Source organism: Marmota flaviventris, chromosome 7 (assembly GCF_047511675.1).
Source record: "Marmota flaviventris isolate mMarFla1 chromosome 7, mMarFla1.hap1, whole genome shotgun sequence".
In the NCBI taxonomy this organism is placed as follows: Eukaryota; Metazoa; Chordata; class Mammalia; order Rodentia; family Sciuridae; genus Marmota; species Marmota flaviventris.
Window position 1 is genome coordinate 59,187,569 of NC_092504.1, and position 72,089 is coordinate 59,259,657.

Here is a 72,089-nt window from a genome sequence, read left to right on the forward strand (position 1 = left end):
ATTAAAATTATCAAGTACTCTTTCTCAGCAGGGAGGTACAGGATATATTTTTATTCACCTGCTTCTGAGTCTTTTGATGGGGCAAATGGCTAAGAGAGAAAAGAATGAATACCTATAATTATTTCAGATTGTGTCAAATCAATAAAGAAGATGACATATAAAACAATCTAAAAGAACTAATGAATTTTTAGAGAAATTGGGAAACAGAAGGGGGAGAGAAATGAAGGAACACATGTCAGCTTTAACTTTGTCAGGAAAGGTAAAGTCAAATACTGATGCATCAGTCTAGATAATTGTAGAGTGATGATCCATTTGCACTTTGCAGGATCTAGGGAGGGATATAAATAGCACAATTACAAAACAGGGAAAAAATCTGAACTAAAACTTGTGTAACTCAACAGTGTAAATATTTTCCTAAGTATGGCTCCAGTATCATCTTCTTCACTCTCTCTCTGTATGCATGTATATTTATATCTATGTATCTGTGTATATATATTCACACATATATATCTATAATATACCTTTTTCTTTTCCAATGTTATTTTTTAAATTTTTAATTTGTTTTAATTATTTATATATGACAGTAGAATGTATTTATGCACTTTGATATATCATACATATATGGGACATAATTTCTCATTTTTCTGAATGTTGCAGAATCATATTGGTCATTTAGTCACATATATACATACAGTAATGATGTCTGTTTCATTCTATTATCTTTCCTATCTTCACATCCCCTCCCCTTCCCTCCCATCACTTCTCTCTACCTAATCTAAGGTAACGCTATTCTTCCGTAGTCCCCCCTGCCTTATTGTGAATTAGCATCCACATATTAGAGAAAACATTTAGGCTTTGGTTTTGTGGGATTGGCTTATTTTGCTTAGCATGGTATTCTCCAACTCCAACCATTTACTGGCAAATGCCATAATTTTACTCTTCTTTAAATCTGAGTAATATTCCATTGAGTATATATACCACAGTTTCTTTATCCATTCATCTATTGAGGGACACCTCAGTTGGTTCCATAGTCTAGCTGTTGTGAATTAAGCTGCTATAAACATTGATGTGGCTGTGTCACTATAGTATGCTGATTTTAAGTTCTTTGGGTATGAACCAAGGACTGGGATATCTGGGTCAAATGGTGGTAACATTCCAAATTTTCTGAGGAATCCATACTGATTTCCTTAGTGGTTGTACCAATTTGCAGTCCCACCAACAATGTATGAGTGTACCGTTTTTCTCCACACCCCTGCCAACATTGAAATTGCCAACATCTATTGTTGCCTATATTCTTGATGATTGCCATTCTAACAGAAGTGAGATGAAATCTTAGAGTAGTTTTGATTTGCATTTCTCTAATTGCTAGAGATGTTAAACACTTTTTTATATATTTGCTGATCAATTGTATTTCTTCTTTTGTGAAGTGTCTGTTCAGTTCCTTAGCCCATTTATTGATTGGATTATTATTATTATATTATTATTATTTTGGTGTTAAATTTTTGAGTTCTTTATATAGCCTAGAGATTAATGCTTTATCAGAGGTGCATGTGGTGAAGATTTTCTCCAAATCTGTAGGCTCTCTCCTCACTTTATTAATTGTTTCTTTGCTGAGAAAAAGCTTTTTAATATGAATCCATCCCATTTATTAATTCTTGATCTTATTTCTTGCGCTTTAGGAGTCTTGTTAAGGAAGTCAGATCCTAGGCTGATGTGATGAAGATTTGGGCCCATTTTTTCTTCTATTAGGCACAGGTATCTCTGTTCTAGTGCCTAAGTCTTTGATCCACTTTGAATTGTCTTTTGTGCAGGGTAAGAGATAGAGGTTTAATTTCATTTTGCTACATATGGATTTTTAGTTTTGCCAACTAAAGCCCTTTGAATACCATAAGATAGCCTATTCAACAACCATTTGTTGAATAGGCTATCTTTTCTCCAGTGAATATTTTTGGCACCTTTGTATAGTATGACATAACCATATCTATGTGAGTTTGTCTCTGTGTCATCTATTCTGTACCATTGGTCTACAAGTCTATTTTGGTGGCAATACCATGCCATTTTTTATTACTATAGTTCTGTAGTATAGTTTAAGGTCTGGTATTGTGATGTCTCCTGCTTCACTTTTTTTTTGCTAAGAATTGCTTTAGCTATTCTGGTTCTCTTATTTTTCCAAATAAATTTCATGATTGCTTTTTCTATTACCATGAAGAATGTCTTTGGGATTTTAATAGGAATCACATTAAATCTACATAATACTTTTGGTAGTATCACCATTTTGACAATATTAATTATGTTTATCCATAAGCATGGGAGATCTTTCCATTTTCTTCAATTTCTTTCATTAGTGTTCTTTAGTTATTGTAGAGGTCTTTCACCTCTTTTGTTAGATTGATTTTTTTTGAGGCTATTGTGGATGGAATAGTTTTCCTAATTTCTCTTTCAGTGGATTCATTGCTGATGTATAGGAATGAGTTTGATTTATGGGTGTTGATTTTATGTCCTGCTACTTTGCTGAAGAATTAACACCAATACTCCTCAAAGTATTCTATGAAATTGAAAAGGAGGGAACCCTTCCAAACTCATTCTATGAGGCTGATATCACCCTGATACCAAAACCAGATAAAGACACAGCAAGGAAAGAAAACTTCAAACCAATATGCCTGATGAACATAGATGCACAAATTCTAAATAAAATTCTGGCAAATTGCATACAAAAACATATGAAAAAGATAGTGTAACACGATCAAGTGGGATTCATCCCAGGAATGCAAGGTTGGTTCAACATATGGGAATCAATAAATGCAATTCATCATATTAATAGACATAAAAAGAAGAATTATATGATCATTTCAATAGATGCAGAAAAAGCATTTGACAAAATGCAGCACCCCTTCATGTTCAAAACACTAGAAAAACTAGGGATAGTAGGAAAATACCTCAACACTGTAAAAGTTATATATGCTAAACCCAAGGCCAGAATCATTCTAAATGGAGAAAAACTGAAAGCATTCCTGCTAAAAACTGGAACAAGACAAGGATGTCCTCTTTCACCACTTCTATTCAATATCATCCTTGAAACTCTAGCCAGAGAAATTAGAAAAAAAAGGAAAGAAAGAAAGAAAGAAATTTAAGGAATACAAATAGGTAAAGAAGAATGCAAACTATCACTATTTGCTGATAACATGATTCTGTAGCTAGAAGATCCAAAAATTTCCACCAGAAAACTTCTAGAACCAATGTTATTTTTTATATTTGCTTTCCATATAAAATTCAAATCAGTTTGTTTCTTCAAAAATATATACAATTTTTAAAATACTGGTAAAGAGAGATTTAGCTCTTGTAATTTTTTCCTAATTACACTTTAACCCTCTCTTTTCTCAATTCCAATAGTTCTACCTCAATAGGAGACATAAATTCTTCATCTTAGTCTTTCTCAAATTACTGAGTCTCCTTGTTTGAACTCTAAGTTATTCCCATTTGGGGTGTGAACTCTTTCAGCATTTCTTCAGGTCAAGCTGTTGAGGTTTCACAAGTCATAGTGATAAAACACAGAAGATTCTATTCTAGGAATGAAGTCAATAAGATGGTAGAAGAGGATATTCTAAGCCTTGTACCCTTACATAAACATCAGATCAACAACAACAAGTGGACAAAATATTTTGTGAAAGCATCAGAATACAAACAAGCGTTACAGTCCTCTGGTGGAACATAGAAACAAGAGAGGATACATTGCAGAGGGAGAGAAAACAGTACACTTTATCTGCAACATCCCTACCCCAAGCCAGCACATCACAGTATTGTAAAAGACCCTATTGCTGGGTAAAGAGACAGTGAAGTAGCCCTATGGCTTCCTCAGGCTTTCAGGATACTACCAAGAGGCTGGCATCTGCTGCTCCCCATTCAGAACACTGAGGGAATTGCCATGGCTAGATCATGGCAGGTAGATGAAAACAAAGAAAGACCCAAGGAACTCAACAACCAGTGGACAGATCCCAACTGGAAGCTGAAGTTCCTGGTATCAGGGTCACCTGAGGTCCCCAGCAGTGGGCCTGCCCACCCTGTGGAATCTTGCTAGTGGGCCCACCCACTGCCACATCCCCTAAGGGTGTCACAAGGGACATACTTGTCAAAAGATACGAAGTTTCAGTCAAGCAAGATGAGTAAGTCCTGAAGATCTACTCTGTAGCATAGTGCCTATAGCTGACAACATTGCATTAAATACTTAAAGTTTGCTAAAAGTGGTCTTGTGTTAAGTGTTATTATAACAAGTAAAATGATAATAAAGATGTGAGGACATTTTATGGATGTGACAGATGTATTTATGCAATTGATTGTGGTTATAGTTTTGCAAATGTATACTTGTCTCTGAATTCATCAAGCTGTGTGGATTAAATAAGTGGAGGTTTTTGTATATCAATTACACATCAATAAAATGGTAAATTAAAAAAGACTATGTTCCAAGGTAAGAGAGGCAAATGCACTGTTATAACATCTTAGGTTTTCTCCCTTTGTTAGAACAGAAAGATGAGGGTTTGAGAATTAGTGATTCATTTGTACTCTCCAGAGTTAAGTTCCTTAGAATCCCATGCTTCAATATTATTAAGAAAGAGAGAGCAAAGAATGCTGAAACTAGGTCCTTTGGAAATGCAGCAGTGAGGTGAAACCTGCCCCTTTTAGGTATGCTCTAGTGTTGGCCAGAACTATATCCCTGGGCATACACCATTCAAAGCATTACAGATGCAAGCTGTGCGGAATCAATGACTCTCAGCCTATCTGGAACCATCTGTGGCACAGTGGTTGGGAAGCTCTGAGAAAGGGCATGATTCTGTGTTAGTCAGCTTCATGCCACTATAATAAACACTTGAAATAATCAACTTAAAAGGTTTATTTGACTTTCAGTTTGGGAGGTTTGTACCTGTGGTCAGTTGGTACCGGTGGCAAGGCAGCACCACAAGATGGGAACATGCGGTGGAGCAAGTCACTCACCTGATGGCTGGAAACTGAAAAAGGGAAAGTGGATGGGGCTGGAGTTCCACTGTCTGTCCCCTTCAAGGGACTATCCCCCATGACCTGAAGGCCACCCTCTATGCCCTAATGGTTTCCAATCTCCCCATGATGCTAAGTTGTCCATCAAGCCTTTAACACATGGGCCTGTAGGGGACTTCCAGATCCTTCAGTCATCCTTCCAGATGACTCCACATAGCAGCCATTTTATATGGCTTTTAAAGATGTTGAAGGTTGTAATTTAAAACTTTTGACATTAATAGCTGGCAAAACCAACTTTTATGTTCTTAATAATGGAAGGCAGAGGATATTATAGAAATTGTAAGACCTTGGTTGATCACTGATATTTTGAATCCCCTAGAGGCAGCTCTGCCATACAAAATGTTATTCTAAGATAATCTTATTTTTCAGTCAGCAGAAGAAAACAATTGAAAAGCACAATGCCATCATTTTTGTATTAAAATTGTCATAAGGACTTAGAATATTTTCATGGATGATGAACTTCTAAAAAGTATTAGCAGAAACTTAGTTTGATATTTACATAATCCCTAGTCTCATAAATAGCAGTCTTTCAATAAAATTTTCGTGAATGTATTATTTCTGGGGTTTTTAATCCATGAATACAATTAATATTGAAAAGATTTCTCTTACTGGATTCATATAAAGTAAGGATCAGTCATTTTAACTAGTGTGAGAAAAGGTACACAGCCTGGTACAATTATTGCGTAACATTTTTAAGCTGACCATATTAAAGATTTGAAAACTGTAGAGTAAAATTTTAAAATTAAGAGGAGTATTCTTAATAAATATATTTTGTTTTCCATGTATTTCATTACATATGTAGAAACTAGATAAGGCAGTTTCTTCCCATAACTTGATACACTTTTTTATTAAAATATTGTCTTCAATATTCAGTTGCTTAACAAAATCCAACCAGATCCAATGCAACATGGGTATGACTTTACTTAATACGTATTCAAATAATCTTAGATTTTTAAATCAGTGGCAACCTAATATTACAAAACTTAATTCTGTATTCAAGACACTTTCCAAAGCTGTATAGAAAGGGCATGTCTCCATGGAGCTAGCCGTTTCATATTCTTCACTCAGCTTACAATCAATTAAAATTCATTGAACCTTTTACTCCACAGAAAATGCAGCTAAAATGCTTTCTCTTATAGTCTCAATTTAGAATTACTGCTTCTAGAATGAAGTAGAATAGCTTATTTTCTCTGCATTTGGACTCAGCTAGATTGGCATATAATTAATATCTTTGTGTGTATATGTTGGATTAGAGTCCAGTGAATCTGAAGATGAGAGATTCAGGGAAAGGAGATTATTCTTCACAGAATTAATACAAAGTTTACAATCTTGTGTTACTAAAGTTCTTGTCTTTATAGTTGAAAGATTCAAAAGTTAGCTACTTATTCAGAATAACAACCTGTAGATATGCATGTATGTACGCACCTGTGTGAGCACATCACACACACACACACACACACACACACACACACACCCCACAGCAGCAGTTGCCTTTCTCTCCTCCCTCTTTCTTTGCACCATTTTAATTCTGCTCCATTACAGAGTGTGGTAGGCAGAATGCTCCTGAGTATGTGCCCACATCTTATTCTGCAGAACTTGAATGGGCAACCTTACATGGTACAAGGAACTTTTCAGATATGAAAAGGTTAGAGATGCTGGGATGGGAAGATGACTCTAGATTATCTTCATGAGCCCAGTGTCGTCACACAAGTTCTTAAAAGTGGACGATCTTTTCTGGCTGTCATCAGAGAGAGAAATGACAAAGAAAGTTTCAGAAGGTGCAAGGATAGTCAGGAAAACATGAGACAAAATGGATTTGGAGGTGGAGTAGGAGACATGTGAGTCAACAGATTCAGGTATTTTATAGAAGCTGGAGATGGTCCTCATCTGACATCAAGAAAATGGGACCATAGTCCTACAACTACAACTGAATTATGCTAAAAATCCAAATAAGCAAGGACCCAGAAGTACCCTAAGAGCCTCCAGAAATGAATGCAGGCTGCAGAAACCTTGATTTAACCAGGTAAGAGCCATAGCAGTCATATATATTACCTCCAGAATTTAAAGATAACATATGGGTATTGTTCAAAACACCAAATCTGTGGTGATTTGTTAGAGCAGCAACAGAAAGCTAATACACTAAAATATCTCTGTACTCTCAGAGGAAAAAAAAACAAAGATAATTCTGTATACATCTGCCATGTTTCAGATGGCTTTGTCATAAGCCATGTTTTAGTTTCATTCTAGTGAGAAATGGCCCAAGGCCAGATCTATAAAAGTTATTGCAGACTACTACAGAATGGTCAAGTATGAGAGGACAGGTTGCTGGTACCATAATAATGAGACCTATAGAATGTGTCTATGTTCAACATTGCTTCTTGAAGGTGTGTATCAGTAACTCTGTGGCCCAAACAAGAACTCACTAATTTGTCACTGCCAAGCAAAGTTTAGGAACAAAGAGTGTGACTTCCTCCTCACCTACAGTGCTTCCAAAGGAGCTGGCTTCAACATGTTTTTACTTCCTCCTTCTTATTTTTATTGAGGCTTAAATTCTAAGGAGTTTGAACCTGGACAGTAAAAAGATCCATTAGGTCTCAACACTTCACCTTTCTGGTCTAAGGAGAGAAACAAAACCAAGGTACTATTAACATGGGGACAGATGCATGATGCTCCATAACTTGAATCTGAGATGGATATGACCTTGCCAATTCCTGTGATGCCCTCAAGCCAACATTCTTATAGTGTCTGGGCAAAGTCTGTAGCATTTTTTTTAAAGTGACAATAATGTCTTTTAAAAATCTCAGCTTCTTTAGCCCCAGTTTTACTCCTATCTTTTAAGTCAAAGTTTTTCAAATATTTCTACTCTGCTTTCTGCTATTGAATATCATAATAAATTTGGCTAAAAGCCACCAGCAATATCCATACCACTTCCTAAATGCTATGCTGCCTAGACATTTCTTATACCAGATTAAGAAATCGATTACTTTTAAAATAAGCCTCACAGGAAGTTTCAGGACATGGGCAAAATGCAGACAACTTCTTAGTCAGAACATAACCTAAAGAGCCTCTAGTCCATTTACCAATACTGTCCTTTTCCTCTAAATCCTCTTGAGCCCTCTCTTCACTGACCACTGTCCTATTGGCCTTCTGGTCTTCTGAGCTCCTACCAGAATTGGCCATTAAGCTCCACTTACAACAATCTAAACATTTCCACCTAGCACTGTTACACATTCAAAATTTCTCCCACAAATTCCAATAAGCTCCAAAACTTCTTAACTACATAGTCTGGTTATTCATGACAAGGACTCCTCTCTGGGTACCAATTTCTATTTTAGCCAATTTTATTGCTGCTGTGACAAAAAGACCCAACCAGAACAATTGTATGGGAGGAAAAGTTTATTTAAGGGCTCAAGGTTTCTTAATCCATAGACAGCAGGCTCCATTCCTTGGGGCTTGAGATGAGGCTGAACATCATGGCAGAAGAGTGTGGTGGAGGGAAGCAGTTCACATGATGGTAAGGAAGCAGAGAGATCACCACTTATCAGATACGATACATATATCTCTAATCCATGGCCCCAATGACCCACCTCCTCCAGCTACACCCCACCTGCCTCTAGTTACCACTCAGTTAATCCTATCAGGGGAATGATTCACTGAATGGGTTAATGCTTTCACAACCCAATCATGTCCCTCTGAACCCTCTCACATTGTCTCACATATATGAGCTTTTGGGGGATACCTCACATCTAAACCATAACAAAAATATATTTTATTTCTCTTTGTGTTATCAAAACTTTTCTCCAGTTGTGTAAATCTTCTTTTTGTATATTCTTACATTAAATACATTAAGTACTCTAACAATTTCATCTTTTTATGATTCTCTCTTCAAACCTTTTAATCTGCCCCTGTCTAGTTTGATTATTTCAATACCTGCTACTCAAACCCTCCTCATATTGAGGATTTCTATCTCTTCCTTCTGTCTTATGTTGGGTCCCTTGTTTTTCAGATTTTTCTTTCCTTTTTTCTTGGTTTAATTTTTTGTTTTCAGGAAAATACCCCAGGAATTCCCTCCTCATTCAGTTAAGCAATTTTTGCTACCTACCAAATGTCATATACTATACCAGGTACTGAGGGCATGATGAATACTGTCTTTGAGGAATTTGGAAGAGTACCAACATGAAAAACTTTCTCCATCTACTTGGGGCAGAGGCAGTCCCATTCCATGGTCCCTACTGAGCAGCAAGGGTGTGGGAAAGAATTGGCAACTCTTTCCCTGAATCCATTTCTACTTCTTCAGGTAATAGCATCCTTTCCTCTGAGAGTAGTACCTGATTTCCCAACTTCCTGTGGTCATGGTTACATGATTTGGCCCAAGGTGAGGCAAATGGAAAAAAACTGAGCTATAATGTTACAGATTATTATTTTTTTTTAGATATAGTCTGAAGTCACTGAGAAGAAATGGTGTAAAAAAGAGTTCTTTGCAGGCTTCCTTCTTCACCCTATCCCAGGCATGGAGGTTTACCCCATTCAATCCTTTTCCTATTTCCTAAAGTTGAAGTAGGTAAAGTTCATCTTAAATGTAAGACATTGTACCAAATCCCATGCCTGGAGAAATTCTGTCTGCATGAGAATACAATGAAGAGAATGTGTAGAAATAATCAGGAGAGTTGTGGAGACAAAGATGGGGGGAGAGAGAGAGAGAGAGAGAGAGAGATTTCAATATCACTTATGCTTTCTCTGAACCATAATATTCTACTCCTGGAATCTTTAATTTTACCAGGCACTAAATTCCACCCTTTTGCATAGCTTGTTTGATTTTTATTTTTGTCTTCTGCATCCAAAATCCTACAAAATGACCAACAATAAAAGAGAAACTGCCTTTTGTAGAAAAATGTGTGTGGGGGGGATATCTTCCATTAAGGGTCTGAGATCTCCCTGACAATCCCATGTAGTCATTTTTCTGTCTCTGAAAAAAAAAGATGGGACTAAGTAAGATTCCCTAAAGTTTTCTAAACCTCTTCCAAATGACATCCCATAGTTCTGCAATAAGAAAGAAGAGCAGGTGAACTTGTGAGATTGGCACTTTCCCTGTGAAAAACCATCTTTGTCAAGACCTAATCTCCATGAGATCAGGAATTTATCTAATTTTATTTTACTTCTATATCCCTGTGCTTAGAAGAGTATTTGTGGAATAAATTTATGCATGAATAATTTAAAAACATATAAAATATTAAGGGAAAGGTTGCCCATCATTATCCTCAGGAAGAAAAATAAATAGCACTTTTTTGGGGGGAGGGCACCATAGGTGGTAAGTTCTGAGTGAAATAGTGGAAAGAGTAGACTGCCTTCCCTCAGCCCCATTAAGCCCATCAGAAGATCTTGAAGGTCCAAGGTTCCTGGTTGGTCTCACCCGCAAGGGGTTGTTTAATTACAACTTTAGGCAGGAGTACTAGATGATTTTTACTTCATCACTATGAAAGGAAGGAGGCATAATCCCTCCTACAGAGGGAAAACAGTGCCAATTTGGCAGATCACAAAACACCAAGGAAACAGCAAAAGAAAAAGTATTTTCTTAGCACTTTATGTAGGACCAGACTTATCTTTGGTCCTTTGCGATTTTCATCGGTCTACAGGGAGTAGGCCACTTAGCAGTATACATCTATGTAAAAAGCCTTATTAGTAAATGACTTAATAATGAAATGGCAGGCAACCCACAAAATACCATTGATTAAGTTATTAAAGAATGCACATAGAAAACAACGAATTAACTGGTTGTGGTTCATTTAGACTTTTGAAATAGATTTTCGACTTGGGACTTTCCCCTTAGAGAACAGGGCAAGTTTTAGATAGGGCAAGCCTCCTTTTCCACACATTGAATATAGTATATTTTTTTTGCTTAAGAAGACAAAAAAAACTCCATTTGGAAGAGAAGAATGTATCTTCAATGTCTCAGATGAGCTTCTCTTTGAATGATGGTGACTAGACTCTATGGGACCAAAGGAAGAAATACTAATGATCAAATGATCAAAGTTACCTTTGGATTTGAATTTTTTGACACATTTATTAATTTCAATAATAATTTTAGTAAGTCAACATTCAGAAGTAACTTATATAGTGTATACTGAAAGGACCAGCAAGACAGACATTCATTCTTTGGTTTCAATGGACAAATCCTGCACATTGTGTTGAAGTGTTGGTCTTCCTGCCATTGTCCCTGTGAAATTAAGTCACTGGTACAGAGGATTTGTGGTGAAAAGGATATATTTGAGTATTATGTGAAGTAACCAGATGAGCCAATCGGCAGTATCTGTAGTGAAAGGTCTTTCTTGTTTTGCTCTACATAAAATCTAAATTTTCCATTAGCATTCATAATAAAATAAGCTAATACTAAAATAATTATTTCCCCATTTTTGTCCAGTTTTACACCTTGAAGCCAATTGCTGGTCACACAAACACATTTATTTTCAATTCTAATCCTTGTTTTAAATCTTCCATGCTTTAAAATAAGCCCCACACTTCATCTTGTATGACATTATCATCTCAGCTCCCATAACACATAGTAATGAATATTTGATTAGAAAGGAGGATTTAACTAATATGATGGCATTTATCACCTTTTCCCCCCCAAAAATTTCCTTTTCTGACTTCAGTCTTTGAAGTGGAAAAGATGTGAACTCCCTATGATTCTTTATTTAACAACAACATTCACCTCAGATAAACTTACCAGAGAGACTGGCATTTGGGAAAAACACTCTAATCCCATAATGAAGTAAGGGCTAAAGGAAGATTGCTGATAAAGATGGTTATGATCATCCTGGTTTGTAACTCTATTTTGATGATGCCTTAATTATAGCTGGGGTTTTATCTTCATGCTCTTCAAAACATATACACAAAAGGATTAACTTGAGTGGCTAAATCAATGTGCATGTTAAAACTAGCAGATTAAGTAGTTATACAGTAAGTACAGATTGGCTGAACATAATATAAAAGTTGCTTATTAGTCATCCTTAAATAAATTATTTTGGACAGAGAAAATAAATAACTTCAATGAGAGCAATTCATTGAAAGAACATACCTTCTTAACAGTGGGAAATAGGGATCATGTCATGAAGTAGTTTTCAAATATGCAGAGTTAATAGCAATTAGATGTATATTATTACTTCCAGCTTAATTTGTGTGATACAAATAATCAGTTTGTGAGTTGGTTAAAATACACGTATTATCATATGGCAATATATCAGAGGGTTCTGATTTTGTTTTATGCATTGGTTTCCTATTGTTGCTATAACAAATTACCATAAAATCAGTGGTTTAAAACAACACTGATATATTATTTTATAATTCTGGAAGACAGAAAGTTGAAATATGTCCACAAGGCTAAAATGCAGGTGTGAGCAGAGCTGATTCTTTCTGGAGGTTCCAGAGGAAAATCCGTTCTTTGCTTTCTCTAGTTTCTAAAGGCCAAACACATTCCTGGGCTCATAGCACCTTCCTCCATCTTCAGAGAAGACCACTCTGACATTTGTTTTCATCCTCGCCTCTGTTCTCTGACTCTGGCTCTCCCACCTTCCTCTACCAACCCTGGTGATGAATTGGTCCTTCCCAGGTAATCCATGGTAGCTGTCCCTTCTCAAAGCTCTGGATTCTTAGTCCCTCTTGCCATGTAAAGTGTCATTTTCATAGGTTCCAGAGTTAGGACGCAGACATCTTTGGGGGGATGCTGTTCTGTCTACCATAGTTTATATGCTTACTTTGCTAGTTATAAGGTGAAATTTGTTATCTCTGATCCTCAGTTTTTAATTTCTTTCTCAAGAATGGAATTGTCATAAATCTCAGCATTCTAAAAATTAACAATGAGTTTCAAGCATTTTGTGCTTCAATAAATGGCATCAATACATTTTAGCTACTGTGTACATATTATATCCTTGGATCATGCTTATCAGGCACACTGTTTTTCAATTGACTTTGGATCACACAGTGACTTTAGAAGTTCAGAAGTTTCAATTTTTTATTGCCTTCCATGTCATTATCTTCTGTTTTCAATTTGTTTAGCAGACCCATATTACCTATTTTCTTAAAAGGAGAATAATGAGACATTAAGTAGTAAGAAATAAGAAATATTTTAGGAAGATCTGGCTGCAGGAATTTTAACTAGAGATAATTTCAAAACCGAGGGCACAGTGACCAGACACTCTTCAGACTGTGCCCCTGCACACTTCTGAGCTGGGAGAGTTGTCAAGATAGTTTCCAATGCAGTTTGCTGCACTCATAGTCAGCTCACTGGGTAGTGAGTGGGGAACACATACACACACACAAAGTGAAAAAATATACACATATATAATTTTTTAAAAGCAGCAGTGATCTTAAATAGGAATATGTAAAATCTAAGTCTTTCCTCTTTATTTACTTGTAAAAATTATTGAAAGCAAACTGCTTTGTATAGTTGTGCAAAATATATGAATGCATATTGTCAAACAAGCACTTCTGCTCTTTTATAAAAAGTTATGTAATAATTGATGCATATGTTGGTAAATTGTTTTTCTTTAGCAGTTTGCCCAATTGAAAAATTTACCTTTATATCTAATTTAATCCCACTTTTTCTTGCAGAGGAGCAGAAATCACTGACACTTTGTGCATGTAAATGATACTCCAACAGTTGAGGATTATTATAAAAGCTATACCAAGATTTATAATAATATAGGGATCCCATCATTTGGTATCTACCTGTTAATTGAGTCTATATTTATATATTATATATATATTTAATTTTATGCAGTATTAAAGTGTTTATCTTTTAGCTCTATTATAACTTGATTATTTTTATGTGAGATTGATAAAATTAACAAGTAACTGAACAAGTTTATTCATCAAATACAAATTGAACATCTGTTATAGTCCAAGAGATGGGTAATCAGATAGAATGAGTGAACCTGAATCCTAGCTCTCACAGAACACATGTGTAGCAGAATGTAGTCAGTGGGATAAGAAAGAATATATTTGTTGCCCTATAATGGTGGTGTGACTTATGAAAAAAAATAACAAATACACAATGCCACATAAGGGGAGGGAAACTTTGAGAGGTGGTATTTTAGATTGAATATGAACAAAGAAGCCTCCGACTATTATCAGCTAAGAAATGGCCATGGTGTCCTTCTGTGGAACATAAATAATTTCATAGAAAACTAAAATCAGATGAGCTCATTATCATGACTATATCAGAGCAGGACAAAAACAAGACCAAACTGTAATCATTTCTGAGTATGGATGAAAACAAGCAGACTGCAAATTACAATAATGACCCAACATCTCCTTTATCCTGCTAATATGAATAATAGCTAATTCTTGTTCATTCTGTAACAATTACAACTTTGGTCTCACACATCTCCTCCTAGTCAAAAATTAAGGAACCTGATCCTATAATTGCCTCTGCTTTCTGACAATCTTCGATCTGAAAGTAAAACCATGTTTCATTGAATCCTGTCTGAAATTCAAACCAGAGCCCTGTGAAAAGCTCCTCCCAACATCACTTTGTTGGTTTATCACATGCTCTCCACCATGTGTGGCTCCTCTCTGCAAGGAGACAAGGGATCCAGACATGTTCCTGGTGGCCTTTGTCTAGAAGGCATGTGTAAGAGACGTCAACTGTGGTAAACTGACACTTGATTAAATATCTGAATAAAGCCAGAAAATTAACCAGTTGCTCACATGAGAATAAAAAAAAAAAAAAAAAAACAGTGCAAAGATTTCAAGATTGAATCATGCCTGAGTGGGTTCAAGGAAGAGCAAGGATACAGGAATAGTTGAATCTGAGAAATTACAAATAAGGTCAGTGTCCCAATGGTGAAGGGTCTTGTATGCCATGGTGATGGACTGAATATATGTGTCTCTCCCAAATTCATATATCCCTAATCCCTGTTACGATGGTAATTGGAGAAGTGAGCCTTTGGGAAATAATTAGGACTAGATTATGTCTTGAGAGTGGGGACCTGGTCTGATGGGATTTGTGCCCTTTTAAGAAGAGATATCAGGAAACATATTCTCTCTCTTTTCCTCCCCACTTGCATTCATGGAGGAAAGGCCACATGGACACATAGTGAGATGGCAGTCATCAGCAAGCCAGAAGAACAGCACTCACTAGAATCCAACTGTACGCCCTCTATAACTATAAGCAAATATCTTTCTGCTATTTAAGGCTCTAAACCTATAGCATTGCATTATTGCAGTCTGAATAGACTAAGACACATGCTAAAGATATTGATTTTATCTCACTCCCAGGGAGTTGGAAACCTTTGGAGGGTTTAAACAGAGGAGAGATGAGATTGATCTTTTAATAAGATGATCAGGCTGCTGTTAAGAATATATTGTAGGAAACTTGGGAAAAGAAGCAAGGGACTCATTAAGGAATTCAGAGAGTAGATGCTCGTGTGTCTCCATCCAGGGTCGTAGCAATGAAAGTGGTGACAACGGGGAATTGAGGAGAGAACAGCCCAATTAAATCCTGTCTTTGATACCAAATATATCTTTGAAAGTAGAGCTGACAAATTTGACTTGGACCTTGAGAAAGATAAAAAGGCAAGTCAAAAATGACTTTGAAACCTAAGATAATAGGTGAATTACTTATTTTTGCTTAGATACATGTGTGAAGAGGATGAGTATTTAGAGAAACTATAAGTTAAGATTTCAATTTTGAACAAGTTAAATTAAAAATGTCTATTCAATATTCAACTGCAGATGCCTGTTAGACAAATTTCTTAATCTGAAACTCAAGGAATAATATCATGTAACTATAAATTTAAGAATTATTATTCAATAGATGACATTTAATGTCATGAGAATGAATGACTTAGGAAATAAGAAAGGTTTGAGCCCTAGAACTTTCAACAAAGGCTAGGAAAGAGCAGTCTGTAAAGCAGGAAAACACCCATCTATATGTTTGATTCTGTATTCAGCCGTGCTCAACAATTAAATGACAAGGTTAGCCTGTAAGAACAACGTTATTTTTATCTCATTTGAGAATATTTCATGTGATGCTAATTAGGTGAGGCAAATTAGGATTAATTTATTTTAATCTTATTTTCTTTTTTTAATTTTCTGGACTGAATGGGGATATTGATCCAGGAATTTGCTATGCAAGTGTCTATCATTGTCATAGTGAGCATCAAAATTAACCTGTGTGCTTGTTAGCAAATTTTACATTCCCTAACCCCAACTCAGACCTACTAAATCAGAAACTCCAAAGAGTGGAACTAACATTGTTAATAAATTCTCAAGTGGATTTTCATGCAAAGCAAGTTGGAGGACAATACTATACCTATATCCTCATCATGTCATGAAAAAGAAAGGAAGTAATCTAAAATATTTAAACTCAGGGTATTACAATGGGCCAAGGATCTTTTAGGAAGTATGACAAAATGGAGACTGTATTCAGATACTGATCTTCCCACTCTTGGTTGTTCATGTCTCTAAATATGTACAGATAGTTCTATTTTGCTAAAATTAAGTATAGTGTTTGTGCATAGCATATCTTGGCACTAAAATGAAAACATCTTTGTAAGTATTGTGTCACCATCAGAACTCTCTCATTTAGAAAAAGCATTCAAACTATTATTTGTAGAAATGTTGCAACATATTGCCAACAAAGAAATCTAGCATGGAAACAAAGTTATCATTTTGATAAATTGGTTTTGCAGACTCTTTTCAATACTGAATGCAAAGATGCTTTCCACTGATGGAGAATCATTTTATCAAAGTGATTTTTGAACAACTATACTACTACTACTACTACTACTACTACTACTACTACTACTACTACCACCACCACCAATAATACCATTATTTATTGGTACTAATATATCCCAAGCACATATATTTAATCTTTGCAAAAGTACTGTATTACAAATAAGAAAGACGAGTTTAGAAACTATTGCAGGTAAGAAACAGTAGAGATGGAGTAGAGCTTATGCTTATTAAGGAGCACTCTTGGATCAACACTAGGTAGAAATGGGGAAGAGAGCAGTGGAAGGCAGAGGAAAGGGAAGAAGCAGAGCCCACATCATCAACCAGCTATGAGGAACTCTGAAGCTAGAAAGGTTCTTCAGAGTTGTCTTGTCTAGGGCAAGTAGGGCCAGGCCTTTACACCCCACCATTAATCAGTGACTGAAAATGAGTTCCCCCCAGGAAAAGGCCTTACCTTGGGTGAGGAAGGTCTTGCAGCTAAGACAATCATTGAAGGTGCTGATATCTGAAGGTTGTCCACAGATCGGTCTTGTTGGGGCAACAGGTCCTTCACTGAAGAGAGATCCAAGAAGTACATTATAGTAACTTCAGTGAGCCAAGATGTTGGAGCAAGAATGTGACTAAGAGCTAAGTTTAACATAGAGGAGTCAGATTCACAAAGCAGTCATTTAAGCAAACCAAAGAATTTGACAAATACCTTTCCAGCTCAGAGGTGAGTTATTAGAAATGCAGAGTGGCCATCTTTAGGAATTGTTTCTATAGTTTCTATACAAACATATGTATGTACATATATGTGTGTGTATATATATTTATACATATATAAATATACATATATATACACATATATTTATACACATACATATATATTATATACATACGTATACTTGCCTTGCCTCCAGATTTTAGCAAGACAGAAATAGTTGATGCTTGGAGCTAAGGGCTCCTTCTGTCCTTGCTAAATATTAAGCACACTGAAGAGGTGCTTCTCTCTACTCAGAGACAGTGTGTCTTTGGGGAAAATTGAGACAATAACTATAGCTAAAGACAAAAGAGGAAAAGGGAGAGGTTAAACAGAATTATTTGCTATCAGAGACAATATCTAGGGAAAGTGACAAGACCTCAAAAGCTCAAGGAGATGATTGCCTAGTCATCTAGAAACTAGGCCCCAAGTTCTCACACTTCAAGGTTGATGGCAACAGAACATTTGATGCCTAAAGGACCATCGGTTCTGGAACAACTGAAATGGTCTCTTGTGATTTTCTTCATCTTAAGTGCCAGCCCAAGTCTCTGGGAGTGGATAGCAAAAATTTTGATGTATGCATTCTCTTGAATATAATGGTTTTATTTTGCAGAGTAAATATTCACATCTGTATAAAGTTATATCCTTTGCAAGTGGTCTAAATTTTTAATGGAACATTTTTAGATCTCAACTTAAATATATGCTAGGTTATGAAAAATTTTTCTTAAGGGATAAAAATTTTGAAAGAAACCACTGATCTATATCCTATAGGTATTCTAGAAAGTTTACTATATCTTCAGAATCTGGTATGAAAGATAGGAGAGAAATGCACAGTGAATTGAGAAAGAATAGAGCAGAGGTATCATGGATAACCTTAGGATTCCGGTACTCCTGGGCTGTTTCCTGAAAAAATAATTCCTTTCTAATGCTCTTGATCAGGTATCAGCAATTTTATGGTTTTTTTTTTTCCCCAGAGAGTAAATCTTTCAGATTTTGCAAGTCACATGGTCTGTGTTGCAGCTATTTGATTCTGTTGATGTAGTGGGAACGTGGCCATAGACAATATTCAAATAAAAGAATGCATAATTTTCCAATAAAATTTCATTTACAAAAACAGGCAGTGGCAGGATTTGGGCACAAGTGATAGTTTACAGATTCCTGCTCTAAACCTTTGAGTATCTAATAAGGATCAGAAATTGTTGTGGTGTGGGTATATAGTGGTTAGTAATGTAAGTATCTATCAACAAGCTCACAAACTAAAAGGGAAGAATAATCTGAAAATAAATAATTTCAACAAAATATCTTAATGTCATGGAGCATGAATACACAATGTTAGGACAAAAAAAGGAATGTGGTTAACTTATGTACAAGGAAAAGCAAAATTTTATTGTGTTCCCCTTGATGGCTGCATGTAAGATTCAGAATTCAGACCTAGAAGAAATTTTTGTGCTCATCAAATCTGACTCCTCATTGTATTACAATGAGGAAACTAAAGTCTGAAGAGGTTAGCACATTTGTAATATTTAATTTCCCAAACATGTATTTTTGTTAATAGGAAAACTGTATTCAATTGGATCATTTATGAAAAATATTCTTACCAAGAGATAAACCTTATTATCCTTAAAATAGCACAGAAATTACGAACAAGGAAAATTCAGAAAATTGCATTTTTTAAAATTCAGATAGTATAAAGGAGAAGCCCAAGTCAATTAAAGTACTTATAGTTGTTATCTTGAGCTCTGTATTTAATTTGTCATGGGGATTTTTGCAAGATTTAATATTTACTAGGTTGCTAGATACGTGAGAATGAGGCCTTGTATGGTATTTTACTACAAATTTTTATAAAGCATTATAATGGCAAAGTGAATACCAGAGGAACTTAGATAAATACAACTTAGAACAAGATAGGCAGTGAGGAGAGAAGAAGGACACACACAGCCTCAAGGCTCTAGGTGAAAAGAGAGAGAAGGGCCTGGTGTGGTGGTGTAGACCTGTAATTCCAGCTCCCTTTCAGGAGGCTGAGACAGGAGGATCACAAGTTCAAATCAAACCTCAACAACTTAGCAAGGTCTTAGGTAACTTAGTGAAGACTCTGTCTCAAAATTAAAAAAAAAAATTAAAAAGGCTGGGGTTGTGGCCTAGTGGTTAATCACCTCTGGGTTCCATCCACAGTACCCTGCTACCAACGAGAAAGGAGAAAAGGGGAAAAGTGCTCAGTTGCCAGTACAGGGTTTCAGAATAATTAGACCTACTAAATAAATGGTCTATTTCCTCCCTAGGGCTATGGCAAGTTCATTTAAAAAATTATTTAGCAGGAAATAGGAAATGTTTCAGTATTCTAATATCAAGTCCTGAAGGTAATTGTTTTAAGGAACAGTCATTAGAATAGTTGTTGGAAAGCATGGTACATTTGCTTTCAAAGAAGGTATGCATACAATAAGGGGTGTATTTGTTTACTAATCATTTTTTTATTAACTTAAACAGACAATAAATGAATGACTAAAAATATTAGAGAATGAATCAGTGACATTTATACCTGGGTGGTTCAGTTACAATTTTATGGTTTCTAGATTAGATTGTAGCAATCACTTTTATTTTCTGTTTGAAGAACAAATGAGCTGTGTTTTGGTCAAACTAATGCTCAAATAAACACTAGGCACAATGTTCTCAGAAACACCTTGAAAAAATAATGATAGAGTAAATTACATTTAAAGTGCACTTTTCAGTATGCACATATCATTCCGCCCCAGGCTGGACAGCAGTCATATATATTAGAGGAGACTGATGGGACCTGAAACTCAGCAAAATTCTAGCAAATCACAAATGATTTCATTCATCCTGCTGCAAGGTTATAGGAATTTAAGACAGGTCAAAATGGATACAGAAGGAAGCTGAAATTTAGACTTATTTTTCCACATTGCTAAAAATAACTCCTCCTTTAATAACAAGCATGGCCTTTTGTTTTATTTTGATTTAAGATCAAATTGTGTTTGAATGTTCATTAAAAATAGTCTGGTTCTATCAGACAGTAAAAAACACTGCAGAGGTAAATGTAATGTTTTGAACAACCAATAAAAAAAAAGAATTGGAAAAAAATAAATGATTATTGATCATTGATTATGATTCTATTATGAAATGTTTGAGAATCATTCCTTCTTCAGACGGTGGTTTTTGTTGGCATTTGCACAAAATATATTGATTAAGCTTGTATTTGTGTTCAAGGACAAAACTGAATCTGGTCTCACATATATTCTCAACATCCCGGGAAAAGAGAGGTCAAAGCAAAGCTGGGGCTTATGCAGAATGACATAGTAGATAGTCAGGAGAATGGAATCCATTAGTCAAAACCCTCCAGGAGCTGGATCTCTGGTGGCAAAGTAGTATACCCAGAAACTGTTCACTTGACCTTCCTAGCTAGTCTGCTTTTTTATAGATCCTTTCTTCTAATTATGCAGTACCTGGTACACAAACATTTGTTGATCAAAAATATTGAAAGAGGTCAGGGCAGAACAATTGGAATAGTAAATCAAAGGAAACTTGAAAATCACCTGCAACTTCACCAGCTTCACTGAGGAAATCAGAGTCATGCTGATGTGATATTTTTACAAATTTCTTTATATAAATACACACACATAATGTATTAGTTTTTAAAAATATGTTTTTATTTATATTATATACTGAAGATTTTTCTTCACAAACAAGTACCACAGAAGCATGATTTTAATGGCTACATAATTTTCTAGATAAGAATGATGTCATTTGTAGACCTCTCATCTTAATGTTAAACATTTAGTTTGCTTAAAATATTACAAAATATCTTTATATGTAAATGTTTGGCTGGAGTTTAGAATATTACCTTAAATATATTTTTATAAACTGAAATATCTTTGCTTAATAGATACATAAAAATGGTCATCTGCTTGTTCTGATTCATATCTGTGATTGGTTTGTGTGTATCTTGATGATCTAATTTCTTATTGAGGCAATAATGATTTCCTTTTTAAGTTATAAAAGTTCTTCCTGTATAAATACATGGCCATATTTCAGGTCATATTGTACATGTTTTCCCAGTTATCATTTTACCTTTTAATTTCATGTCAGTTTTGATAAAAGTTGAGTTTTAATTGTCAAAACTAGCAATTTATTCTTTTGTGATCCCCTCCACTGATTTTATGTTATAAACAACTTTGCCCATTTGAGGTTCCAATTATATTTTCTTCTAGATTTTAATATTAATGTACAGGAAAAGGTGAAAACTGAATTTGCAAATAATTTATCATTTTTTACTGAGATTATTTTTTAAAATACCTCAAACATCATATTAAGCAAAAGAAGGTAGACAAAAAAGGATACATGCAGTGTTGATTCAATCATAATAGTTCAAAAACTAGAAATGCACAATGGATCTAGTTTGGGAAGGAGGGGGCTGTAGAGGTTGGGAAACATGTGTATGCTTACCTCGACGATGTGTTTTAACTCATGATAGTTTCTAAAGTACCCTTTTACTAAATGTACATACTTTTAAAATGTTTTAATAGTAACAGTTCATATAGTCATTCATGTATTGTTTGAAGGGAATAGTTTATGATTCATAAATTATATTGTGTAATTCTTATAGCAGCTAGCATCTTTTATAGTAAATTTCACCATTCCTTTCAAGCCCTTGTGGTTTTGCATACTAATTCAAAAATGTTTCAATTATTGCCATTTATGTTTTATAACCACATGGAACAAGATATGTTGGTGGTAGTAATTAAATTTTTTCTAAGTTTCATTATTTGTTTATTTATCATATAAAATTTAGATTTATTTTTCCATATTACAGAAATAATACTAGGGAAATTTTTAAAGAAAACTTTTAACACCTCAACTTTGTTTTATCTCTTAAGATTTATGTACATGTCACTACACAGTAAGCATGTGTCTAGTTTCTTTTGTTCAACATTGTGAAATTTTGGATGCTGCCTTATGTAAGCACAGACTGCTCATTGTCATAGTGGCAGATCACTCCTTCATACAACTATATCAAATTTATTTGTCCATTCTGTTGTTGAAGGACATGCAAATTGTTTATAGCTTATTAATTACCAAACCATAAGATATTCCTACATTGAAAATTCGGATATAATTTTTCATAGTGGTTGATCTATCTTTACAATTCCATCAGATAATGTCATGAGGGTCTCAGATACTTCTTACCTTTAGCAGAACATGGTATTATTAGTATTTTGGTTTTTTAAACATTCTGGGAGGACTGTAGAAGTGTTGTATTGTGATTTTTGTTATTTTCCTGATTTGATAAAGTGGGACATTTCTAATTTGTATCTATATATCTATAAATATATATTATTAAGTTTTTGACAATATAGTTTTAGTAATTTGGTTTATAGCTCATTATACCTTTTAAAATATGATACAGGAATACTTAGATTGTTAAAGACATCGATTGTGAAAATTAATCATGTAAATGAACATCGAAACTTATTTTGGGGCTGGGGTTGTAGCTTAATGGTAGAGCACTTGCTTAGTATGTGTGAAGCACTGGGTTTGATCCTCAGCACCACATAAAAATAAATAAATTAAATAAAGGTTTTGTGTCTATCTACAACTAAAAAAATATTTTTAAAAAACTTACTTTGAGGGTATACATAAATGGTATGGTTCCACAATTAAGGATAGTAATATTCTTCATCTACAATTCAAGCCTGCTAGAAAAATCACGTTATACTTTGTATATGAAGTGCCCCAGTAAAACTCCTGTTAATACATTAATAGTCAGAAGTGAAATTACTAAATTATGAGATCTGTAACCCAACCTAACATAAATGGTCCATCCTAGTTTGAACAGACTGACTGGGTGGTAACTGTAGGTAGGTGGTGTGTAGCTGGAGGAGGTGGGTCAGAGGGGGTGTGCCCTGGAACAATTGTTCTTCTTGCTGCCTCTTCCCCTCCTCTGCTTCATAACAGTACCATGAGCTAACCAGCTTTCCTCTGTTGGGCCTTTCCTCCAACAAGGTGCTGCCTCACCTTGGACCCAGAGCAACAGAGTTGGCCACCTATGTGCTAAGACCTCTGAAACCATGAGTTCCAAATAAACTTATTCTTCTCTAAGTTGTTCTTGTTGGTTATTTTGGTCACAGTGACACAGCTAACTAAAACGAATTGTTACTGAGAAATGGGTCATTTCCACAACTAATCTAACTATGTGGTTCATAAACCTTTGGAGCTGGTCTGCAGGAAAAGTTTTGAAAAGTTTAGAGATGGAAGCTAGAAAAGTTTTAGAATCTTGTAAGTGGAGTTTAATGAGCCATTCTGGTGGGAGTTCAGTAGATCAGAATGAGGATAACAGGAATGTAACTGTGCTCAAGAGGTTTCAGATGGGAGTAAAGGCTCTATGGGAATTGGACAAAAGGCCACTTATACTATATTCAGGCAAATAACCTGTCTACATTTTCCCCGTGCCCTAACACTTTGGGTGAAGCTGAATTTAAAAATAATGGACAAATTAGTCAGGTATAGTATTATATGCCTATCATCCTAGCAACTTGGGAGGTTGAGGCAGGAGGATTGCAAGTTCAAGACCAGCCTCAGCAATTTAGCAAGGCCCTAAACAACAGAGTGAAACCCTGACTCAAAACAAAATAAAAAAAGGGCTAGAGTGCTCCTTAGTAGAGCTCTCCTGGGTTAAATCTGCTACCTTATTCCTCCAAAATAAAACTTTTTAAAAAGTGATGGACCAATTAATCTGGTGGAGGAAATTTCAAGGTGGCACAGCATTCGGTTAGTGGCATAGATATTGTTAGCAGATATTATTCAGGTTTACCCTAAGAATTTGGTAGTATAAAAGCAAGCTAAAGAATTTTTAAACTTGCAGTTTGACCAGAAAACTCCATGTAATGCCAGGGAGAAGGAAGTTGTGCTTGTTGAAGAGATTACAGCACCTAAAGAGAAGCTAGATACTTTGCACAGAGACAATAGGAGATATGTCTCAAGGGCATCTCAGGACTTTTCAAGACCACACCTATTATAGACTCCAAGATATAAAAGGGGAAATTCTTTTGAAGAAAAATCATGGGTGCACCCAGCTTGCACAGGGGTCCTAGGAAATTGTTTCATCAAGTTTGGCTGTGAACATGCTTGGAGGCCACTACATCTGTGGCCCCAGGTAGCTCAGCTATTGTGTGAGGTATCAGCAAACCTTAGCACCAATCATGTGGTGCTGTTTGTGCACCAATGCATGTTGCCAAAGTTAAGAGGTCATGGAGGCTTCCCCTGAGATTTCAAAGGAAGGCCTGAGAGGCCAGGCAAAGTGTACCAAAGTCCATGTGGGCTGCCCTTGAAAGAACAATGTGTGAAGTTATGCAGGTGAAGCCAAAGCTGAAATGGTGATCTCAGAAATTAAGAGATGCCAGTAATATAGACTGGCCGAGGAGATAACTAGACTAAAAGAGAGCCCATGTGCATTACAACCAGCAAGGCCAAAGGAGTGGAGCTGCTCAGGCCCTTTAGAAAACACATCCCAAAGCCAAAGCCATGTAGCGTAGATGTTGTATGCACAGTTACAGATGGAGTTAAAAGAACTGTTTTAGTCTTCCTTTGGCTCCATTTCTTCTTCTATGCCCCTATTCGTCCCTTGTAGAATGGGAATGCTTACTCTGGGCCACTATATTGGATATATATAACTTGTTTTTCTTTTTCTTTCTTTCTTTCTTTTTTTTTATAGGACTTTGCAGCCAAGAGTTTGCCTTGAATCTCAGAAGAGATGTAGGACTTGGATTTTGGTGCAATGCTGAAACTGTTAAGACTATAGAACTACTGAAGATGGACTAAATGCATTTTTTAATCGTGAGATAGACATGAGCTTTGGGAGGACAGGAGTGGAATTTTATGGTTTGGATATGAGATGTCCCCCCAAATTCCTGTTAATCCAGAAATATTCAGAGGTAACATGATTAGATGATGAGAGATATAATATAATCAGTCCATCCTAGTTTGAATGGACTGACTGGCTGGTAACTGTAGGCAGGTGGGAAGTGGCTAGCAGAGGGGGGTTGCTGGAGGTATGACACAGAAGGGTTTTCATTCCTGTTGCTCCTTCCTTCCCTATACTTCTTTACCTCTTTCCTCCACTGAGTCCTTCCCCCCATGAAGTGCTGCCTCATTTTGAGCCCAGAGCAATAGAGTTGGCTGTGTTTAGACTGAGACCTCTGAAATTGTGAGCCCCAAATAAATTTTTCTTCCTCTAAGTTCTTCTTGTTGGGTATTTTGGTTACAGTGATACAAAAACTCACTAAAAATGATCACATACTTGTTTCAATATCTAACTGTGGAGGAATTTTTACTCAATTAACTGAATACTGTTTGGTAGTATAGGGACCCACCTTGATCTGATTGCAGTCATCTTGAGTGGTAACTGCCATGTTTGTCCTGAGTAACTGTGAACTGTTTTCCCAATGTAGTATTCCAGAATACTATAGATAAACAATCCATTAGAGTGGTATGTTGAGCTTTACAGGACATTGTCTGATTTCTATGATGTTTTCTCAGTTCAATGCAAACTAGGGACTAGGACTCTCTTCTAAAGGACATTGATTTCAGAATGCTAACTTGGATGGTGTGGCACAAGTATGTAACTTTTGTTCATCTGGTGCGGCACCCTCAATGATTTGCATGTACTTAGTAAATTTCAAAACTTCCTGCATATGTACCTCTCCTACTCTATGAATTGATAGCAACAACTTTGAAATAAAGATTAGGATTTTCTGAAAAGATCCCAAATATTACTCCTGTATAACAGGAATTATTAGCCCCATTTTAAAGATAAGAGAATTGAAGCTCAGAGGAGTTAAGGAAATTTCCCAAAGCACACATTAATGAATTCAAGATTGGCACCATACTTCATCTGAACTGCTACAAGGAACTCCCATTTTCTATTTACCAACATGAGATTCAACTCCTTGAAAACAGCTAGATTTTATGGAGTTTTTCAGAGCCACAGGATAACTCATGGCATAGTTGGAGACTCCAGATTTAAAGGGATATTCAAATCGACACAGAGAAGTCATGAGAAAAATTACCTCACTTCTTAGAAAATGCAGGTGCTGGTCTTTTAAATTCAGACATGCTATAAGATACTATAACAAAATACCACAAACTGGATGATTCAGACAATAGAAATTTATTGTCTCATATTTGGAGGCTAGAATTCTGAAATCAAGTATTGACTGGGTTGGTTCTTCTAAGGGCTGTGAGGGAGATTGTGTGCCATGTCTCTCCCTAACATCTGGTGGTTTGGTGGCAATGTTGGTATTTCATGGCTATACGCATCACTTCAATCTCTGCCTTCTTCACCTAGCAGTCTCTGCCTCCAAATTCCTCCGTCACAGTATATTATAGCTCCCCTCTCATTTTAGTAGGACTTCATCTTGACTTAACTAATCAGATTTAGAGTATTGCTATTTGTAAATGAGGTCACATTCTGAAGCACTGGACATTAAGACCTCAAGATCTGAGTTTTGGGAGAGACACAATTCAACCCACAACACATACCTAATGACTTCATTCTCTATGTAGCAGTCTCCTTTATGTTACAAAACACTTGATTGGTCAGTATTGCTTTGTGAGAGTTCTCTAATCTTGACTTTGTTCTTAATCGTCTTTAATATAATTTCAGAAACTTTGATTTTCATGTGAACTCCATACATGAGCAATCATATTCTTTGAAGTTTTTAATTATCTGCTAACAGAGTGGAACAGTGTTGCCCCCCAAATCATGACAATTAAAGCTCACAATTTGATATTTTTATAAATTTATTTTATTTATTTATTCTTTTATATTCTTTTAATTGAACCTAGTGCCTCATGCATGCTAGGAAGGGGCTCTACCACTAAGCCACAACCCCAGACCCCACAATTTGCTTTTATAACACATTAACGGGCAATTTCTCCCCTCCTCCAATACCTTCTTAATTCTGTATTGCTTATAGAGAGGGATATTGAAATTAGTTTAAATTCCCTGAGACCATAGCACAAGTGTTGGAATTTGGGGCTAAATTGTGGAAATTGGGCAGGGATTCAACCTTGACTAGACAATATATTTAAGCATTTACATTTTGATTCTATCAATTGGGGAATTATGCAAAATGTTAAGTTTAAAACAATCTTAAAACAGCCTTTCATACAATTTGGAAAATTCATAAATTCGAAACTTTTTAAGCACCTCAATTCAAATGTTCAGATCTCTCATTTATGAAACTTTAATATGTTGTAATTTGTTATGATTCAACAGGCTTGGAAATTTCTCCTTTACTGACTTCCAAAACTTTCCAAAACTCCCTCAAATTTACGTACTTCAAAATTTTATCTAGGTGTAGCCCACATCTCACACATTCAGGTACATTTTACTCCTACAAATATACAAAATATTTGTATCCTCACAGATAAGCCACCCAGGGCAGTGCCGTGTCTTCATATAAGTGTTAAGTGAAAAGGGTGTCACTTGAAAAAGAAGATAGATAAAAATAGGTCATCTTTAAAATAATCCCTCTTGGCAGAGGACATGAGCTCTACTGTACATCTCATCTTAATAAGCCGTCACTTGAGATGCGGCACTCACCTAAGAGGCTGAGCTGTGGTCCCCAGGTGGAAGATGGAGCATGGAGATTGACAACCACCCATGCTGGTGACCTGGCAGCTCACCATGCTTAACACCACACCCTATTTGGTAGAACCGGAACAAGCTTTTCCTTCTCCATTTATACCTTTATCCTCTACTTTTATACTCTAAGTCTTGGAAGCTGATCACTAGAGCACTATCTTTTCTTCTCCCTTTTTCTTTTGACTTTTGACAATTTCAGAAATCAACAGAAGCAGAGTTTAAGAGTTATACTGTTCTCTATATTATTACCACTTTCTAGGGAAGAGTCATACCAATTGGAAAGGAAGGGGAAAGAATAACTATGCAAGTGGAGTACATTGTACACCCTTCAGGAAAAATCTATTCTAATATTATATACTTATTATTTTCTCATCTCCATATGATCTTTTGGAATTTCTGTCCAGTTTTGTATGCTCTCTGAGCAATATTTAGTACTCAGAAATTGCTGTCAATTTTCTGGCTCTTCGAATAACCCCATAAGTAGTTTCAGTTCAGGAAACTCCACTCATCACTAATTAAAAGCAATTCAGCTTTGCTGGGAGCCATTAGCCAAGTAGGTATGACAATTTCCTTGCCAGCGTACCCCATGTTGCTTAGTGGAAGGACTCATGGAAATAGGACATTTTGCAGTGACATTGCAGTTAGGTGACCTTGCTCAAGGACCAGGGCGGATCCAGGATTAGGGTGTTCCCGGTTTAGGATAATCGGGTTTAGGGCGTTCCAGGTTTAAGATTATTCCTGCTGGGAATAGGGCGTATCCTGCTGCCTGAGTTCCCCTTGAGTTCTCACGGGATTCAGACAGTATATTTTTTGGGAGAAAGAAGCCCAGTGGGAGTGGATTTGGGCAGAGAACGTGGATTTGGGCAGAGAATGTGGATTTCCCCAGAACGTGTTTGTAGACAGCTGGTGTGAGTTCGGGAATAAAGAGTTGCTGTTTGAATCTACAAGCTGTGTGGTGGCTCGTGATTGTGTGCCCAGCCAGACTGCGGCATTTGTGCCCAGCCAGACTGCAGCACAGCTTCTTATGGAATTTGGTAAAGCCTTGCACTACAATGTATTTTATTAGCCCTACAGGAAAATAAAACTGTCTCTCTAATAAACTGTCTCACAAATAATATTAAAGGCTGGGTATGAGAAAAGAGAATTTGCCTCCACTCTAAAGAAATGAGTGTATTAGCTCATCCTGTTTCAGATATTCTTTAACCAGATGATGATGCTACAGACAGGGCATTTGAATTAATTATCCACAAGGAACAATACTAACATAAGTAACTTATGTGGCTCAGTAAATCTGACAATGAATTAAGGTGTGTTGTTTTTTCTAGTGTCTTTCCTATAAGGTTAGACCCTGGCCAATGTCTAATTTGGCATACCTCTTGACTGGTAAAGAGCCATGTCTCTTTGTATGTTAGTGAAAATTGCACCAATTACACTATGTAAGACTAGGTGTGGCCCACATCTCACACATTCAGGTACATTTTACTCCTACAATTTAAAAGAAAGGTATCTTTCTATCAATAAGAAGTCAGAACAATTCAGGTTTTAGCACTGAGATCAAATGTTTAGAAAATTTCCTAGGATATAGATTTCAACAAATCTCTTCCTCACTCTCCTATGTATTAAGTCTCTTTCTTATGTTCTGGGCTAGTACATAGATTCCCACCTAAAGATGTTGGTATATCACCAGAAATAGGATGCTGGTCATTTACCCAGTGAAAAAAGAATAAAGGGAATCCACCTGTAACTCACATAGCTTCAACAGCCAAACAACAAACAAACAAACAACAACAACAGAACCAAACTCATTGCATATTGCTTCCTTTGGAACAAAGTTCTACTACTAGTTCAATCATAAGGTATAAAATATTATAGATTAATGAGTTATTGAGTACTATGATTTAATGTACACCATGTATATTCTCCAGCGACAATGGGCTAAGTGCATTTTAATAATTGGGAAATTAAAGCAAAGTTAAAGGGAAGTTAAAAGGAATATTTTTAAAGTTTTCCTCTTTCCTGAATTCAAAAACAGGAACATAATCAAATTACAACTTTCATATAGATGTTATCTATTTTACCTTCAAATAATGAGGAAACCATTGATTACTACTTTTAGTACTGCTAAACAAAGTGGAATTTTCCACTTCTAAAGTCTTACAAGAATCAAAGAAATTGTTACTTAAATGTTTTCTCCTTTGCTTAAATTTATTTTTAATCTGACACATAAAAACATTAAAATGTGCATATTTACATTTATGTGATATTTTGATAAATGTATACATGGTGCAATGTTGAGATCAGAGTAAATATATCTATCTACTCAAACATTTTTCTTTTTTATATTTATATTCTCCAAATATAATTTAAGTATTATTGATTAAATGGGCTCATTATTGCAGAAATAATATCAAGCCTCTTTCTTTCTTTGTTCTTTTTTTTTTTTTTTTTTGCTAATTCTCTAACCCTGAGTGCTAGAGCCTTCCTGTGTAAGATGCTCTGAAACTTCTGATTTACCATATTGTCCATTCATTATCCATCAGTGATTTAAATTTAAATCAAGATAACACTGATGATTTGAGATACACTAAATGGATTCAGGCAACTTTCAGTTTCAGTTTGATCTTAGAGTACGTTCTCTGCCCCCAAATTGTAGTACCATATTTAGAAATAACTATAGAAAATATATGAGGAGATCAAAGGGATTATCTGAAGAAGGATCCTAGCAATTCATCCTGGGTAACCCTGTAAAAAGACTGGACTTTGATTTCTTCCTACCCCCGAAGTCTGATTTATCTCCATGTCTCCATGGAATGAGAAGCCCCAAGTCTAGACATTGAGAACCTGATATTTTGCAACACTACATTCAGCAGCTAGCACTCAGGCTTTAACTGGCTGACCCCCACTCTAAACATTAATTTCTCCCATAAAAAGTGGACAAATAAAAAGAGAGTCTTAGGAGGGTAGGGGCCCTCCAATTGATCCCAACCCCACACTTCATTCAATTGCACCCCAGCCCAAGCATGTCTCTGTGCAGGATGCCAAGAGCAAAAGCACCCATGTGCCTGCTTCTGCATGTGGATATCTTCAATCTATTCCAGATGATACTTGCTGGTTTTTACCTGAGCTTATAGTATGTCAGCATGTTCTGTATTGAGCTATCTGCCCCTTTACACACAACAAATCCTGCAAAAATCTACTCCTCATTTTATTTTTCCTACCTCTGAATAGGCTACCATTTGCCCAAGTTAGAAGCCCAGAAGTAATTTCATACTTGTTTTCCTTTACTGTTTGTTCTCTCTCACCCCTAACATCTAATTGGTAACTCCTCCTAATTGGTAAATCCTGCATGTTCGACTCATCAAATATATCCAAAATTTTTCCTCTTTTCTAATATCTATTGGCTCCATCTTAGGCCAGACTCTTGATAACTTTATTTTATCATGAACAACTATGGCTTCCTATCTTATCCTTGTCAAATTCCTCTTCGTATTGAGACCAGAATAATCTTGCCAAGGCTGAAATCTTATGATTTTTCCACTCTTTATAGACCTTAAGTGACTTTCTACTTATGACAAAGGAAAAGCTATAGTCCTTTTTCAAGGCCACACCAACCTATTTGGAGCTTCCTAAGCACATGCTGTTTCAAACCCCCATGCCCTTCTTCCCTTTTCCAAGAATAACATTTTTCCTCTAAAGTCCAATCACATAGAAAATTCATTCATATCCAATGTGCTGAAGACATTGATGATGAAAACAGAGCTGAGAGTCTTTGCAACATCCTTTCTACTACCCCTCCTCCCACGACAAGTTTACATGACCATGCCACAAAGCTGAAAGCTAGGCAAAGAGAAATTTTGGATGAAGTCTATTGAATCCCTTAACAAATTAATACCTAACCTGCCACCAGAGGTTTTACTCGTGGAAATGAAAGAACTTCTTTTAAATGCTTAAGATATTTTGAATTAGATTTCTATTATTTGCAATATGAGCTCTAAATAATACAAAAAACTTTCATCCAAATAATGTGCAGAGAGTATGTTGTGGTTCAGATGAGAGATGTCCCCCAAAAGCTTCTGTGTTAATGCAGGAGGTGAAATGATTAGATTATGAGAGCTGTAACCTGAATGAGCACCCATAAATTAGTCCACTTGATAGATTAATAATTTAAATGGACTATGGGGTGGTAACTGCAGATGGGTAAGGCATGACTGCAGGAAGTAGGGGGAGGCCTTGGGGATTATACACTGTGTCCCTGGCTTTTGCCATGCTTTCTCTCTCTGATTCCATGCTGTCACCATGTGAACATCTTTCCTCTGTCACTCCCTTCTGCTAATGTTGTGCTTCACCTGGTCCAAGAGCAATGAAGTCAGCAGACCATGGGGTGAGACCTGTGAAACTGTGAACCTAAATCAACTTTTCCTCCTTTCAGTTCTTGTCAGGTATTTTGGTCACAGTGACAATAAACAGACTAACACAGAGTACAAATAATAAGTCAACTGTTAATCAAAAGTTGCGTATGATAATAAAAACTGAGCAAAACTCTGTTGACTCATGTATCTGATGGCATCACTCAATTAAGATGTAATATTATTATAAAAAATAAAAAGTATAATTTAGGGCAGTGTTACTAAGGATAGACCATATCTTTTCTGACTTCTAATGTGGATCACTGTTTAATTCTAAAAGAAACAAATGATGAAATGCCCCAAGAGAATGTGAAAGGTGTTAGAGTTAATTGATAGCTCAGCAGTTGCTGTTGGCATTCTAAGCATGAGTCCAGTATACATTGGGTAGATAAGAAAAGAGGATAGAGATCTTTAATTGCTATTCTTTTTCCCATTCAGGAACATCCAGTGAAATCTAGTGATTGTTGACCTTCCTACATAAAGCAAAGCATTTCTCACTTAGCTTAGCAATCTTTAATCTGTTCCTCAAATCCTGAGATAGGAATCATTTTTTATTAATACCTTCACTAGTGACTGGTTAAGTGCTATGTCCAATGCAAACACATTTCCTCAAGGATTAAAGTGAAAGAGGGGGGGTTTCTAGAAGAGACTGAACTAAGTATGTTTTGGGGTTGTATGCTGCTCCTCTTGACATAACTGTAACTTCCATCAACCCCTTTGCTCATAAACTTTAGATCTTAGGAAGTAACCTAGATCATTTACCAAGATAGAAATTTTGTAGACTTGAGAATGTGAATCATCCTAGAGTGGAGCAATCTCAACAAGTGAAAGTGACATCCTTTGTCTCTGGCTTATGAGGAATTTCAGGAGTGAGGAGGGGCAGGTCTGCCACAGCTCTTGCACTAAGCTGTCGAGAACCTACAGAATGCTATAACTTTGAAAATATCATCAGTGGAATTCTTGGTCAGCCTGCATTTACTATTTTCACAGTTCTGTTAAATTATTATGAAACAAGGGCCAGATAATGAGTACTGAGTGATATTCTCTTTGGCATCTCAAAACCAATTTGTATAGAAACAAAAGGGAAAATGTAAGTTATCACAAAACCATTTGCTTCTCTTCAGCTATATTACTGGACTATTCCTTAATAACTCATGAGAAGTTCTAACCTACACATGATCTGATAGATGCTTCCAGATGAGGCACATGGAAAATTCCCCGGGGGGGAGGTGAAGAATGTCCAGAGATAATTTTACAAAAATCTCTTGAGTCATGTTTGGTGGCCACACCCTTTTGTCCTGCTCCCTCACATTGGGAGCTCTGGCGATTCTGAATGCTCCCCCACATATCCACACCATGTTACTTCTCTCTCAGCCACACCTTTGCTTATTCTGAGATTGTGGCTTCTGAGAGTTCACTTCAACTCTTTTCATCTATGTGTCTTTTATTCATCATTCAGAATCAGCTGAGACATTATACTTAAACCTATGGGTTGAGCTGCATGTTTCCTCAGTGATCCTATAAACCAGGGAGGGCAGAGCCTTAGTGTAAACAAGTGTCTCTTTAAAGATGGAGTTTACTTCTGCAGCAGTGGTTAAAAGTGCAAGAAAATTCTGCAATTTTCACAAGTTCTCAGATAATTTTTAAGCGTATTTTGAGAACTCTGTTGTTTTGCAGAAGACCTTCTGAAAAAATGACTGAGAAACCCTATGCATATCTCTGTCTTAATCATCTCCATGCTATGTCAGAACTGCCTGGTATGTAGTTATCTCTCCTACACAACCACACCCTTTTTTAAGAGTAAATGTTATATGTCACTCATCTTTGTATCATTAGCACCCAACTCAGGATTTTAGACAAAGAGCCCAATAAATATTTGTTGGTCATACCTGAATTCTAAAATAAGATGGTGTTTCCTTTATGTGAATGGGCATTTTTGAAAGTCAAAACAACTCCAATTTGTTGACTTAATCTGAGTTATAATTCACAGAAAATAAACTGACCATAGAGAATCTCCTAATAAAATCTTCAGGTAAATGCTTTCCACAGATGTACTCCATACATGTATTCACAAGAATGATTTGACAGAAATAATATTACCTCCCTTTTAAGGCTGAATAATCGAGGCTGAGAAATGTTAAATTACTTAACTAACATCATGTAGCTATTGAGCCACCTTTGTTAATCCCAAAGCCTATGCTCTTAAACACTAAATATATTGATACTGTTATGGTTTAAATATAAGGTATCCCCCAAAAGCTCATGTGTGAGACAATGCAAGAAGGTTTAGATGTGAAATGATTGCGTTATGACAGCCTTAACCTAATCAGTGAATTAATCCCCTGATAGAGATCAACTGAGTGGTAACTGAAGGCAGGTAGGGTGTGGCTGGACAGGTGGGTCATTGGGGGCATGCCTTTGAGGTGTATATTTGTATCTGGAAAGTGGAGTCTCTCTCTGCTTTCTCCTGCCATGTTCTCAACTGCTTTCCCCTTCCACACCTTTCCACCATGATGTCTGCCACACAGCAAACCCCAAGGAATGAAGTCAGCGGTCTATGGACTGAGACTTCTGAAACCATGAGCCCCAAATTAAAGTTTCCTCCTCTCTAATTGTTCTTTTCAGAACTTTTGGTCACAGCAACAAAAAAGCTGACTAAAAAAGATACAAATAAAATTTTTAAAAAAGTAACGCAGAAGTCTGAAGATGTAGCTCAGTGATAGAGTACATGCTTAGCATACTTGAGGCTCTGGGTTCAATCCCCAGCACACAGCCACCTCACCCCAAAGCAACCCAGTGATATGTATTCCATATGATATGAAACACTAAAGAGGTTCCAATGTCTCCAAAATTATGAAGATAAAAGGCTACTGCTGGTTACTTCCAACATTCTGGCCCACTAGCACAAGTGGCAGCCCCAAGTCTTACCTCTAACAGGCAATCCTTGGTATCTACTTACTTGTAAATGTTGTCAGTTCAAGTGGACAGTTACCAAGGACAAGGAGACATGATATAGCACTTAGGCCTTCACCCAATGCTATCTATTTTTTATTCCTGCAAAATTACAATCAGCAAAACAAATACTACTGTATAGAAATAGGTACTGCAGTCAAAACCTCTAGATGCTATTCATAAATGAAGTGAGAAAAAAGATTAGTGAATGCTGTATTTTCTAAGATCTTGCACATTTGAAAATGTGTGTGACCTATAGACTTTTATACTTACCTGATTTAAAATTCTTGGCTCTCATTTTCTTTCCTTCTGGACTTGGTTCCAATGTTTTTTGACAATTAGTGCTATGAAAAAATCTGAGCTGAATCTGATATTTTTTCCTCTTTGCAAGTGAGGCACAGTCAATTGATAATCACTAACATAAAGAAATTTCACTAAATTATGCCCTGGTGCTTATCAGTCTTTGTGAATATTTCCAACAACCTTTTGATATGTAGATGCACTAACATTTTCATCCCTGGAATAATTTCCTTGACTATGTTTTCTATCCATTTGTTTTGTTGGGTTTTTTTCTCTCAGTAACATAATTTTCTGAACATTGTCTATAGTAGTCAAAAAAACTAACCCCCCTACCTCTACCCTACATTATCGTTGATGTATACCAACTGTCTCCAAGTTCAATCAACACTTGTACCTTGAATCCACTCTGGTTGGGCACTACCTCACCACTTCACTAAACCCTTTTTATCAACATCATTTACTAGTTCTTTATGGCCTTCCCTATAACTAATCTCCCAGCTCTCAGTCTGTCTGACTTCTCTTTTCTATGCGACTCTATGACTGCTCTGATGAAAACACCATTCCTTGTATTTTAAATAATAATTTTATGTTGATAATGCCCAAATTTGCACTTCAATCTAATCTTCTTTCTCAAAATCCATACTCATTTACCTCTGTTCCATTCAAGGTTTCCAGTAGCAAATAATTGAAGATCTCAATTTTTCATGGTCTAATCTCAATGGATCTCTCACACTACTGGTCTCATAGTCTTACCCCATTCCAGTCAATGGCAGGTACAACCCTCCACTCAACACAAACACATTGTTTTCTACAGTTTTATGATAGTTTTCTATTCTTTTTTCATTTGTTGTTTTTAGATATTCATGACAATAGGGGGTATTTTGACATATTATATATACATGGAGTGCAATCCATTACAATTTTGATCCCATTCTTGTGTTTGAACATGATGTGGAGTTATACTGGCTGTGTATTCATATATAAACATAGAAAAGTTTTGTCTGAATCATTATACCATCTTTCCTATTCCCATCTTCTCTCTCATCCTTTCATTTCTCTTTGTCTAACCCAATGAACTTCTATACTTCCCCTCCCTATCCCTTCCTTGTTTCGTGTTAGAATCCACATATCAGAGAGAATATTTGACCTTTGATTGTTTTGGGGAACTGGCTTATTTCACTTAGCTGATATTCTCCAGTACCATCCATTTACCAGCAAATGCCATAATTTCATTCTTCTTTTTTTAAATTTTTATTGCTGGTTGTTCAAAACATTACATAGTTCTTGACATATCATATTTCACACTTTGATTCTTCTTTATAGCTGAGTGATATTCCATTGTAAATATATTCTACATTTTCTTTATCCACTCTTCTGTTGAAGGGCACCTAGGTTGGTTCTATCCATAGCTTCGTTATTGTAAATTGAGCTGCTATAAACATTGGTGTGGCTGTGTCACTGTAGTATGCTGATTTTAAGTCCTTTGAGTATATGCCAAGGAGTGGGATAACAAGGTCAAATGGTGGTTCTATTTCAAGTTTTCTAATGAATCTCCATACTGCTTTCCAGAAGTGGCTACACCAATTTGCAGTCCCACCAGCAGTGTATGAGTGAACATTTTCCCCCACATCCTTGCCAAGATTTATTGTTACACATACTGTGAATAATTGCCATACCAACTAGAGTGAGATGAAATCTCAGTGTAGTTTTAATTTGCATTTCTTTAATTGTAGAGATGTTGAACATTTTTAATGTATTTTTTGACCATTCTTATTTCTTTGTCTGTGAAGTGCCTGTTCTGTTCCTTTGCATATTTATTGATTGGTTTATTTGCTTTTTTGTGTGTGTGTATATGTTATGTTTTTTGAGTTTTTTATATATCCTAGAGATTAATACTCTGAGGTGCAGGTGACAAAGATTTTCTCCCATTCTGTAGACTCTCTATTCACATTCTTGATTGTTTCCTTTGCTGTGAGAAAGCTTTTTAGTTTGATGCTATCCCATTTATTTATTCTTGATTTTACTTCTTGTGCTTTAGGAGTCTTCTTTAGGAAGTTGATTCTTAAGCTGACATGCTGGATTGTTTGGCCCATATTTTTTTTTCTAGTGTGTACAGGGTCTCTGATTTAATGCCAAGGTCCTTGATCCACTTTGAGTTAAGTTTTGCACAGAGTGAGATTGTAGGAGTTCAATTTCAATCTACTAAATATAGATTTTTAGTTTTCCTAGCACCATTTGTTGAAGCACCGTATCTTTTCTCTCATGTTATGTTTATGGCACCTTTTCTAGTATGAGATAACTGTATTTATGTGGGCATGTCTCTATGTCTTCTATTCTGTTCCATTTGTCTTCAATTCTATTTTTTTTTTTTTTTTTTTGCCAATACCAGGAATTTTTTGTTATAGCTCTGTAGTTCAATTTAAGGTCTGATATTGTGATGCCTCTTGCATTACTTTTCTTGCTAAGGATTGCTTTGGCTATTCTGGGCCTCTTATTTTTCCAAATGAAAAATTTGGAAAAAATCTTCCATTTTCTACAACTTTTTCTATTTCAAGAAGAATGTCATTGAAAATTCAATGGGAATTGCATCAAATCTGTATAGTGCTTTTTGTACTATGGCCATTTTGACAATATTAATTCTGCCTATCCATGAACATGGGAGGTCTTTCCATTTACTAAAGCCTTCTTCAATTACTTTCTTTAGTGTTCTATAGTTTTCATTGCAGAATATTTTATTGATGTCAATTAGGTTAAGGTGGTTTATTGTGTTGTTCAAATCATCTGTATTTTTATGAATGTTTTCCTAGTTCTATCAATTTCCTGTAGGGAGTGTAAAAATCTCCAACTATTATTGAAGAATTATCTATTTGTCTCTTTTAGTTCTGTCAAATTTTGCTTTGAATATATATGTATTCAAATACTTTATGTATTCTGGTATTAAATACATATAAGTTAATGATGATTGCTATGTTTCCCTGATATATTGATCCATTTGCCATTATAAAATGTTCCTCTTTATCTATGATAATATTCTTTGTTTTAAATGTTTGTTGGTAAAAAACAATAACCATTTAAGATAGCTTATTTTTTGCATAGGATATATTTTCCAACAAGTCTGTTTAAATCCATGAGCTTTATTATATTTAAAGTGAGTATCTTGTAGATTGTATGTGGTAAAGTCTTTAAAAAAATCTAGTCCAATGATTTCTACCTTTAAGTTGGATTATTTAGTCTATTTATACTTAATGTGATTACTAGTATGATTGAATTTGAGTCACCATTTTACTTTGTCATAAAAGGGTCCGGAACTTCCCACCCCCCAAAATGCCACTTTAGCCTATGGTTATTTTGAACTGAAGGCAATTAAGAAGCAACAGATTCATAAACCAGGCTTCTTAAAGCTTCCCTTAACTGACTAAAAACAGAAACTTCTGAGAAATGTGGACTGCCTTAAAATCCCTTTCCAGGGGAGTTTTCATGACTCTGAAGAATCTGAAAGAGTATTCTTACCTGTATATACAAATATTATCACAAACTTTCTAATTTTCTCAAGTGGCTCCAATGGCTGACACATGAGAATCTCAAGTTTAAAGCCAGCCTCAACAAAAGTGAGGTGCTAAGCAACTCAGTGAGACCCTGTTTCTAAATAAAATACAAAATAGGGCTGTGGATGTGGCTCAGTGGTTGAGTGCTTCAGAGTTCAATCTGGTTACCCACCCCCACCCCACCCCCGGCAAAAAAAAAAGCTTTCTAATTTTCTATTTATTCTTCTCAAAACCCATTTGTCATTCATAAAGAAGCCTATTATTTTTCCCAAGGAAGCCTCCCACCATTTCCCCTAAGTATAAAGTCTTTAACTATTTAATGAGCCAGATACTTCTTTTGTTGGCACCTATATGTGTAGGAAATAAACATTTTTTCTCCTGTTTCTCATCAGTGTAATTTACAATCTCCAGGCACCGAACTTAACCTATATACATTGTCCTATTTATAGAACACTTGTAAAAAGTTAAATTAAGAAACCTTTTTATCCAGCTTTTTACCATTCTGACTAAAAGACCCAACCAGAACAACTGTAGAGGAGGAAAAGTTTATTTGGGGGCTCACTGTTTCAGAGGTCTCAATCCGAAGATAGCAGACTCTATTCCTTGGGGCTAAAGGTGAGACTGAACATCATGGCAGAGAGTGTGGCCAAGGGAAGCAGTTTATATGATGATCAGAAAGCAGAGAAAGAGGTCTCCACTTGCCAGATACAAATATATACCCCAAAGCCTCGCCCCCAATGCCCCACTTCCTCCAGACACACCCTACCTGCCTTCAGTTACCACTCAGTTCATCTCTATAAGGGGATTAATTAACTTACGGCTCTCAAAACCCAATCATTTCTCCTTTGAACTTTCTTTCATTGCCTCATGTGAAGTTTTGGGGGACACCTTACAACCAAACCATAACAGTGACAGATGTACCACTTACACTAATTCTGAAACAAGTACTTGTTTTTAGAATTCTATTTTGTTGAGAAAATAAGTAAATGATTAGTGATAATTTTCATTATTAATGAAATCACTAAAAAAAGTAAAACAAGGTCTAGATTGTGATTTTCAACTTATATTAATACATCTATGTTAATTCCACTGAAATATTCACAGAGCTAAAAATTTGAGACTTAATGGGTTAAGAAGGTACAAGAAAGGCTTTTTATCGCCTACAGTTCCTTGCACTTTCTTCTTCTTCCATTTCCTATTTCTTGCTTTTTTGTGGGAGGAGAGGAGATCAAATGAAGTTCTTTTAAATTTCATTTTTAATTTATTTTGGGATTTTAGCTGCATCTCTTTGTGCTATTTTTCTAGTGGTTTTCTAGGAAGTACAATATACAACTTGAACATTTCAGTCTACCATGAATTAGTACTATATAGGTTGCCTAAATGTAAGCAACTTGTAATTGTACATGTTCATTACTCTCAGTCTTCATCCTTTATTACAACTGTCATATTCCATACATATTATAAACTCCACAATAGAGCAATATGATTTTCACCTCAAACCATTGTATGTACTTCAAAGAAATTAAGAGGAAAGATTAGACCTTTATTATTAACACACAGTTTTCATTTTCTTTCTTTTTCCTTCCTGAAAAATGCAAGTTTTGTCTGTTATCATATTCTTGCAGGCTGAAGAGCATTATTTTTTAACATTTCTGCAATTACAGATCTACTATGGCAATTTCTTTTATTTTCTTTTTATCTGAAAATGTCTTTATTTTGGCTTCATTTTTGAAGGATATTTTGCTGGATATAGAATTCTGGGTTGCCAATTTTATTTTATCATTTTCACCTTAAAATATCATTCTACTCTCTTGTAGCTTCAAATGAAAAAAATAAATGGTCTTTTTGTTTCTCTGGACTAGAGCACTTGCCTAGCATGTGTGAGGCACTGGGTTTGATTCTTAGCCCCACTTATAAATAAATGAATAAAATAAAGGTCCATCAACATCTAAAAATATTTTTTAAAATACTTTATTCTCCTGAGTGAGATATATAATTTTTTTCTGTAGCTGCTTCTAGGATTTTTCTCTTTATATCAGGTTTTCTGACATTTGACTGTGATATACCTAGGTGTGGTTTATCTGTATGTTTATTTGGAATTTTCTGAGCCTTTTTTGTTAATTTATGTTTTTCACCAAAAAGAAAAAAATTGGGGTACTACATATATAAATATTTTTTCTACTATATTCTCACACTCTTCCCTTTGTGGGACTCCAATTACATGACTATTAGATTTTAAATACTGCTTTATATGTTCCTGAGCCTCAATATTTTTAATGTTCTTTCTCTCTCTCTCTCTCTCTCTCTCTCTCTCTCTCTCTCTCTCTCTCTCTCGCCTTCACAGTAGGTAATTTCTGATAGACATTTCCTCAAATTCACAGACTCTTCTATCTTTTTCAGGCTGCTGATAAACCCATCTAGTTATTTCATTTTATTTTAGATATTTAATTCTTTAGTGAGAGAATTTTATTTTTTCTTTTTTAAAAATAGTTTCTATTTCTGTAATAAAGTGTCTGACATTTTCATTTGCTATGAGCATATTTCTTTTATATTTTAAATATATTTACATGAAATATATTTATACAAACCCCTTTAAATTTCTTGCCTGCCAATTCCAACATCTCAGTCATCTTGGGATTGGTCTCTACCGATTCTCTTGAATATGGTGTATGTTTTCTTATTTCTTTGGATAGCTCATACTTTTATATTACATCCTGGAAATTTAAAATTGACATACTGAAGAGACTTTGGGCTCTTCTTTGGAGAATATCAATATCTAGTAGCAGACAGTTAACTTGGTTAAACTCAAGCTCCAAATTTTGATATCAAATTCAGCTCTCTCTTTTTTTTTTCTGGTATAGTAAGGCAACTGTGTTTATATTCCCTTCAGTATTTATACTTGTTATTCTCCTGAAAGTTGGTAATATAGGAGCTACTTGGCAGTTTCCAGAGACAAGATCTCCAAGGCCAAGCCTGTTGGGGCTTTCTGTGACACCCCCCAAATCCTACCTCCTCACATCACTTTCACCCTCACTTAGAAACCTCATCTCTCTCCTGACCACTCAAGTGGTGGTCAGCTTTGATCCTTTCCCTTGTATGGGCTATTTTCACCACAGGAGACGGAGTGATCCACTGAAGCATCAGGCAGATGGTGCCATTTATCAGCTTGTTATAGTGATTTCCTGTCTCCCTCAGAGTGAGAGCCAGCATCTTTCTGTGGCCTACAAAGCGCTGCAAAATGTAGGTCCCAGTTGTAGCTACGGGCTCTTCTCCTGCTACTTTCCCCATCCTCACTTCACTCCAATCAGTCCCAGTGGCCACACCACTCTCTAACCCTGTGGGGACATGTCCCCTTTAGCTTTTTCCCTCTGAATGAGGCATTTGTTCCAAGATAATTGCTTGATTCACTCCCATGTCTCCTTCAGATATTTAATTAACATCACTTTCTCAGGGAGGCCTTCCCTGACCATCTTATTTTTAAATTCTGTGTCTTTGGTTCCCTAGTCCCTTGCCTTTTCTCCACTGCATGTATCATCATCTGTCCTATTTGTTCATATTCTGTCTCTTCCAAAAAAAAATAGAATTCCATGTGAGCGCAAACCTTTTATTCATCAAGGTATGCCAAGTGCCAGCAACCAGTGGCAGAGAGGAGGCACTAGCCACCCAATATGAACATATTACATAAGTGAAGAGATGCAGCGTAGTTACCTTGGCATGGTTTTCAGTGTCCAGAATAGTGCTAGTACAAAATATTCAACTTAAATATTGTAGCGTTTGTAAATGAGTTAATAAATACTTGGATATTTAATAATCCTTTCTGGGCCATTAATTCTACAATTTTTCTAACTATCTTTTTTATGCACTACATCAAAATGTTTCATCTAAATAAACTAGTGTCCTCTTATTTAAATAATCTTTCTCTTATTACATTTGCATTCTCTGAAGGAAGTATATGTGCAGGTCGGTAACTGGGCAGCTGCCTCATTATAGTAATGGATTGGGGATGAATATGAATAGAAGGATCATTATTTTTAGACAGGAATTTTAAGAAGAAAACCAGAGCTAGCTGCATAATAAGCTTTCTCTAAGAACTGACTCATTGGGCCACAGAAAAAGGGTTTCTAGGTAGCAAGTCTCTGTAAATATTTGCTATTTGAATAAATGTAAGAACAAATAAATGTATTATTAATTAATATTGTTTCAAAAGCCAACAAGTGTCCCTGTGGTTTTGGTCTTTCAACAGCCACTTAGCAGGGAAAGGAGAGATGGGGAGGCAGCCCTTTGAGCTGTTCAGGGTGTGACCAGTCTTCGAAAGTTGGCACAAAACTCAGAGTCTATGTCACTGTTTTGCTACCTGTTGCCATAGAAATCATGGGTATGGCCACCATAGCTAAAGACTAATGTCAACATTTCCCCACCATTTTTTCTGGTTGAGAATTTTCTCCCTGTCATCTCAAAAAATTCTTCCCTTTGCTTCTTGCCATTCTAGCATATATTTGGTTGTATATTTTTACTGGAAACAGATCTTCAGGAATTAATAAGATCATATTGATGTATATGGAAGGAGAATCCTAGAACTCATTTCCTTTATGAAAATTATGTTTCAACTCCTTGTGTGTTTGTGTGTGTGTGTGTGTGTGTGTGCACGTGCACTTTACATAATACATCTTGACTTAAGAATATCTCTTTTAAATAAAACTAAAACAAGATACATGGGAATTCTTCCATTGAATGATCAAAGCTAATGACAACTTGATGACTTGAGAATTAAAAGTTCATTCCTTAAGACTTGTGGCGTTCCTCCTAAAAAAAACTTCAATTCATGTTATTTCAGAGACTGTCCTTAATAGAACCAACATATCTGCAATATTATTCAATATAATTCAAATCCCCTCATCCTCCTTCCAAGGGATTGAGCTACTATAGAGTTCCAACAAAGACTCCTTAACATGTAGGCCTACGGCAAAGATATTCTTCAACACTGACTCCAAGAAAAGAAGAATTTGACTTTATTTTTTTCAATCCATGGTCATAATTTTTAATATTTTATCTCACCTGCCTATTTCCTCATATATCAATTACTGGCAATAACAGTACCTATCATGGATCATTACTAGAAAGAAATAAGTTAATATAAGCAAAGTAATTAGAAATATTAATTATATTCAATGGAAAATAAACATGTTTCTTTAAGAAAAATTGGGAGTGTCTCACTGGTTTTTAGAATAAAATTTAAATTTTGAATGAGTGAATTAAACTTTAGAAATCTAAAGTTTTTCCCACTTTGAATTTCTCTCCCACATCTTTAACCCCCAGCTCCCCACACAGATGTTCATGCCTCTCCCCAAGCATTTCCCAACAGCAGCATATCTCAAACTTTTGACCAGGACCTGTTTTGCTAAGAAAAATGAAAAGAAAATACAGATGCTTCTCAATGAACTCAAAAATGCATTCAAAATACCTAGGCTACCAAACATCATTGTTTTCTAGCTATCCTTCAACATGCACAGAACACTTATGTTAGCCTACCGTTGGTGGGACAGGGCAAGAGTGTTGAACTAGCTTGGGAAAAGATCAAACTTCAGTGAAGTTTGGTCTCTGCTGAATGTAAATTGCTTTCACATCATCCTAAAGTTGGACCATCGTAAATCGGGGAGCACCTTGTATCTCACCTGCTTCACTGACTGTACAATGGGGAAAAAAAAAACTTCATGATGGAAACAAATAAAGAGGAATAAAAAAACAATAGAATGATGGCATTTCAGCAATTACGTAGGAACAAAGCCATCACAAAAAGTATATCCTACCATCAGTTCTACAAATAAATAATATAAAAACCAGAACAACTATAATGAGATCAAAAAATCTCTGAAAATTTGGGAAATTCCAATGATTAAAGTGTGTTCAAAAGCATTGCTTGACAGTGAGGCTTTTTCATAGAATGCTAAATTGGGTTCCTTCTAAATTTTAGAAGCAAAATAATTTTAAGTTATGAATATAAAATTTCCATAATCCTTAGTAATTCACTTAGAAAATTACTCATTGCTAGGTAAGACATCTATGGGATTCCCAAGCTTTTTTTTTTTTTTTTGCCCTGGAAAAAGAAAAAAAAAATAGAAGAGACATAAGAGACATTCTATACTTCCCTTGGCCTCACACCATGCTATGAGGAAACTATAGCTCCAGTGAGTGGTAAAGCCACTGATAATGTGCATTTTGGTGCCCCCTGCTGGTAAGATGTGACATGATATGGAGCACTATTCTGTCAAACACAATCAGGCCCAAAAGCTACAGTGGAAAGCAAAACGGCAGATGAAGCCAACATTAAGCAAATAATCCCAAGAAAAAGACCTCTAGAGAAAGGCCCTTGTACCAGACATGAGGGAGTACTGAAGCTGAAGGCAGGGTCAGAGTTCACCAGGTGAAGGGAGGGAAAAGAGAGAGGAAGGGGGAAGAAAAGGAAGGAAGCTGGTACATGTGAGGAAGTGAAGAAAAGCTATGGTGGCTAGAACTCCGAAAGCTAAAGGGAAGGGAGGGTATTCGTGGTGAGAAATGAAGCTGAAGAGATAATGATAATATCTAACAATTGAACAGCATTACTGTGCTTCTAGGAGGCTTAAGTATCTATCAATATTAACTCTACCAACTCTACTAAAAAATCTCATGAGATAGGGACCATTAAGAGCCTGCTTTTGTAGATGAGGAAACTGAGGCACAGAGAAGTTTGGTAACTTCTCAGATGGCCCAGCTTGTGAATGATAGATGTATTAATCTTTTTGTTGTTGTAGTTGTGGTTGTTACTGTGACACACACCTGAGAAAAACAACTTAAAAGAAATAAACGTTTATTTTGTATCACAGTTTTAGAGTTTTCAGTTCATAGTTGGTTTGTCCTGTTGCTTTGGGCCTATGTCAAAAACTGTACATCATGGTAGGAGCATGTGGAACTGCTCACCTCATGGTGGCCAGAAAGCAAAAAAGGGAGAGAGACAAAAGGTCCAATATTCTTTTGAAAGGCACACCCCCAATGGCCTAACTTCCTCCCATTAGGCCCCACCTCCTAAGTGTTCTACCATGATCTAGTAGTACACAGGCTGGCAGCCAAGATTTTAACACATGGTCTTTAGGGAACATTTAAGATGCAAACTATAATAACAGAGGCAGGAATTGAACCCTGGAAGACTTGACTCCAGAGTCCATACTCTTACTTCTACCCTATGCTGCTCCTCAGGGAAGGTAGTGTACTATTAAGACTGTGGTACATGCTATCTTTGCAACAAAAGGCAGAGATTTTTAAATTTTTAAAGGAAGAAATTACATGAATAGAATTGTTTTGAGTAGATTGTCTTGTCCACATGTGGGGAAATAAATGGAAGTAGAATACAGTACTCCCAGCTAGTTTCTAGATCAGAAATTAATGCACTTCAGGTAAAGGTAGTTATTAGTTCAAAAGAGATGGTTGCTGTGAGGAAGGAGAGAAGTAGACAGATTTGGAATATATTTAGAAGCTGCAATTAATGAGACTTGATGGTAGATTGACTGTATGGAAGAGGCAGGAAAAGATAAGGAGAATTCAAGGATGACTTTTGAGTTTCTGGATGGAAACTAAACTTCATGGAGAAAGGGAACCAAAATCAAGATCCTATCTTCAATTGTTCTATTACAACTCCCCAAATTTGAGAACTTTTGCAACTAGAACCAAAATGGTCTTTCATATAATATTTTCTTATATAATGTGGTTAATTAACATTCTAAAACTTTAATGAAAGGAGGAAGTGTCCATAAAATATCTTTTGAAAAGTAATCTCTATTCCTATCAGCTAGAGCTACTTTTCACTCTTCCATCTCATGCTTTCCAGAATTCCCCATTTATAATCTGCCAGAAGAGACAATGAGTAGAAATTCATGACTCAAGGCAAGCATACAGCATAGGGCCAGCAACACTACTACCACACTACTACAAAGCATCCTTCAAGGACGCCATGCTGTCTTTCTTATTGGAGCTGCTTGAAATAATAAGAAGGCTTCAGGCTACCCAGAGAGCACATGTATAATGGGAAACATAGGTGGATATATAATATAATTGATATAAGTTTTTCCAGCAGCAACAAGGTAATGATTAAATAAAAGAATCATACATTCACACAGAGAAATACTATGAAGCAGTTAAAAGATAAAATACATTTCTATTATATCATTTCTTAGGAAAATATGCAATGTACAAACAACGTAGATTGTGAAGTGGAAACAGCAGGTGACAAAAGAGTGTATGTAATTGTGATTCCATTTAAAATAAAGACATATGTATGGAGAAGAGATGAGAAGACATGTTTCAAAATGTTATCATTGATTGAATTACTGATGACTTTTATTTTCTTATTTTTACGGGTGCATATTATCTATAAAGACCAGACATTGATTTTTATCAAGGGAAAATGCAACTGTTTTTAGACACTGTAAGAATAACATACTCTTTTCGTGTACAGTTCTCTAGCATGGCTTCACAGAGCTCTAAACTGCTTGTATTGATGTATAAGTATATTGAACACCTTCAGTGGGCCATGTTGTAAAACTATGATGTTCTCATCCTCAAAGTTATCACAAACGCTTCCTTCAAAACCAAAGGTGTGGGTAAATAAACTGACCAATTAAAGATCTGAAGTTGTTTTTAACAAACAAAAAATGAGGGCTAAAATAAGTTGAAATTCAAAGGAAATAAAAACCCTATACTTTAGATAAAAACAAAATCACACAAAAAATTTGGGAGAAACGATATGGAAATTTTTAGTTGACCTTGGGTTCAACATATGCAGGAAGTGTGAAATGACACAGAATGTTAACTTGCAATTTTTTTTAAGTATCCTTTTTGGAACAAGGAAGGTGAGTCAAGACGCATCTTTCTAGTTCTCTGTACCACATTTTAAGAACTTTACAAACCATAAAAAGTGACCTGGGCAATGAGGGGTTTAAATGCATGCCAAATGAGATCCTTTGCTCAAGAGGAAAGGGCCTTTGGAAGATGTGATAAGTTTTTCAATTATTGGAAAACTTGTGATATAGAGGGAGTGAATTCCTTCAGTGTAAAGGACAGAACAAGGGCAAATGAACAGACAATACTGGGGGTGGAAATTACAATGAATGCTTCCTGAAACCAATTAGCTTCTACACAGTTTTGGTGGCAGTGGTCGTGACAGTGCTGGGGACTTCTGAGGACAGCATCCTGTGTACAGGAAAAGCCCAAACATGAACAAAGAAACCCAACTCCTACTTCTCTGCCCTGCAAATGGCACATGGTGCCAATGATGCAGCTGCCCATCACATCCTCTGCCTTCAAAGGGAAGGTGGAGAGCAGTGCAGAAAAGAGGGTGACAACTGATGGACTAAACCCAGGAATGTTAGGGAGGAGGCTAGCCCTAGCAAAGAGAAGGGGAAAGAAAAGAAAACCTCTCCCTTCACTTTCTACTCGTACTTTATTTGTGACATTTTCCACCTACATTCCTTGTTCATGAGTTAAGTATCAATGTCTTCTTAATGAATGAGCATAGTTTTATTTAGTGAATTTCCGGACACATGATACTTTAAAAGAGAACTTTAGAACCACAATAACCACAAACTACGTATAATAAATATCACAAGATGTTGTATAAAGTGAGAACAAAAATGAAGTCAAAGTAGTTCAGATGTACTGATGAAATATGAATTTATGAGTCACTAAAGGAAGTTGGGGACATGTCTTGTTAAGATGACATCACATCATTCAGTTCACACTTCTCTCTCCCAAGCAAAGGTCCTGGGTTTTTTTCCTACCATAAAAAAATAATGTTAAAAAAATACAGGTGAATGCCTAGTGGGTCAGACCTCACATTGAACTCACCAATGTTTCTTTTTTTCCTCCTTTTCTGGGCAACTGCCTTTAAAAAAAAAAAAAGTATTTCTAGGCAGACAAAGTCTGAATTTGTCCATTTGAGCTAGAGTTACCTGTCCTGGTGAACAGAAGGATTATGGCCTTGGTTTGTGAATTTAAATATAATTAAATATAATGAGCAGATAAAAATAAGGAGCTGCCAACTGGAGATAAAAAGGAATAGAACTGCTGTGTCACAGGCATAGATGTATCTTAGCTACTTTTAAAAGGTAGAATAATTATTGCCTCCTAAGAAAAAGCAAGTAGCCATTGGTCAGGACATCTAGTGTCATGATGGACCCTAGATAGCATGCCGAGTGCTGGGTTAAGTCACAAAAAATGGTTTACCTTGGATCAATCTGATGGCTTTGAAGAGAAGCAGGAGTAACATCTTACAATTCTGATTTGGAAACCTCATTTCTGATAGCATCTTGTGTTTAGAAGATGAAAGAAGACTATGCAAAAGGTTAAGTCCAAATTACATATTCCTTGGCCACATGAATAAACAGATGTCACTTTTCATGGCCTTGCTCTGCATCGTAGTGACTTGCAAAAAATCATTAAGCTTCTCTATATTGCTGACATGCTGAGGTTGTTTTTCTGCAAAGAAAAAAAAAATAGCTATGTTCACAAGGAGAAAAATGATGAAATAAGTAAGATATGATTCTAGTCTAATGTCATTTAACTTGTAGGGTAAGAAATTATAGATCTTAGCAATTATAAAATGGCTTGTAATTGTTGTATCATGCACTTTATCATTTGTTGATGGTTCCTATGGTTGTTATAGCTATAACATATGCTCAGCTTCTTTCCAGTGTATTTTTTACTCCTTACTGTAGAAAATAAAGAAGGAAAAGTTTGGGGGCTTCCCAAAATTTGGAAGTAACATTGCTGTCAATGAGCAATCAATAAATTGTAGAGTGGAGAAGAAAGTACATAAATATCCTAAAAAAAAAAAAAAAATGGCTACCACGTTGTCCAAAACTGGCTGTAACTTGACTAGATCTATTAACATGATAAACTAAAATTTTTTAAAAAATATATTGTCAGAGGGAAATCACTGTATCAGTAAAGGTTCTGTTGCAGAAACTGAAATTAGTACTAAAACTCTAATTCGAGAATATAGGACTGTAACTGTGATGAAAGAGGTGAAATCTACTACTAAAACTGGGTCTCAGATCAGGAAGGCAGAGGCTGGAATCCAGTTGCCCTGCTACCTAAAAACAGCCCAAAGCATCAACAAATAAAAAAGACCTCAGCCTTCCATTTCTCCCAATTGTTGCACAATTGTTACACACTGGAGGAGTCTACTTTGCCTCCAGAAACCCAGTTATGCAGGACAGTGGAGATAAAGTTTATCATCTAACCTCGGCAGTGCAGAATACCCACTAAAAGATGAAAACGAATGCTCAGAGGTAACCTGCTGTCTGCTTTGGTCACCAAGTCCCTCCAATGAACTAGGGCAGCTACACTCTGAAAATATAGATGGGTGCATGAAACAATCTTGGTCTGATTTTAAAAACATTTATATCAAAGACTGGCTCTCTCTGATAAATCCCACATTTGCCAGGCATTCTGATTATAAACTGATTCTTTCTTTTTCTTTCTTTCTTGTTTTTTTTTTTTGGTATTAAACCCAGGGGTGCTTAACCACTGAGCCATATTCCCAGTCCTTTTTTATATTTTATTTAGATACAGAGTCTCACTGAGTTGCCTAAGCCATAAAGTCTTGCTAAGTTTCTGAGGCTGGCTTTGAACTTGTGATCCTTCTGCTTCAGCCTCCCTAGCCTCTGGGATTATAGGTGTGTGTCACTGCACCTGGCTGATTTCTTGTATACCTTACCTACTGAATAAGAGGGCTCTGGGCAGAGGACCCTGGTCTATGGGGGATTTATAGTTCATATTTTATTTGCCTTATTTTCTCAGTGTTGAGATGCTGATTAGAGTATGGACCTCTTATTTTAAAAGAACCTTAAAGAAAAAAAAACACCATCATATTAAATTTCTCTATGGTAAGAAATGTCTTCATCTTTGTGCTGGGGTTGTGGATCAGTGGTAGAACGCTCTCCGAGCAGGTGCAGGATGCTGGGTTTGATCCTCAGCACCACACAAAAATAAAATAAAGGTATTGTTTTGAACTACAACTAAAAACAAAACACTTTTTTTTAAAAAAGAAGTGTCTTCATTTCAAAATGTTTAAATGTTAAAAACCGTTGCAGTGTAACATTAAGAAATATGGTCATGAATTTGCATTCTTTAAGGTGAAGTAAATCTATTCTGAGAATGAAATCCATTTCTAGTGTGCTTATATGATTGTGATTTCTAAGGCAATCCTGCCAAAGGCCAGACTCTGGAGTGAGGAACTTAACGCAGGACACCAGTTTCCTATGCAGACCCACTTCTGGTGGCCTGCCCATCATGAGAAGATAATATCACATTGGTCTTTTTCCACATCATGTGGTCCATTCAGACCTGTAATATTGTTAATATTTTATTTATCTATTTATTTATTTTTATTTGTTCTTTTTAGTTATACATGACAGTAGAATTGATTTTGACATATTTATACGAACATGGCATGTATCTGCCGACCTGTGATACTTTTAAATTAATGTTCAATTATACAGAAGTTTGAAGGAAAAAAGGCAGACAAAATCAGCTCCTTTCCATCTCACACCAACCAGAGGCCTGACAGGCAATGGTTTCCATACCTATGATGCTGCACTATTCTTATCTTTGTTACTTTACTGTTCCACATATCTCTTGGGCAATGATTATCAATGGTACATGAGGTGCCACTAATAAATAACTGACCAAATAAGGTAAACTATCAGAACTTTATGGTTTTATTATGTAGAACCACCATCATCTTTGGATATTTACTGAGAAGCCAGCAATTACAAGTCTGAGACGTCATATAAAACAAAATATCAGGTGAGTAGTTCATATTCAGGCTTAATAATCTAGAAAGTATGGCAGAGAGGACTCCAGTGTGACTATACTTGCATGTGTATATATCCTTTCATTTATATATGGGAAACTGTGAGTTCAAATCCCAGATTTGTCTGTTCTTATTATCTTGCTAAGTAATTAGTATCACTGAATCTGTTTCTTTAGTATAAAATGGAGACAGTAATAGCTACTTTGTAGGGTTATTGTCAAGATAAAAATAAAGTATCATAGGTAGAAAACTTAGCACAAAGTTTGGCAATAGAATACACTAAAAATAGAGTAGCTATTGCTATTATTGTTAATGAGCACACAATTATTTGAAAAGGTAGCTGATAAATAATACAACATGAGTAAATGATGGAATATCATCAGTGGAAAAGAATATGTAGCCATGAACTCTTGAGTGGAACCCATTGGTGGTGATGGATTAATAAAAGAGTTTCTTTGGCCAGGCATGGTGGCACAAACTAATCCCAGCGATTTGAGAGGCTGAGGCAGGAGGATGGCAAGTTCAAAGCCAGCATCAGCAATAGTGAGACCTGGTCTCAAAATAAAAAATAAAAAGAGTTGGGGATATGGCTCAGAGGTTAAACTCCCTGAGTTCAAACCCTGGTGTCAAAAAAGATATATTAATAATAATAATAATTTCTTCAAGTAGTCTAAACTGGTTTTGAATATGGGAAGGAGAAAGATTTCTAGGCATGCAGGAAAGATGTGTTGCAGCAGAAACTTTTTTTTTTAATTAGCTTGAAATGAGCTATCTCCTGCACTGTAAATAATTATAACATCTTCCATGAATCAGCTATCAGAAAGCCCACGTTGTCCTGGCCCTATTTAAACCTGTCTGGCAGAAACCAGGGAATTTCCACTGGAATTTGCATTTGGTTTTAAAGTCTCAAGCCAGACTTAATTGCAAATACCATTTACCTTAAATAATTTAGCCTAGTCTTACATATCTTGCCTGTTTTTCCTTCTAGTTCTGATACTACTTGTAAGAGCAATAATCTCATTGGTATTATTTTTCAAAGACAAATTCATAACAAGTTTCACAAATCCCTTCAAATGAGCCAAATAAAAGACCAAAAAAAAAAAAAAAAAACCCAGAGCCATATCTGAATAAAAACTTCATAAAACTGAAAGACACATGGGCCAGGGGCTAACAGAGATTTGTATAAAAGAGAGGACAAATCTTTCCAGTTCATTCTTCAGTCTCTGTTGTGTGCTGATTTCTTCCAATGCTTCAGCACAGTTGAGATGGGGGAAAGTGCTAGGAAATTATCTCTTGTCTGATGAGTCAGATTAAGGAAGTCTCTTTATGGCCTTTCAGCCTATGAGGACATTTCCATATCACCTTTTCCCTATTTCATGCCCGGTGCTAGTTCTTCATTTTTATCTCTCTCACCTGAGCTGCAGTTTCATGTACCCAGCAGCCTATGAAAATCTCCAACTCACAGTTCTCCCAGTACCTCAACCCAGTAAGAGCAAAGCGAAACCCACTCTCTAAGACCATCAACTATCTAACATGTTTTCCCCCACCAGGAGAAAATTGTTATTATTGTATTATAATTCTACCATTTCTATTCTAAGCCCCAGCTTCCTCAATCACACAAGACCAACACCTTTCTTATCATTGGCTTCCCTAGTCCTCACAATGAATCAGTACTCACCAAGTCTTTCCCTCTAGTGTCTGCTAAACCAACCCTTTTCTATTTCCATGAGAAGCTGAGCTACAGTTTTTCTTATTTTAACTTATTTATTAATTATTATTATTATTATTACTATAGAGCATTATAGTTATACATAGTAGTTGGGTTCATTTTGACAAAATTATACAAAGAATTTAATTTCAATCCCCATTTCCCACCACCCACTCTCCCTCTCCTCTTCCATTCCCCTATTCTCCTTCCTCTACTCTTCTGTTTTTCCTTTTGCTTCTTTATTTATTCATTTTTTTAATATTTATTTTTTTAGTTGTAGTTGGACACAATATCTTTATTTCACTTATTTATTTTTATGTGGTGCTGAGGATCAAACTCAGGGTCTTGCACGTTCGAGGCAAGTGCTCGACCACTGAGCCACAACCCTAGCCCCAATATTTATTCATTTTTGATTGGTACTTTCTACATGTACATAAAGGTGAAATTCCCTTTGATAAATTTGTATATGCATATAACATGATTTTGTTAAATTCATTCCATTTTTCCTTCCTTTCCTGTTCTTCCTCTCTCCCTCTCATTCTCCACCTTCACCTTCGACTCCGCTGATCTTCCCTATATGCCTATGATACTTGATACCCCCCCCACCACCTTCTTTCCCTTATTTTGCCCTAGTTTCCACCTAGGTATACTCTTCTAACTTCTTACCTGGACTTTTGTAATTGGCTTATGACAGGTTTTCTTCCCTCTTGCCTCTTCTTGATCTTACTTAAGCATCCTCACTTTACTGTCAAATCAATCTTCACCTTCTATTAAAATTCTTTTATTCTTAAATATGCTCACATTTCCCTCTACTGCACACTGATAAGCTATAAACTTCTTAAGCCCAGCAGTCAAGACTACCCATTATTTTGAAATTATCTTTCTGGACATTTATCTTCCAAAATTCCTGTATTCTTGTCTAAATTCTATCCAAACTTATCGTGCCAAATTTGCTCCTTGGGTGGATTCCTTTGCAATGGATGCTTTACCCTGGCTTCTAGATATTCACCAATGGGTAGAGCTCTGGTCTCCCACCTTGGCAGCTGCATTGGTTGGGTGCTGTACTGCTGCACTTTCATCTGCCATTTCCTCATTTCCTTCACCTTCTATTCCGACTGATTCCATCAGTGGTCCCAATATTCCTCCTTCCTGATATTCATATACTTTGCCATTCCTCTCTCAAAAGAGGCAGAATATGTTTTCTCACCTTTAGAATCTGGGTGTATCTACGTAGCAGCCATGAGAATGTACCTTGTAGCTGTCCAATCTCAGAGGTATAATGGACAAGGGTTCCAGGCCCCAGTTGCAATGAACTAACATTTATTGCCGTATCTTTGTGGAGGCAATGTGTCCTAAGATTACTCTCAGCCAATGACTATCCATCCTTGGGGAGATACAGGATTCCAATGATGGCCAGCTTTGGCTTGAAGACTCCTCAGTCTTTGCTAAAGCATTTTTAGACTATAGGAGAGTCTAGGAGGCTTCCCTTCCCTTTCTCATCCAGTCAGTGTCAGACTTGCCTCATGGTCTCAGGGCTAACCCGGGCTTTACAGGTTCTCTTTCCATTTTTTTAAATAGCTGTTCTCCACAACCAAATTCGAATCATTTAGTCCAATCTTAGTAGACTTTACATCTGTTTCTCAGACTCCAATTTCCATTTTTCTGTCCTGTGGTGGTAGCACACCTGACAAAAGCAAAGGTTGTAGAATGTGTTTGTGTGTTTTTGCTTGTCCTTCTAGAATCTTCTTGAGAAGGACATGCCCTGTCCCTGGTCCCAGAAGAAGACTGATAGATACATAGATCAGGGCAAAGTCACCTCATCTAAAGCCTTTCTGGATCCACTCACAGCCAGTTGACCCCCAGACATTGAGACACTCTAGCCAAGATCAGCAAACCCAGGCTCAACCCAGCTAAATGCCAAAGACAACTGAGCACAATAAAGGCTTGACATAGAGCAACAGTGGATTGTTACTCAACATTATCATGTCCATGGAAAAGTGACAGACCTCCCAAATAAACTACTTGCCCTCAAATATCTATCTGGAGGAGACTAAACCAAGACAGTACATAAGTACACCTAATATTATTTGTGAAACATGCACTCAGTACTTTAGAGTAAATAATTATCAATTTCAAAGAATCAGGGATTGAAGAAGAGAACCTGGAACTATGCACAGTACCAAAGAGGAAGGGCAGGAGAGTAGAGATTCAAGGTCAAACTTTGTGGGTTACCTGGGTCTTCTTGGATTGAGAAGGGAGGCATACAATATTCCTGAATAGAGATACCTCATCAGTGGATCTCTGTGCTCTTTCCCAGATTGAACTGAGAGACCTTGAGGTGAGAGAAAGAGCAGATGTTCTTTTCCTCCCCATTTAAGGAAACTCTGGACCTAGTAATACATTCCTAAAGAAAATGTTCATTTGAGTTAAACTAGTTGGCATGTCAATCTCGACAGAGTTCTGTTGATTGACATGAAGAAATACCTAGCTAAAATGCTTCATTTAACAAGCCAACAAGGAAGGGGAGTCTTTCCAGAAAGATATTTGCTCTCCTACAAATGTAGGAATAAGTGAAGTGCAAGTAGAGCAGCCCAGCTGAGCCTGTCAGTAGAACAGCTAAATTAGTCCATAGGAAATTGCTGCTGAGTCTGTTTTCCTCAAGTCACTAGAGTTATAGTTGTTCTAAGGATGTGCACATAGAGATAGAGTATCATCATTGTACATTTTAAATGAGGACAGATACCTGTGAACTCAATAGTTCCAGTTCCCAGCTCAGTGCCTGGAACAGAGGAGCCACGTTACACATATTTGAACATGTAAATAGGTGTTTCAAGACTACTTCCTATTTCCAATTAAGTTTTCAGGAAAAAAAATCTTCCTTATTTAAAAATATATTAATTTTGTTATCATTAGAAGTCTTCTGTTTTTGTAGTAATTTTGACTTGGCCACTTCCAAACAAAATGGCTTCATCTCTCTGACTCAATTTCCTCTTGCAAAAATTGGAGATAATAATAACACTAACTCATAGGGTTGTTACCAGATAAAGGGCAATTAAAATATGCCAAGTACTTCAAATAGTGCCTGGCATTTGTTAAGTGTTTTATTAGTGTTATCTAGTAGAAATTATAATAGTGGTAGTAGAAAGTTGCAAGAAAATCAATCCACATCATCCAGTGATTTATCATAAAACACAATTAAAAGGAGGGAATTAGAGAACAACAGACACAGCTTCACTAAAACTTTCCCCTGTTTAAGTGAAAAATAGGTCTCAATTGTCAGTCTATTGCCCACACTGTAAAATATTTTACCGCAATATAACCAAGTAAATAACTATTAAAGGATTTGTATCTCTTGAAAAATAGACAAATATTAGGATTACTTAAAATATTTGAGTTGTAATATAATGTTGCATCTTCTACTTTTTATTAATGTTTTTGGACATACTTACTCTTTTCCCTAGTTCAGAGACACCAAAGGAGAGTTGATTGTCAGTCATTGGGCACATTTGCCTTTTGCACAGAAGCACCTAACTCTTTATGCCTGGGTAGGTGGTTTCCTGTCTGTGTTTAGTTTGAACCTGTTCCAAAGCTTGTGGTTTTGGCCAGGCTCATACTTTGCGTTATCATCCTCCTGCATATTTAACAACGGTGTTGATTTTGCAATTGGGCATATGACTCCTGCATTTCTCAGAGGGACTTATAGGAACTTTTCATGTTCTGGTTTGCATGTTCTTTTCTCTTTTCAGTCTCATACCCAGCAAGCTCCATCAAGCCTAATTTTCAAGCTTAAACATTTTCCTTCATTGCAGGATGAAAGACACATTTTGAGTACTGGAATAATGAAATTATTAGATAGGAAATCCAATTAAACTAAAATAAGTAGAAAAGGGTATGTAAAGAAAAAAAAAAAACACCTTTCCTACCAAGATAAAGAACAAGACAATGCTTGGAGAACATGAACTTGACATGTGACTTGGAAGGAAGATAGGAATTTATCAATACAAAGTTCTTAGAGAGCTATGGAGGAGACCCCATTTGTCCTGTGGCCTTCTTGCTCATTATAAAGGCATTTTTATCACAAGTATTATGAACATATTTGCTTATATTTATAACTTTATTCCCTATTTGAAGACCTCTGAGAAGCAATAGGCTATGATGCCTAAATATCAACATCTACATAGATCAGTGACTGTCTGCCCCCCATCCCTTCTGCCTCTTCATCTTGATAGAAGATCAAAGTGCCACTTGATGATGAAATGAATAGGAGTCTGAAATGTTCAAAAGCCATTATATTTACTCAACAAAAACATGTTGCAAGCTCATTTCCTACCAGGTACTGTGCTAGACACTTCAAGTACAGATTTGAACAAAACAGGCTAAGAAAAATTATCTGAGGAGAGGGCCAGACACATAATGAAATCATTTTGAATTTTAACCCCAATTCCTCAGAGCTAAATCTTTTTTTTTAATCACCTTAAAAGATAGTGGGGTTTCTGTCAAAGCCCTTAAACTAGAGGGTGGGGTAACATTACTCGAACTTCAGCCATAGTGTCCGACATAGTGGCATCACCTTGTACTCTGATTTTACAAGCCTGTACCAAGGGACTATAAAGCAAAGCACAATCTTTTGTTTTCCTCTCATTTCTTCATCTGTCAGAGGAAACTCTAGCTCCTCAGAACCACCTAAAGTGACTTAGCAAGAAAGCAGATAATGATGCTCTGGAGAAGGCTCTGCAGTTGAGACCAGAGGTGGCAGCCCAGAGTGAGGTGTTCTAAGCAGAAGCATCAATGCTGGCACTCATATTTTTCCAGATCCATGTCTTGTCTCCTGGGGACTTCTCAATGACTCACCTATTTGGTATTAATTTCTCGATTATATAGAAAATCATAAAAGTTACCATCAAGATTTAGAACTCTCTAAGGAAGTAAAGAATAGCATGTGATTCCAGAGATACTCCTTGGAGAGCTGTGAATATTTATTGGACCATCTTACATGGGAAACTTTCATACTATGCTAAAAATAGGACATTCAAGGCTGCTCTAATACCTCAAACTGCATTATCCATGGTGGGCTCAGAGAATGCCTACTTAATTGATTTTACAAAGAGAATCTCTGTGATATAAGAGACTTAGAGTCATCACTTTGCACTCAGCTCAACAGTGCATGTGTCAGTAGGGCAGTCAAAAAAAGAACATTTTGATGTATACAATCTAAGGAAAATCTTGTGTTTGTATAACACACTGTTATTTATAAAGGTTTTACCACAAACCTGTAATTTTGGTAATATCTCCATTTTACTGATAAGAAAACTGAAGCTTAGGAAAATAATATGACATATACATTCATTTCAGAGTTAAAGTGGCCCTGGGCTAAGAATATCCTGAGCAGTGAAAGTCTCAAGTGAAAGCCTCAAATGCAGAAATTCTTCATGTCAGGGCAAATATGGAGGTTTATGCTTAAGCAAGGCTGTTTAAGAAAAATGTTATATTTTAAAATATAAAAATCTGAGTGCAATAGCAATTATTGGGATGATTGTTCACTTCATGAAAGAGAAGCACTATTTTTTCAAAAAACATCATACAGAATTTCTTTAAGCAATATGTGCCTGGCAGGTTAAGTATGACAATTCCAAATTTTACTTACTCACAATAGCATTGAAAAAATGCCTACTGGCCAAAGCCAGTCATAATGATTCTCAAATGAGTTAGCTTATGTATGAGATTCACTACTCCAAAGGTCAGTTAGTAAAATACAGTTCCTAGGTTTATAATAATCACTTCCCTGAAGCCCTGAAACTAAAAACTGTACCAAGATACTGGATAAACAGCACTGACTATGCCAGGCACAGTAAGCACACCTGTAATCAACAGTCTGAGGCAGGAGGATTGGAGGTTTAAGGCCAGCCTCAGCAACTTAGCAAGACCCTCAGCAACTGAGGGAGGACCTGTTTCAGAGTAAAATATAAAAAAGGACTTGGGATGTATCTCAATAGTAAAGTCCCTCTGGGTTCACTCTCTAGTATAAAGAAAGAAAAAGCAACAACAAAATACTGCTGCTAGTACAAGACTGATCAAATGTTCCATAAGGTTGAAAATGATATTACTAGTCCAGAAGTTGAGTTTTAAATAAAGCTATGTTAAAGTCTCAGGATATAGAAGTATAATTTATAAGGTGGGTGAGTGTTCTTAATCTGATAAAGGAGGGGTTAGGGTGGGGGTGAACTCCCAGCCCTAGGCACTAAAGCCTGTGACTCACAAATCTCCAGTGTCCCCACCTGTGGGTTCTGGGTGATATGGAGGAACCCTGAGGAGACAGTGAGGTCACAGTGTGGATTTTGCTAGCTCACTCTAACATTTTTCCAAGAAAGCCTCAGCTTATATCAAGTCACTAATCTTATGAGCCTTGGAAAATCATTATGACTAAATACATGGTTTAGTCATGTGGACCTATGTCCTCATCAGCCAACCACCATGGGGATGAGGTCCAGCCGCCCCTCCCCACATGTGTGACTTCATTGGTATTTTCTGCTCCTCTCCATCAGCTCAGTACTAGGAGCTGCAAAAAATCCTTGAATGCCACTAACTTCCTGACAAACCTCTGTTCTGATGCTATAGTTGCAAGCAACTATACTGTCCTTTTCATAAACCGGTCCATAAAACTAATGGTGCTAAACCAAGCAATTCCTACCATTTTAAGAATGCAATTTTGAGAAATGAAAGCTGATCTCTAAGAGGTACCTATAATTTATAGGTGAAAGTAACAAATGCAGAACTCCAGATCTATCATCTTAAGCCACCAAAGACTAAAGCTAGAAGAATATTTTTCTGTGAATTCTTTATACAATTTTTAGTTTTTCACTAAATGATTCCTATTAACTTAGGAGCTAAGGATGCAATGCCTCTCAGGCCTGTGATCCAATCAAAAGGATGCTTCAGTCTCTACTTGCATACATGTTGTTAGTGACACTAGAGATGGTGAACATATTTTAATTGACACATCAATTTTGACCAGTTTGCAATGGCTTCTTCGACTGTCGTGATGAGGATACTAAGGTTGCACTTAAGAATTCAGGAAAAGTGGCCTCTGAAGGCCACCATGAAAAAGGGTCAAGAAAGGGGATGCATCTTGCCCGCATTTTTCATCTTGGTGCCAAGCAATTGACTGTTATTTCTTCAATGACATGGAATACTAAATAGCTTGTTCTCTAGGTTGTGACTTAAGACACAAATAAAGAGTAAGAAAAATAACCAATCAATACACATTATTCTCTTTTTCACTTAGATATATCTTGAAATTAACTGCTTCTTAGATAATGACACTCAAACAACACCCCCCCCCCCCCGTATTCTCCTTCTATGAAATGTGGTGGGAAAGAAGGGCAGGTGCAGTGGCACACACCTATAATCCCAGCAGCTTGGGAAGCTGAGGCAGGAGGATCACAAGTTTAAAGCTTAAGTAACTTAGTGAGGTCCTAAACAACTTAGCATGACTCTGTCTCAAAAATAAACAAACAAATAAATAAATAAACAAACAAACAAATAAATAAATAGAAGGACTGAGGTTGTGGTTCAGTGGTTGGGTACCTCTGGGTTCAATCCCTGGTATCCCCCCCAAAAAAGAAAAGAAAACCTTATAATATATTAAATTATGCCATATACACAGTATAATCAGAAACTTACAGTTAAGTATGTTAAGTAAGCAAGTATTATGTTAATTAGTAATATTATAGTTAAATAAAAACCAACCAACCAACAAAAAATCCTTTCCTGCCCTGACCCTCCACTACCATATCTGGTTCCTAGGAGCTTATATTGGATTATGATTTTCTGAAATATAAAAATCTCATGGTAAAAATGTAAACATTTACTGATCATTTACTATGTGTCATGCACTATTCCAAGTATTTTACATATTTAAAAACCCAAATAAAAGGAACACTGATTTGCATGGGACCCAGGCTCACAGTAGGCCTGGGTCCATACTGCCCCTGGCAGACACCCCCAAGAGCTCAGGTTATGGTACAGGACCACCTCTTCCAACCAGCAAACCACCACAGGAGCTCAGGCCCAGCTCAGATCTTCCCACACTGACATATGGAGAACCCAGGCCCAGGTTAGATCAGAGTTCACTACACAACCCCCCACCTGGGAGCCCAAGCCTAACCCACTTCCATCTTGGGACACTGCAGACATCACCATATCCTTTCTCATGCAGTAGTCCCTACCTTTTGGACAACAGATAGGGCCTAGAAGCAGCTGCATCTCAGAGCAGATATCCCAAAGACAGTGTAAGGCCCACCCTTTCAGCTCCATCTCTAATATGTAAGACTTTGCATCCATCTTGAGGGACCTCCACTATTATCTGAAGTTACCTCGGCTATTGCTGCCACCACCTTTAGTTGCAGTAGCATGCATTGAGGGACACTATCAGGGTCTGGAAGCCCAACATCAAGTGAAGTACAGATTATTAGCACAGGTTACAAAATAATATATGGTAGAAACTGTAAAAAAAAAAAAAAGAAAAGAAAATATAATATCTTAGATCCATACTTCAAGAAAGGAAGACACACAGAAAACATACAAAAATGGGAGGAAAGTGCCCCAAACAAACCAGGATACTATAATAACAGAACCCATGGACAGTGAAGTTGATGAAATATCATAGAAGGAGTTCAGAAGGTTTATAATTAAAATGATCTGTGAATTAAAGAATGACCTAAATGAGCAAATACAAGCAAAAATTGATCACTCCAACAAAGAGATAAGAGAGCAAATACAGATAGAAACAAATTATTTCAAGAAAGAGATAGAGACTCTAAAAAAAAAAAAGATCAGAAATCCTTGAAATGAAGGAAACAATAAACCAAATAAAAAACTCAATAGAAAGCATAACCAATAGACTAGATCAGTTTGGGGGAAAAAAACATCAGATAATGAAGACAAAGTATACAATCTGGAAAATAAAGTTGATCACACAGTGAAGATAGTATTAAACCATGAGCAGAACATCCAAGAATTATGGGACAGCATCAAAAGACCAAATCTAAGGGTTATTGGGATGGAGGAAGGCACAGAGTTTCAAATCAAAGGAATGCACAATCTCTTCAATGAGATAATATCAGAAAATTTCCCAAGCATGAAGAATGAATTGGAAAACCAAATACAAGAGGCTTACAGGACACCAAATGTACAAAATTACAACAGATCTACACCAAGGCACGTTATAATGAAAATGCCTAGCATACAGAATGAGGACAGAATCTTAAAAGCAGCAAGAAAGAGGAATCAGATCACATATGGGGAAGAACAATTTTTATCTCAGCAGATTTTTCAATTCAGACCTTCAAAGCCAGGAGATCATGAAACAACATATACCAAGCTCTGAAAGAAAATGGATGCCAACGAATAATCTTATATCCAGCAAAACTAAGCTTTAGATTTGAGGAAGAAATAAAAACCTTCCACAATAAACAAGAGTTAAAAGAATTTACAACTAGAAAGCCTATACTACGTAACATCCTCAGCAAAATATCCACAAAAATAACAACGATGAAAATCAACGAAGGGAGGCATTACACAAAAGAAAAAACTAATCAGAGGAGAAACCAAGTCAAGTTATGTGGGAGACCAATCTTGCAAGTGACGGAGTCACACTCCCTGGCTGGGTGCTGAGGTGCTCAGTCACAGAAATGTGGCAGAACTTTCCCCACCCTTCTTGGGTTCCAGGGATGGTGTCTTGTGCATGGGTGTGTCTTGCTACAGCCCCATGGGTGGAGCTATGCTCACCTGTTCCTTTGTAATATAATCCCTTGCCCTGTTTAGGATAGAATCTTCCATGGAAGTACCTTGTGTGTGTTCCCTTCTCTTATTGTGCCTTTGGGTGTGGCCTACCCAGATGTTAGTCAACCTGCTGACAGTGGACATCATGAAGATAGACTCAGCTCCTTGAAACCTGACTCCTTGACTCATTTAAATAGCTTCTCCTCAATAAAAGGCATTAGCACACTCTCTCTCTCTTCCTGCGGACCCTTAATGTCAGAGGAGCCATCACAGCGATCCCAATGGAAAATATATTTGTGTCTCTTGTGTGGTTATTTTGCATAGCCCAGTTCAACTGGAGTGACCCCTGAGCCTTTAGTCACAAACAGAAACCCGGCAAAGTTAAATACCAAAAATAAACAAAAATGGCTGGCAATAGAAATCATGTTTCAATAATAACCCTGAATGTTAATGACCTAAATTCACCAATCAAAAGACACAGACTAGCAAATTGTATCAAAAAAAAAAAAAAAGCCCAACAATATACTGCCTCAAAGAAACTCATCTCATTGGAAAAGACATCCACAGACTGAAGGTGAAGGGTTAGGAAAAATCATACCACTCACATGGACTGCGGAAGCAAGCAGGGGTTTCCATCCTCATATCAATAAAGTAGATTTCAAGCTAAACTTAATCAAAAGGGATGAGAAGGACCCTACATACTGTTCAAGGGAAACATACACTAACAAGACTTAACAATTATAAATATATTTGCCCCAAACAATGGAGCATCTGTGTTCATCAAACAAATTTTTCTCAATTTCAAGAGTCAAATAGACAAAAACACAATAATTTTGGGTGACTTTAACACACCTATTTCACCACTGAATAGATCTTCCAAGCAAAAGCTAAACAAAGAAACTATAGAACTCGATAATACAATCAATAACTTAGATTTAACTGACATAAATAGAATATTTCATCCTTCAATGAGTGAATACACTTTCTTCTCAGCAGCACATGGATCCTTCTCTAAAATAGACCATACATTATGCCACAAAGCTACTCTAAGCAAATATAAAAAAGTAGAGATACTACCCTGCATTCTATCAGATCATAATAGAATGAAATTAGAAATCAGTTATAAAATAAGAAATAAAAGCTACTTCAACACCTGGAGACTAAATAATATAGCACTGAATGAACAATGGGTTATAGAAGACATCAAGGAGAAGATTAAAAAAATTTTAGAGGTGATTGAGAATACAGATACAACATATCAAAATCTCTGGGACACTATGAAGGCAGTTCTAAGAGAAAAGTTCATTACATGGAGTTCATTCCTTAAAAGAAGAAAAAGTCAACAAATAAAGGACTTGACATTACATATCAAAGAAGAACAAATCTACACCAAAAGCGGTAGAAGACAGGAAATAATTAAAATCAGAGCTGAAATCAATGAAATTGAAACAAAAGAAACAATTGAAAATGTTTACAAAACAAAAAGTTGGTTCTTTGAAAAATTAAATAAAATTGACAGACCCTTACCCAAGCTAATGAAGAGAAGGAGAGAGAAAAAACAACTAACACACCTGATGAAAAAGAAAATGTCACAATAAATACTACAGAAATAAAGAAGATAATTAGAAATTATTTTGAAAAATTGAATTCCAATAAAATAGAAAATATCAAAGGCTTTGAAAAATTTCTATAGTCATATGATTTGCCCAAATTGAATGAGGATGATATACACAATTTAAATAGATTAATTTCAAGCAATGAAATAGAAGACACTATCAGAAGCCTACTTTCCAAGAAAAGCCCAGGACCAGATGAATATACGGCCAACTTCTACAAGACCTTTAAAGAAGAATTAATCCCAATACTCTTCAATTTATTTTAGGAAACAGAAAAAGAAAAAGCACTTCCAAACTCATTCTATGAGGAAATATCACCTTGATTCCAAAATCAGGCAAAGATACATCAAAAAAAGAAAACCTCAGACCTATATCTCTATTGAACATGGATGCAAAAATTCTTAATGAAATTCTGGCAAATCGAATACAAAAACATATCAAAAAGATAGTACACCACAATCAAGTGGGGTTCATCCCAGGGATGCAATGTTGGTTCAACACCCAGAAATCAATAAATGTAATTCATCATACCAATAGACTTAAAGATAGGAACCATATGATCATCTCAATAGATGCAGAAAAAGCATTTACCAAAATACATCACCTCTTCATGTCCAAAACATTAGAAAAACTAGGGATAACAGGAATATACCTCAACATCATAAAAGCTATCTATGCTAAGCCCCAGTCCAACATCATTCTAAATGGAGAAAAATTGAAAGCATTCCCTCTAAAAACTGGAACAAGGCAGGGATGCCATCTTTCACTTCTGTTTAACAGAGTTCTTGAAACAGTGGCCAGAGCAATTGGATAGATGAAGGAAATTAAAGACGTATACATAGGAAAATAACTCAAATTAGCACTATTTGCTGATGATATGATTCTATACCTAGAAGACACAAAAAAATCCCACCAGAAAACTTCTAGAACTAGTAAATGAATTCAGCAAAGTAGCAGGATACAAAATCAACACCCATAAATCAAAGGCATTTCTCTATATCAATGACAAATCCTCTGAAAGGGAAATGAGGAAAACTACCCCATTTACAATAATCTCAAGAAAAATAAAATACTTGTGTATCAATCTAACAAGAGAGGTGAAAGACCTCTACAACAAAAACTACAGAATGCTAAAAAAAAATTAAAGAAGACCTTAGAAGATGGAAAATTATCCATTGTTCTTGGATAGGCAGAATAAATATTGTCAAAATGACCATACTACAAAAAGCACTATACAGATTTAATGCAATTCCAATCAAAATCCCAATGACATTCCTCATAGAAATAGGAAAAGCAGTCATGAAATTCATCTGGAAAAATAAGAGACCCAGAATAGCTAAAGCAATCCTTAGCAAGAAGAATGAAGCAGGTGGCATCACTATACCAGACCTTAAACTATACTACAGAGCAAACTAACTAAAATAGCATGGTATTGGCACCAAAACAGATTGGTAGACCAATGGTCTCTACAGACCATTGTGGGTTAGTCTCTGTCTCCTTTACAGAATAGAGGACATAGAGACTAACCCACATAATTACAGTTATCTTATACTAAAAGGCACCAAAAACATACATTGCAGAAAAGGTAGCATATTCAACAAATGGTGCTGGGAAAACTGAGAATCCATATGAAACAAAATGAAATTAAATGCCTGTCTCTCACCATGCATAAAACTCAACTCAAAGTGGATCCAGGACCTAGGAATTAAATCAGATACATTGCATCTATTAGAAGAAAAAGTAGGCCCAAATCTCCATCATGTTAGATTAGCCCCAGCTTCCTTAATAAGACTCTTATAGCACAAGTATTATTATCAAGAATCAATAAATGAGATGAATTCAAGCTAAAAATTTTCTTATCAGCAAAAGAAACAATCAGTGAGGTGAGTAGAGAGCCTACTAATTGGGAACAAATTCTTACCACACACACATGAGGGAACTAATCTCTAGAATATATAAAAAACTCAAAAACCTTAAAACCCCCCAAAAACCACAAAAAAACAAATAACCCAATCAACAATGGGCCAAGGAACTGAACAGGCACTTTTCAGAAGATACACAATCAATCTACAAATATATGAAAATATTCAACATCTCTACCAATTAGAGAAATGCAAAACACAACTACTCTAAAATTTCATCTCACTCCAGTCAGAATGGCAGCTATCAAGAATACAAACAATAAATGTTGGAAAGGATGTGGAGAAAAAGGTACACTCATACATTGCTGGTGGGACTGCAAATTTGTGCAGTCAATATAGAAAGCAGTATGGAGAATCCTTGGAAAACTTGGAATGGAACCACCATTTGAACTAGCTATCCCACTCCTCAGTCTATACCCAAAGGACTTAAAAACAGCATACTACAGGGACACAGCCACATCAATGTTTATAGACACAATTCACAATAGTTAAACTGTGGAATCAACCTAGATGCCCTTCAGTAGATGAATGAATAAAGAAAATGTGTTATATATATATATATACAATGGAATATTATTCAGCATTAAAAGAGAATAAAATCATGGCATTTGCAAGTAAATGGATGGAGCTGGAGAATATAATGCTATATGAAATTTACCCAATCCCCCCACCAAAAAAACAAATGCTGAATGATTTCTCTGATTTAAGGATGCTGATTCATAATATGCCTTGAGGGAGGCGGGTATGTGAGGATTAAATGAACTCTAGATAGAGCAAAGGGGAAAAGGAGAGGGAAGTGAAGGAAATGGATATAGGGGTAGGAATGACGGGGTGGAATTCCATGCTCATCATTACCCTAAGTACATGTATAAAGCACGAAGGATGTGACTCTACTTTGTGTACAACTAGAGATATGAATAATTGTGCTCTATATGTGTAATATGAATTGTAGTGCATTCTGTTGTCATATATAACAAATTAATTTTTTTAAATTATAAAAAACCACCAAAATAAGTCTATAATGGGAGTACCAGTATCCCATTTCACAGATGAGAAAAACAAGGTCCAGACAATCTAGGTAAAGCCAAGCACAGAGCTGGGAATTGAGGCAGCCTGGCTTCTCGTGCTGCCTGCTACACTGGTAATCTGGACGACAACAGTTCTGTGGAGAGGCAACACACCACAGCCTTAGCACAAGCAAGAGGCCCTGACGCCTTCTGGAGGATTCAGCTCTCGTTTGTTTTAAATAGAGAAGGATAATTCAGTATGGTTTATATTTTGGCCTTCTCCTGTTTCCCATTTTGTTATTGTAGAATACAGTTTTGAATTTCTACCATGAACAGGACATGGTGCAGTGATTGAAGGACTTCTGAGAAAAAGAGTATAAATAAAGCTTTACACTTATTGATCATTAATAAACATGTTATTCCCCTTCTGTCTAGACCCCAAGACTAGAGAATAAAAGCACTGGCTTTAGACTCCACTTGTTATAGAAGCTTGAGAATAACAGCAGCATTGCTGTCCACCTTGACCTGCAAGAGTGTGTAGAAAGGTCAAAATTTAAGAGTTAAAGAATGGAAGGAGTTGACTACCATGTTTTCAAATAAAAGGGTTTTTATTCCACATTTTTTCTTGGTGCATTATAGTTGTACATTTTGCTAGGATTTGTTGTTACATTTTTGTACATGCACACACTATAACATTATAGTTTGGCCACTATCACTCCCAGCACTACCCCCCTCCATCTCTACCATCCTTTTGTCTCTTTCCTCTATTGATTTCCCTTTGAGTTTTAGGAGATCCACCCCTACCTTTGTTTTTGTTTTTCTTCTCTAGCTTCTGCATATGAGAGAAAACATATGACCCTTAACCTTCTGAGTTTGACTTATTTTGCTTAACATGATGGTCTCTTGTTTCATCTATTTTCCTGCAAATGCTATAGTTTCATTTTTCTTCATGGCTAAATACTTGTGTATATATACGACATTTTCTTTATCCATTCATCTGTTGATGGATACCTAGGCTGGTTCCACATTTTGGCTACTGTGAATTATGCAGCTATAAACATGAGTATGCATGTATCACTGTAGTAAGATGAGTTTAATTCTTCAGGGTTAATACCAAGACTTGGTATAACTGGGTCATATGGTTGTTCCATGTGTGATCTTGGAGGAAACTCCATAGTGATTTCCATAGTGGTTGTACTAATTTACAATCCCACCAATAGTGTGAAAGTGTTCCTTTTTCTTCACATCTTCTCCAGCATTTATTATTGTTTGTATTCTTAATGAATGCCATTTTGACTGATGGGAGATTAAATTTCTGTAGTTTTGATTTGAATTACCCTATTTGCTAATGATGTTGAACATTTTTTCATGTATTTGTTGGCCATTCATATTTCTTCTTTTGAGAAATGTCTGTTTAATTCATTTTCCCACTTATTGAGTTATTTGACTTTTAGTACACCATCAACAAATTTAATTTATCCCTAGAAAGAAGAATAGTTTAACACACAAGAAAATCAATAAATGCAATTTGTCACATTAGTAGATTGAAGAATAAAATAAATTATCTAATTGGTAGATATTAGAAGAATGTTGAACTCTATGTTGTGAGTTTGATCTGGAATGTCCCCCGACGTCTCATGTTGCAGAAGTGGGGTTTTTAGGTGATGATTGAATCATGAGGACTCTGCTCTCATTCATGAGTTAATCCATATGATGGATTAATCCATTTATAGCTGAATTAACTAGTGGGAGTGGGACCTAGTGGAGGAAGTAGGTCACTGGGGTTGTGCCCTAGAAGTGTTTAACTTCTCCCTTCCCCAATCTTCCCAGCTACTAGGAGCTGATCATTTTTTCTCTACCACACCCTTCCCCTGCCTTGCCTTGAAGCCAGCTGAGTGGGGACTGAAACCTCTGAAACTGTGAACCGAAATAAAGCCTTTCCCCTTCAAGTTGTTTACATCAGGTATTTTGGTCATAGAGATGAACAGCTGACTAACACACTTTAAATGCCTACTCATGGTAAAAGATTAAGAAGTTTCTATCAAAATAAGAATAGAAAAAATAAAACTTCCTTCTATAGTCTCCATGTTTGTGTTCATAAACTGAAATCTAGCTTCCATGGCACAGGTATAAGGAGATGAGCCTTCAGTTTTAGATTATAAGAAATCCTCGAGGTGATGACATCATGGAATTAGTGAAAGAGACCCCAAAGATTTACTTGGCCCCTTCCACCACATGGAGGGCAACCAGAGGGTAACACGGAAACAGACCCTCACCAAAAACCAATATGGAAATGAGCTTATCAAATTCTTTGAGTAATTGTGTTGCCTTTCAAAAATTAATTAACAAATAACAATCTGAGATTGGTACCACCAGTAGATTGGTAGAACAAAAATAAAGGATCCAGAAACAGCAGACACTATTTTCTTTTAGTCCTTAGAGTTTCTAGACTCAAAATGGTAGAAAGTAGATTTAAATTAAGGCCATCTTACTCAAGCCTGAGATACCACATATCCCACAATACAATCTCCTTCCCGCTAAAATGTGTATACAAAACTAGCTAGAAATAATTCAGGAAAGAAAGGAAATTAAGAAATATTGGTGGGCAAGATATTAAAATACGCTACATAGTTGTAGTAAATAAGATGTGATTTTTGTGTCAGAATGCTTGGTAGAGAGCCTGACAGGCTTTAAGTACTGAATAAGTATTTGTCAAATGAATGAATTGACCAGATCCCCATGAAGAATTCATTTAGCCTCAAGGGTTTACTTAGGTAGTTTTCCTTGAATATATTCGTGTGATTGAAATTTCACTGGGATGGTTGCTAGAAATGCAGATCTCCCTCTTCCTCTCTCCCCTCCATTCCCAGGATGCTCATTCTAAGGTATCAAGGTAAAAAATTGTAACCTTCAACAAGCTCTAAGTGGTGTCTCATACAGATTGTGAGAAAAACACCTTAAGAAATAACAAACTGGAGAAATAAATGGGGTATTTGGTGAAGCTCATCTAAATTTATCAAGTCAAAAGTTTCAAACATTTTCAGACAATGATTCAAAATAAGAAATGTATACCCTATCCTAACATACACTCACACACATCTAATTTAAACAAAAACTCACCTTGGCTACTTGCAATGTGATGTATTTCCTATTGGAACCTATTTTTTTGATTAAAAAAAAAATTGTTGTTTGTGTGAGTATTCTCAAACAATTTAACAAACTTTTAGGTACCACATATCAAATTTCCATATCTAGAACTTAGACTATGAACCCTTTTGTGAATAGCCAGTTCATTATTCTGGTGACTCCCAGTCATCTTGCTACATAAATCTTCAATCTTTCCCCTTCTCACCTACAATCTTGATAACAAAATCAATTTATCACTTTCACTAATGTTTACATTGATTTAAACGTAATGATGCATTTTCCCCTCTAATAGCTGCTTTTTATATGTAAATATCTAGTTTCAAAGAAAGCAATAAACCATTATTTTTTCCACTCTGGATTCTTTGAACTTTCGTCTCTTAGATTAGAAATTGTAAAGATTGAGAAATGACTACATCATTCAGGAAGAACTAATCTAACTGCCAAAGACTCATGACTCTCATCTTGCAAAAAATACAACACGGTTATCTGAATGACATGATATAACTCTTACTCAATATCATTTATGCTAACGCATTTTCCTTACTTTCCTTCTTTCCAAGCCCCCCCCCCAAAAAAATTATTTCACTCTGATTTTGACCTCTTAATGGATCATGAAAAATCTGGTTCTTATATTGAGTCACTATCAGAAAATATGTGAAATCTTCTGATTTGACAAAGCTAGGT